The 56422-nt window shown below is 53.0% G+C and overlaps 1 protein-coding gene across 1 annotated transcript; it reads right to left on the reverse strand.

Moving 5' to 3' along the window:
• Window positions 1–2410: 2410 nt before the first annotated feature.
• Window positions 2411–42463, reverse strand: PTGS1 (prostaglandin-endoperoxide synthase 1). The gene is made up of 11 exons (XM_065418743.1): window positions 42402–42463; window positions 20800–20916; window positions 20296–20436; window positions 17922–18065; window positions 16040–16221; window positions 15388–15471; window positions 14431–14677; window positions 13102–13388; window positions 11510–11657; window positions 10806–11101; window positions 2411–2416 (listed from the first exon to the last, which is right to left on the reverse strand). Exons 2-11 carry the CDS (start codon window positions 20870–20872, stop codon window positions 2411–2413), a joined length of 1608 nt encoding a protein of 535 aa, XP_065274815.1. The 5' UTR covers window positions 20873–20916; window positions 42402–42463.
• Between the last annotated feature and the right edge of the window lie 13959 nt (window positions 42464–56422).

Below are 56422 nucleotides of genomic sequence, written 5' to 3' on the forward strand. Positions count from 1 at the left end.
ACCCTAGGCTAATTAAGGCGTGGCTCCTTGTAGACTAGGGAAGGTTACTACAGGTTAATTGGAGCACCTGTAACCAATTAAGGCCCTGTCAGGAACCTAAGAAACCCCCCTGCTTCAGGCAGACAGGGTGGAGAGAGGACTGGAGTTTGGAGGAGTGTTGCTCAGAACTGAAAGACCAGAGAACCGGAGGAAGGGAGACCTTGCCCCAGCAGATCAGGGAGACTTTCTCCTCCAGCATCAAGGACCGAGGGTAAGAAACCCGCAGGGGTTGAGAGGGGCTGGGGATCAGAGTTAGGCGCAAACCCCTCCCCCGCTTCCCTCCTCTACCACCTTCCTGAGCCACTAGCAGGACCCGCTATACCAACATCAGCCATTTTGTCACAGCCCACATTAATAAATGAAGGTGGATTCCTGATGGAAGTGACAATAGTTCCCGGTCCCCAGCTTGTGGGATACAGGCGCCATCTAGTGCCGAGCCGAGGGAAAGGCCAACCCACAAGGAAAACGAGAAGTCATGGACTGCAGCTAATAAGAGCGCTTGGCCCTTCACGTGTTCAAAGGACTCCACTAATGAATCTGCGCAGCCCCTGTGAGGTGTGAGGACTCGGGTCTTTACTTGGATTGTAAGATCATTGTGGCAGGGCCATCTTTTTGTTACAAGTTGGTGCGGTGCTTGGTGCGGTAGGGCAGGGGTCTGCGAATGCTGTACCAATAACGCATTACAGTAAATACTACCCCAGTTATGCAGCTGGACAAAGAGAGGGAGCAAGGTTATGTTACCTGCCCAAGGCCACGCAGTGAGTCAGTGGCACAGCTGGGACCTAGATTTCGGCGCAGGTCATTACACTGTGCTGCCTCCATGAATGAGAAGTGTTTTCTGGCAGGGACAAAGAGTGAATCTGGGCAAGTATCTGTAATGTGCTTATTTGACTAAGAACTATTGTTGACCTATGACAAGCACTAGAAGGCTGCCCATCAGCGTGGCCTCTGGGCTCACCACAAGACATCAACTTCTGCTAAGGGCAAGTGGGCTAAGGCTGGAATTAGGTGCTAGAGAAGAGGATTGGGGTGGGAGCTTGTTGTGCTGCTGTGCTCACATCCAGTATTTCCGTGTCTCTTAGGCACTCGTCAGAGCCTCGAGCAGTGAGCACCGAGCTGGAGCCATGGGGACTGTGGCACTCTATGTGCTTGTTTCTAGTGTGATACAGAACTGCTACTTGAGGAGCAGCCAGTGCAGTGCAGAACTGGGTGAGTGTGATGTGGAACAGGCTTCGGCCCACGCAGTGCTGGGCATCTCAGTCACTCAGCCGTGCTGCAGCGTTTGGCAGTGCCACAGCCATAATAAAGGCCCTGGAGTTGTTCTGATGGGTCCAGGGAGACAGACACATACCCAGGAATCACTTTGGAGTCCTAAAGCAGCCAAAGCCCCAGGGCTCTATGAGCTCCGTCAGCTGGGACGCAGAGTTTTGAATGCCCAAGGGCAGCAGACGTTGGCAGCAAGGAGGCCCTTTGATGCAGCTAGATTCTGTAGGCTAGTCCTATAGTAGCCATGCTGGCTAGTGGCACTTGGCCTGTTCTGATCCATCCCACTAGCCCCAAACACACGCTGCTGCTCTGAATGGCCTGGGTTGTTTCAGATCCATCCTTTTGCTTTGTGTGTGGTTCTGCCGCATCTCTGTCTGTGGAAGGGTGAGTGCTGACACTGGACTGTCCATTCTGTCCCTTGCAGCATTTACCTCCTGCCCAGGGGATATTGTAGCTCAGCTGAACTGGCCACTGACTTTCTTGTGCTGCTTATGATGCATCTCTTCAGATTCCTGCTGCAATAGGTTCAGAGGCATTGCTGACCTTAGCTCTCAGCAACGTTCCTGGGCTGAGGGGGGCTCCCTTTCTTTCTCTGTGTTGCTGAGAACGCGGCAGGGAGGACAGCAGGACGGCAATGCTGACCGTGAATGGTGAGAGAGAGAGAGAGAGCACAGCTTCCCATGGTCTGTTGGGGGAACATATGAGTCTGCTAACAGCCATTGCTAACCAGGCCTGTCTGTCTGGGACCCCCAATTCCTGAAGGAGACAGCCGGGTTTTCTGGCTAATGGGTTCAAGAGCATCCTCACTCTTTCTTGTGCTTCGTTTTGCTTGAGAGGATGGAGACACCAGGCAGCTCCCGGAGGCTGTCTGTGAAGGATGCAAAGGGTTTGGATGTACACAGGAAATCGGGAGTTGATGGGGACTACAGCAGTGACACACACCTGATCTTTTATAGATGGAGAAGTGAACACCTGGGATGAGGGAGTCGGAAATACCCCAGCCTCTGTCACCAGCCTCCTGCAGGTAAATCTGGCATGTAAACTTTGTGGTTGAGATCCTGACCTCAGCGGGAATTTGGCTACTGGCTTCAGTGGGGTCAGGATTTCACTCCTGTGTCCAGTTCCCCTTTGTGGGATAAAGCTGAACCTCCCAGGAGGTGTCAAGTGGGGATGTTTTGCTCTCAGTATCAGGATGGGAGCAGCGACTGACAACCGCCAACCATTTCCTCACCTGGCTGCCCATGGCCTGGGGATAGCAGAGCCTCGCTCTCTGGGAGGCCACCTGGCAGCAGGAGGAAACTGAGCTCGGCTCACGCCTGCATTATACCAGGTCACGCTCTGCCCCAGAGACCGAAGCATGGTGATTGGCAGGGCCCCACGCGAGGCGATGGGGCCATGATGATGCTAACACAGGGCCAGAATCATAGACTATCAGGGTGGAAGGGACCTCAGGAGGTCATCTAGTCCAACCCCCTGTTCAAAGCAGGACCAATTCCCAACTAAATCATCCTGGGCCTGCCCCTCAGCCAGACTGACAGCGTATCCAATGCACTTTGTGTTTTGCAGCTCAGACGGGCCGATGCCAGAGGAGAGGGGCTCTCTGCCAAGGTCCCTCTGGTAAAAGCAAGTGAGGCAGCTCACACAAGGGGAGCCAGCTCCTCACCACATCCTGGCCCCAGCCCAGATTCAGGAGCCTGTGAGTGTCAGGTGTGATTTGTGTGTCAAGGGGGGTGCCACAAGCGTTCTTCTGCATGACATCCTCCAGGCAGCGTGTGCTGTTCACCTCGCCCCCCTGAGCCAGACTCCCGCTGGCACTGCTGCTCCATCTGCTGCAGGCATCATCCCTTGGCTTCCTCTAGGGCTTCATGGCATGTGAGCCTCCTGCTGGCACTGGCCTGAGCGTGGCTGGGCCTCGCTCACCTCTCACCCACGCAAACACTCTGTCAGGAGCATCGTGCCTTTCCGGTGCCTGTGTTACTTCCCAGGGGCTCCCTCAGCCCTGGCTGGCTGAGGGCTCTCATTCCTCTGTGCATGTTATCACCACCCGGACACGCTGACGTGGGGAATTCATAACCCCTGATGGCTCGCTGGCCATCGTCCACCTGACTGGAGACTTCTCCCCCCAGGGGCTGCTCCAGAACAGGCCCCACCTTTTGCCTCGGTCTCTGCACCGCCCTCCCCATGGCTGCCATTTCCCCGACCATCCTGCAGGGCCCCTAGCGTCAGGGCAGTGCTTCTCTCTTTGTCTCCAGCCTTTAGTTCCTCCACCATGGGGAGGGCCCTGCCTGCAGGAGAGGTTTCTGCCCTGGCGTTGCCCTTGGAACAGGAAGGTGAAGGAAGTGGCACTGCAGCCCCAGCAGGGAGCGCTGCCCAGGGACCACCTGGAGTTATCGAGCATCCCTCAGGAATCTGGGGCAAGGAAATCCCCGCTCGCAACAGGAGCAAAGCGTATTCTCTGCCTGCTGGGAATGCTACAGGGATGGTACGATTGTCCACGCAAAGGAAACAGGACAATGCCACCCGGCCTCCAGTCACGACAGCAAGGTAACGCACAGAGGCCAGCTGCTTCCGTTCATTACATTAGCCTGCTGGTGCATGTCATTGTTCTGATCTGAGGCCCAGACCCACAATGCAAGTTAGGCGCCCAAGTACTTTTGTGGATCTGGGCCTGACTGCTGTACTTTTGCAGGCAGAAATCTCCACCTGCTTCCAACTGGCTCCCCGTCCTGGAGAAGCATGACATCCCGGTGGTTGTGGGAGTCTCCGTGTCTCTGGCTTTGATATTCATTTCCATGGGGGTGTATTCGTTCCGCCAGAAAATAGAGCACGCCAAAGGCAATAGTACCTGTGAGTATTTCAGCCCTGGCTTCCGAAAGGCAGCATGTTCTCTAGGGGCATAACGACCCTGTCCACACCTCAGAGAGGAGGAGTTTGGAGCAGTGGTGAAAGCTCTCGGTGTGTATTTGGCAGGTATCCGTGCTGTCCCACTCTCACTGAGGCTGGCAATATGGGGGAGCAGCCCTTGGGATGACACTCTGGCATTTGTTTCCTTGGCCATCTGGAAACAGCAGGTTCAGGGACAGAAGTGCCTAGAGAGGTGAACGCTCACTCCACTTCTCTGCACTTCACTACAAGTTGTGCGTGAGTTTGGGGTTAGACGGAGGTGAAGATTTAGGGTTTGTGGTAGAAGAGGGTTGCTGGTCCCTGGATTTATCTAAAGTAGAGATGGGCCCATAGTAGAACCCCAGATCTGAGCAGCCCCAGCCGCTGTGGAGGTTCAGATCTGGATCTGTACATCATAGCTGGCTCATCTCTTCCACGGGCCAGAACCAAACCCTGATCCTTGAGTACATTTGGATCCAGATTTCAGGCCCATCTCTGCTCCAAACCGGAACATGAATGCTGATGAAAGATGTGTGTGCGCAGCCAGTATGCAGCCTGCCCCGCTCTGTCTCCCAAGGGGGCAAAGCCCCAGGACGGGGGAGACAAGACTTAAAGCCATGCTGGAAGGTGACGATGCAGGGAGTGACTTTAAAGCCACTCACACCCTCCCTGACGCCAGGCCCCCGATTCAGCGTTTCCCGTGTTTGATTTACAGTAGACACATGCAGGAACATGGAGAGTCGGGGGCTCATGAGGGACCGTCCCATTGACGAGATGAACTCTGCCAATGTCTGCCGCTCAGACACCGCATCTCGCTAGCGCTCAGATGTGCTGCTGCCTGGGCGGTTTGGTGTGTTTGTTGAGGTCTCTGGATATTGCCCTAGGAGTATGTAGTCACTGGCCTGTAAGGACTGATGCGCTGTCCCTGCCAGATGGCCAGCTGCTCTGGCATGCCTGCCCTGCCCCATAGCTGGCTGTGCCTGTGCACTTTGCCAGGTGGCTGAATAAACACATCTGCTTTTTCCTGCAGCTTCTCAAAAATCCTCTAATTCTCGGAGAAGGAGAAATTACTTGGAAGCGGACGAGGCGTATGAAAACAGGTGAGTTTGTCCCACTGTACACACAACGGGATTGTGAAGTGGTGAGGCCGGTTGTGGTTTCAAATCCTGTGTTCCAGCAGCAAAACTCTGGAGCTCAGACATGCTTGGGCACTAGGAACACTCCGTACCAGCCGCTTCAGGGGTCACCTAGGGACGGGCTGCGGGGACGGGGATGGGCTCACTCAGGAATGTGTATGAGAGACTTTCCCACTTTAGCTTTACCCTGCAATCCAATCAGACCCCTCTGATGCCCTTCGGGCAACATTTTTCAGTGGGAGCAGGGGGGAGATGGGTTATGATTGGCAGGCGGAGGAGCTCTGCTACCTGGATTGCAAGGCTGTGAACATGGTGAGTCGCTGATGGAATGACCGAGACGGTGGCTTTCACTTAACATACCAGCCTGCTGTCCCCATCCCTGACACCTCTCCGATCCACAGGGCTTTCGAAGTTGAATGCACTGTCGACGCTGTTGAGCAGAATCTGTACGATACCAGCACTTCCCCCAGCCTGCTGCACTCCGAACCCACGCTCCCTGCAGAGGCGGCTGGGCACCGAGAGGAACCCCTGAGTGTTGCTGCTGGCGAGGCTCTGCAGATGGCACAGGCCAGGGCAGTGGTAAGATGCACCTGGTACTGTTCCAGTAGCTGTTCTCCCCCCCCCCCCCCCGTTAAAGCTCTCTGAACCCCCGCCTTGCAGCACTGCACCGTGATCGCTGCCTCTGTCCCCCACCCTGTGTCTCACATCACCACCTGCCAGTGTCGTGTGTCCCTGTGAACTGGCCTCATCACCATAGAGTTTCCCATTCCTGTCCGTGACTCCAATTCCAGTCAAGTGCTGCCTGTTGGCCATGGATTGGCCAGTCAGGTGATGCTGTATTCAATCCATGGATCAGCCCCTCAGCAGGGGTAGGTCAGTGTAGTTCCTTTGACGTCAGTGAAGCTAGGCCGCTCTGCAGCAGCGAGGGTCTGGTGCAGTATCTTTAATCTGCCGTATTTACTGATTGGGTTGTTTTGATCCTGTCCCCTCTCTCTCATCTGTATTTCAAGCTGTCTAATGTCTCCTGCCCCTCACTGTGCTGTCTGGGCTCGGGGCTGCATCCCGTGTCACTCACAGAGCTGTTCTCGCATTGCTTGGGAATTGCTGGGTGGGAGCCCGGCTCCAGTTGTGTTCTCTGCTCCTTGTGACGTGCATGTTGCTTCGTACCAGGACTCCCCAGTGTCCCTGCAGCGCGAGTCTGCTCATCAGGAGAAACACCCAAGCCCTCACAAAGCTGCACCCTCTTCTGTGCCCACGCAGTTGACGAGTGCTGGGCCCGGGGAGCTTGGTGCCAGGGCCCCTGGCATGTGCTCTGCAACCTCTCCGGCTCTCCAGCACATTGGCACCACGCTGTATTTCCACGGGCCTGAGCCGCTGCTCCGGAGCATCGTACCGCTCGGGAGGAACGCCAGTGGGAATCATGGCCAAGTTACTGCAGCCCCTGTGGTGGGGATGGTGGAGCATTCCCCTCCCGGAGATCAGTCCAGCTCTGGAATAGCCATGATGTCTGTTACAGTGGAAATACACCTGTACCCTTGCAGCCCAGAGATGTCCTCAGCCCCAGTAGCCACGCAGAATGTCTCCGAGTCATCTCATCCAGAGGCAGCAGGGGCAGCGTCCCAGCAGCCGGCTTCGCTGGTCGGCCCGGGTATGTAAGCGCCATTGCTACTGCTGCTGTGGCTGTATTTCTGATTGCAGGGTGCTAGGCAGAGGGCAGGGGACTGGCTGGGTCAGCCTTTCTGCTCTGGGAACTGCAGCAGAGTATCAGGTCTCTGCCTGAAGTGGATCATTGGGTGGACAGATTACTTTCCCCTCTGAAGTTAGGTGCTGGCCAGACAGGGTGGGTCGAGCCTATCTCATGAGCATTGGGCCCGTATTGGCTGCCAGGCCAGAGAGGGCATTTGAGCCTTACTGTGTGGGTATGATTGGTCATGAAAGATACAGAGCAAAGCCAGGGTTGTCGTGGCCAAATTCCATCTTGGGTAGTTTTCTGCACTCGTCATTTCCCACTTCAGTTTATGCTTCACTTCCTGTTCCAAACTGTTGCGTGGGGTTGCTGTGCATTGTTCAGCTGTTGCTGTGTTCCATCTCAGAGGTGGCTGCATTTCAGTGGGGGACAGAAGCAATCCCTGTACAGTTCGTCTAAGTAGTTAATAGGGTTTGGGGATCCTCCTGGGTAAAAACTCTGCAGATCGTGCTCTTTACTGCACAGCTTCTAAGCCTGCTGCTGTTTTATGGAGAATTCCATTTCGAGAGTCCTGCTCATACACTCTTCTGACTTTCACAGGGCCCAGGAGTTTTTTGTGACTGGATTAAAACTGACCCAGTGAAGTCTTGAAAAGGACAAAATAACTCTTCTCTGGCAGAGGGAGGCCAGGAGCAGCCGCGTGCCCTGATGATTGGTGCTCTGAAGTGGGTCAGAATATTCTACTATGTATATGGATGTTTGTTCTTACCATGGCCTCCGTTTCTTTGGTCCTCCTCATCTGCTCCTGTCTCTCTAGCTTTTTGAGTCGCTCTCCTCTGTGCTACATCAGCCACAAAACCCCCAGCTGCAGAATGTCGAGCCAGAAATAGCAAGAAGTCGTTCCAAGCCATTGAATCTAGTCACAATTGGGGCTTGGGACACTCTTGCTTAGAGAATGACTTGAGGACAGTCACAAGACCATTGTTTTACTGTGCAGATTGCAAAGCCCTGTGTCCTGGGAGCATCCAGGGAAGGACACAGCGAGATCATAGGCAAACACTGCAGCGCCATGTGACTGAAGCAGAATAAGTCCTGTTATGATAGAACGGAAGAAGTGCAATGAACCCTACAGGAAGCATTCCGTGTGTCTGGCATGGAGATGTGTGAAATCATGACTGATTGGTTGTCTCGCTCTGTGGTGTGGACCCAGAACCCTGCTGGGGGAGATTAACATGGGGATAGATGTTATGCTAGAGAGACGCTGTGTAAGAATGTAAGCGCTGTGTTGTCAGCATCTGGAGCTTTAAAATAAACCCCTGGTAACATGGATGAAATGTCAGCAAACGGTAAGTTCATCAACAGCAGTGAACACAACAGCAGCTATGGTGTGGGCAGGCTGCACAGGAGAGAGGGGGCTGGACGCAGCAGGGAGATCAGTGCTTCATCGGGGGGGGGGGGGTGTCCCTGCACGGGGGGGGGTCTATTGACCACACAACAAGAGGAGGGCTAGGTGGTGCTGGGGAATAAAGGGTGCTAAGATATGGCAGATGGGAAGAGAGAGTGGGAACAGGCTCCCTGTGCGTACACCCCAGGGCTTCTCTTAAAGCAAAGGATATTTGCATGTAGACCTTCGGAGACGTTCAGAATGCTACAGAGCATCACCAGTACCCACTCCCACGCTGCTACGTGCTGTACCCTGGCCAGAGCAGCTCTGGGAATGGGACCCTTCACCCGAACGCCAGTGGTTTGCCAGCTCCTCTGCACACGTCCTGTTCTTTTTAGCACTTGAGTCTGGTGAGTGGGTGCCTGAAACTCTTCTGGAAGAACTCAGCAGGCCGTTATTCTCCATCTGCCTGGAGGTGAAATCACCTTCTCTTTTATTGGGATCACAACCGACCGCTCTGTCACAAGCGATCATGGGAGTGTTCAGACCCTCCAAACAAACCTATCACTCCAATAGCTGCGTGTCTGCAATGTTAACCTGGGGATTAGAACTTCTCTGCTCATCGCCAGTCCATGTATTTACTGAGGCGCAGACCAGTGGCTGTTGGAAAGGGGGGGTATAAGGCAGGAAAACAATGCTCCTAGGTCTGTATTGAGCTTTGGACTGTGGAACCTCATGAGGCCTGAAGCAGGGCATATGTATTCTCGGAACAGAATTTTCTGAGCTATTTACACCAGGGAAGTTTAGGACCCATAGACTCAAAGGGCCAGATTTTGACATCCTTGCTTGCACTGAGTAGTACCTTCCTCTATGGAACCAATGGAACCGCTTGTGGAGTGGGGTACTTCTCAGAGTGCGTCAGGGGGACAGAATCCGGACTCAATCCAATTAGAGGCAGAAAAGGCCTATTTGGAGATTGCCTAGTTGACACCTAAGCACTGCTCCCTGTGGTACATTGGTGTGGTTCTTTGGCTGGTCTAGGTTTAAATTGTCCATTCAGTGGGGTTTCCATCAGCTCTGACAGATTTTACCCCAGTCCTTCACTCCTCAGCAATATCTACTTCCCAGCTGTATTTTAAACTCCACACAATGCTGCAGAATGGAGCTCACATGTCTCCGAAGAAGCATGAAACTCAACAGCTTTCCTGCACTCTCAGAAGCACTTAGCTTTCCACCTTGCGTTGGCAAAGACCGAATCAGGTCGCACTCTATTTATTGCCAGAGCCCACTCAGCACGTTAACGGGACCTGGTTCCCGAAGCCGGACAGCGGGCTCTTCCAGGCACAGTTATCTGCTGGTGCCGAATTGTACCTGCAGTTCAGGTGATCACTTTTGCTAGCTTGCCCAGAGTGCTTGAAAACTGGCTGAGCTGGCCATGTGAGAAGTGAATGAGCTCTGATTGGCTTGTATAAGGAATAACCTAGGACAGGCTCTGACCTGTACAGGACACGTGTGCTCCAGCCATATCCTGCAGAAACACACTGGGGTCTGCTCTCACCCCCCGCCCCTCCCAGACATTCTTAAAGCCATGGAAGGGTTACTGACCTTGCCTTTGTGTGTGGGAGAAGGGGAACAGCCCTGAGGCATTGAGTGGGCTATGGATGATTTTCTTTCCCTCTCTGTCCAAACCAGAGACCCTCTGAGAAAATCCTCATTCTTGTGGTTCCTAAGGATGCTCTCTGGGGTGGTCGTTCCACAATATATAAACACAAACCATTTGGAAAATAAGAGCAGCCTGAGGGATGAGCAAGTGTGATGGCCAGCTGGGGCAGAAGAGTGGCTGCGTACTGCTCTGCCCCTGCCTAGCTGGCGGGCATAGGTTGCCCTGCAGTCCCGGTGTAGGAAAAGTACTTGTGATAGCTTCCTGGGGCAGTCAAGGGTGTGGGGGAGGTACTGAGAGCAAAGGAGAGGCAGAGAGTCCACCGGAAAACAGAGAGCTGGCTTAGAGCAGGGAATTTGCTAGCAGAAGAGGCAGCTTGAGTGGAGATAGACCATTATTGTGGCTGTAGCATTAGATGACTCAGGCTCTCCCATATCTAATACCAGCCTCCCTCTCCTTTCCCCTCTCCCAGCCCCGGGTGTGGATAATGCCCAGAACCAGAGGGCCTCCTATTCTATTGATACATGGTGCAAGGAGCATACTGTCCTCCTCCTTTGTGCCTGTCTCTCTCTGCAAGGGAGGGCTTTGTACCTGAGGCCATGTGGTACAACAGGAATCGTTAGGACAATAATGAAGGAGGAAACTCATTGGCCCAGCCTCAGTGGAGCCGCAGTGACACTAGAGCTCAGTGGATGGTTTGCCGTCTTGATGCTCACCAGTTGCTCCTGTTTCTGGGCTAGGATCTGGCACGTGGAATGCCGCATACGGACACCGCTTGACGTTGAGACACACGAGCTTCTGGAGCGAAGCTGTTTTCACGATCTCAAAGCCAGTCGAGCCACCAAAAGTGCTGGGCTTCCAGTATTCCGGGGAGCAGATGGGGTTTCCGAAAAGCCCTTTCAGGGAAAACGGGGCTCCAATCTCCACCATGCTCTCCCCAAAAATAGAGTTTGGCTGGCGTTTCTCAAGCAACAAACCAGGATAAAACTCCAAGGCATTAATGTCTCCATATAGCTCTTCCAGCTCCGCTGCTTTCTCCTCTTCTCCTGCATCAACAGAGAAGGGAGGTTCCAAATCCATACAAGACACAGGACTTTTCAGCTGCTCTCTCTCTGTAACCCAGAGCACCAACTGAATGGTCTGACTGACTTTCGGGGCCATGCCCCACCCACCCACCCACCTGCCCTGCAGCAGGTAACAATCCTTTCAAGTAGGCAGTCCCTGGCAGTTTTCAGAGTGGGGTGAGTAGTAGTAAGCTGTGGCGGGATGTTTATACATCAATCAGTTTGAAAGCCTACAGAGGGGCCACTGATTGGATGAGCTGTGTGTCTGTGCTCCGTGATCTCTCACTGTACGTGAGGTGGCTGCCTTGGGCCGAGAGAACCCCGAGGGCAGTGCTAGCCCCTTACCGGACACACACTGCCAGCAGCAGCACGTAGACCATGAAATCTGACCTGTTAACTCCTGGAAGGATTTGTAGGGCTTCATGGAAAACCTCTTCCGGTACTCGTTAAAGGGCTGCAGCCTCAGCAGCCGTGATTCCTCAATAACTCCAACAGCCACTTTCAAGAGGTTGGTATTGATGGTTTGTCCCCCACTGATCTGAAACACAGGAAGAATAAAAGAAGAGCAAACTTCTGTTACAGTCAAGCACTGTCATTCCCCTCGGAACTGCAGAAAGCTCTGACAAGTATGCCAGATTACACGTCTCGTTAGGTGTTTCTAATGCATCCATCACATAGGCGCCACATGACTGAAGACAGTCAAAATCACAGGTCACAGCAGCAGAGAGAGAACCACCAGAAATGCTGACTACCAGAGCTGTGTCAGAGCTGCCAGGCCGGATTAGCCGAACGGCCCATCTGGTGTGGTACCCAATCCCCCACAGTGGTCAATGCCAGCTGCTTTAGAGGAGAATGCTAGAAAACTAGGCTTGGCAGAATTCCATTTTTATTTTTTATAATTTTAATAGATAATATTGATGTTTATTTAAGTATTTTTTTATTTCTATCTATTTAAATTTTCACAGCTGCAGGGAATTATTGGGTGATCAGACAATGGAGGGAACACATCAGACAATAATGATTTCATGACAGTAGATCTTGAGATTCAAAAGTTTTAAAACCGTTAAAACACAAATTGTCAATGTCACGTCAAAACAAACCAAGGAAATCTCCTTAAACCAATCTCTCAAAAGTTCTCAAGTGGCATTTTTCTTTCTTTGCCTATCTGTAAATTCCGATGGAAATATTTTTTCACTAGTTTGTGTACAGTGAAATGAACAGTTTACCAACAAAAATCTGTTCTTTCCAAGCCTACAGAAAGCCCTGTGCTGAACAATTATGCAGTAACCTGCCAATGGAAGGGGAGCAATTATTTTCATTAAGGAAGCAAGCTGGCCATTTGGACAGCAGCAAATGGGAATATCCAACTCCCTGTGTTGAATAAAAGTTTCCCAAGAAGAGAGGAGAGAAAGAGAAGCCTCGAACACTAAATGTGAATTAGTGAAAGAAAACAGCCACACAATGGCAGCAGAGAACAAAGGATGAGGCCAGACTGTTGTCCTTTACCATGAGCACCTGGGAGAGCTGTTTGACTCACAGCCACTGGCCTTTAGAGAGGATTTGGGGGAAGGAGAATGGGCTGAACGTGCTGCAGACACATTGATTATTGCCAGTGTTATAGCAGCCCCCACGATGTGCCAGGGGCTGCCCGCACCTCTGGAGTGGATTGTGCCAATGAGGTGGGGGGATTGTGCCAATGAGGCACCCCCTGCTGGGAGAGGCGGGGGCAGCTGCATTGCCTTGGGGATGGTGGGCGAGCACCAGGAGTCATCCTGCTCCTTACATCGGGCCCCACCATGAGATGTGGCCCCTTCCCCAAGCCACTTCCCATGCCCCTTGCAAGGCATGCAGCCTGCTGGCACCATCGGACTGCAGACCCATGGGGCTGTGTAAGCAGCCCTCCCTTCCTCCCTCCCCCAGCGGATTGCGCACCCGAGCTGTTCCCTGCCTCTGGCGATAGGTGCCCTTGTCCGGTGCCATACCAGTCCTGCCGTTTGCTTGGAGAAAGATTCCACCAAGGCCTCCACCCCGTAGTCCTGAAGCATGGAGGTGTTGTAAATAAACTGCTTGTAGCTGTATTCGTTCCCCTGGATGATGAACGAGTCCGGCATCAGCGCGTGCCAGTGGTAGAGCTGGTTGAACTCCACAGCAATCCGGTTCCTGTACTGGAACTGCACGCCGAACAGCAGCTCCGGGTCAAACTTCAGCTGCAGGAAGTACCCGCTGAGATGCTGCACGTAGTCCTCAATGACGATCTTGATGGTCTCTCCTAGGAGTGAGAGGAGAGACGCGCAGGGAAGCGGGATGTGAGCCAGCAGCAGAGGCAAGCGGCTACAGGCCAGTTAGTTACTGGGCAGCAGCAACAGCTCCTGGCTGTAAATGAGCCTGTGTTCTAACAACTGGAGCTCGGACCGTCTAACGGAGATTACAGAGCCGGCGCTAGGCATAAGCAGACGAAACAATTGCTTAGGGCCCCGAGCAGCTCAAGGGGTCCCCCTATTTGCTTATAATCATGTATGGCGGGAAGGGGCAAAATATTCCTGCTTAGGGCCCACAGTGGGCTAGCACCCCCTCTGGAGAGAGAACATCACCAGGGGTGCTCTGGTGATAGGCATGGAAAGAGGTGTGATAGGATTAAACATCCAGTGCGTTGTACTGGATCTGCCTTCATCTGTCCCATAAAACAGCCCCCGGGAGGTTCCTCGATCACATGTGGCCTCTTGGCTCGTCTGGCTTTTATTGGCCTCCTAGGAAGGCAGGTATAAGCCAGGAGTGTGTCACTGCAGTCGAGGGGCAGCGGCGTACACCTGGAATACGTGAGCGGAGAATCAGCCCTTCTGGGGGTAACTCTCAGCCTAGGATGGTGTCTTGGTGCTGACACGCCAAGTGCTCCCCCTTTGGACGAATTCGTCTACTGGGCCAGCGTCTGCCCAACACTGCTGCTGCAGTATGAGGCCCGTTAACTAGCCTCATGCTGAACAGCTGGGGCAAATGATCAGCAGGGCGAGTGGGACGGAAAATAGCCAAAGGATGCTGGCAAAGGTGCCTCGGGTATAATTTGGATAATGGGTTGAAGTTAACTAAAGGAAAACAAGGCAGTGCCCCAATAGTGAGATCTATGGGGATGTGGGATGGTCTCCTCGGGGGTCAACGAAACTCATAGGGCAGTTAAAATTGGCCAGGACAAAGCCCTGGAGCACAGGGAATAACCCTGCATTGGAGAAAGGACTGGATGGCATTGACTACATGTTGTGTTAAATCAGCCACAATGCCCTGCTCTCCCCAGGCCCACGTCCTCCCCCTGCTCTCACCGATGAGGATGAGGCGGGCTGTCTGGAAGAGCTGCTCGTCGTCCCACGTCGGATGCTCCTGCTTCAGCACGTCACAGACTCGGTTGTGCTCGCGAAGCCAGATGGTCGCATACATCATTAGCCCCGGCAGCAGGCCAAACACCTCCTGGCCCACAGCCAGCTGCTTCTCCTTGGGGGTGCCGGCAGGGTAGATCATGTGAACCGGAGCCTCGAGGACCGTGGGTGGATATACCTCTCCATGCAGTACCTTGGGGAGACAAGAGCAGGCTGGCAGCAAGGAAAGGAATGGAGACAACTGCCCTGGCCAGCCACTGGGTAGCCAGTAGATCCCCGTGCTCCAGCACTGCCAGCCTCAGCTGGCTCCCGATCAGCGTTAACGCCACCTCTGGTCTAAAGGGGATTCGCTTTACAGCAGGGGCAGTCGCTGCCCAAACCCTGGAGTCTTTCTTCCTTGTCCAGAGCTGAAAGGGGCTGAAGGTGGTGTCTAAGGCTTAGCTGTGCTTTGGAGATGAGCAGGAGGAAGCTCCTAGGGTCACACTCCCGGGTGTGCTGGCCCTGCTGGCTCAGAGAAGGCGCAGGCAGGCCTACAGCTCAGTGAGTGCTGCCAGGAGCGACCGTGGAGGGCTCGCCAGGGCACACGGCTGTATCAGACTCATGGGGCTTCTCATAAATTGCTCAGCAAGTGCCTGTGGATGGGGAATATTTCCAAAAGCTCCTGTGTGACTGAGGTGCCTTCAGCCCTCAGGTTTCCAATGAGCTGTGGTCTTGACATGCCTGCATCCCTATTGAGGAAGGGACCGAGGCTCCTCAGTCACTCAGACATGGTAGCAGGTTTCCCCTGCAGTGGCCTTGGAAGGGAGCCAAATGTGGGCAGTGACATGGCCAGATGTGGGGAGAGGTGCTGGCTGAGAACACCACACGGGTGGCTGGGGGGCCCTGGGCTGAGAGCCACAATACCGTATATTTGAGCTTCCCGTCTGTGAAGTTCCGCAGCTGGTACTGACGCTCCAGATTGTCCCCATACACGTGCCCGAGATCCACCTGCGGAGAGAGGCCAGCGTTACCTGCTGTGCACACAGCTCGTGCAGACAAGCTGGGCCAGTCAGCTGACCCTGTGCCCCACCAGCAGCAGGGCTAGAGAGCAGGCCCCAGCCTTTGGCAGGGACCCAGGCAGCTGGGAGCCCTGGCTGAGAGGGCAAGCGATTCGCTCTGTATCTATGGGGCAGCCATGCCACGAGCACCAGCAATCCCTGCCCACGGCAGTCTGATGTTCCAAGCAGCCTTAGGGGCTGGGGGCTATTTGATGGGTTGGGGAGGCTGAGAACCCTGCAGCCTGGAGGTCTCTGCTTCTTCCAGGACAGGCTTCCCCACGTGGCCCTGTCCTGGAAAGCACCTCTGCCTCCGGTCCCCTCTCCTGCTCTTCCCCCTCTCTGTCTGAATGGGCACCTGCACTCCCCCCTTCCCAGGACGTGAACCCCGGCTGCTCTGAGCCTCGGATGCAGGAGCTGGGTTGTGGGTAGCACTGGGGGTGACATCACACAGCTGCAAGTGTGTCTCTCCCGTTCAGACTGCTGGAGCAGCCAGCTTCACGGGAGGCCCTTCTCCTTACCCCATGGCCCAGGGCCTTGGTGAAGCCATGCCCCATCTTCCCAGATGTCTTGAAGAACTGGTGAGTGAAGTGCTGTGCGAAGAAGGCAAACATCAGGTTGGTCCCACGGGGGTCCCCTAGGAACTGCTGCCGGAGCAGAAACCTCTCTGCAAATTGCTGAGGGTCAGGGAGCTGCTTTTTCCCTGCAAAGGAAGGAAACAAACCCAAGTTGGGAGCTGTCAGCGCATCCAGCCGGTGGGGTCTCCAGATGCCTTACGCCTCAGAGCGACTCAGCCATAACCCCTGTCACTGGGGAGGAGTCTCAGGGAGAAGAGGGGTGTCTCTGCCCTTGGCTCGGAGGGCCAGGAAGCCACCAGCAGCTCTGCCATCCCGTTACTTATTTGCAGAAGTCAGCTTCTGTCAGGAACAACTATCGGGGTGTCAGATGGGGACTGCTTCAGCTGTCACCCATTAAAGTCAGTGGGAGACGATTGTCTAAATAATGATCTATCTCAGCATCTTCAGAGCACAATCGTCCAAGCACCAGTTCTCTGCACAGGAGTTATTCGGCTCGGAGGTTTCCACGTGTACCTTGGATATCTGGACAGGAATTAGCAGTAGCAAGCAGCCCGCTCCCAGTGGAGACCCAAAGACCTAACCTACCCAGGCGTTCGCTCTGACCTCAGCCTGGCACGTTCACTCATCCCGCTGGCTGTGCGGCACTTGCTGGGCCCTGCTAGTCCATTAGCAAAGTAAATGCTCCGAGCTCTAGGTGTTTCAAAGGCTGGGGTAGGGCCTTTGCTTTCCTCTGAGGGTTTCAACCCTGTCTGGGGTCCTTGGAGAGGATGAGGTTAACCGGAGGGCGGGAGGAATGCGGCTATTAGCAGCATGCTGCCAATTTAGCTGACTATGACTAAGGACCACTCTTCCCTAAGGGGCTGCGTTCCAGACGTGGCAGGTGCCAGTTTAAACCCGCAGAGTGGCTGCCGTCACCTAGCGCTCCTGCCATGGCTCCCACGCGGAGGACAATCCCCCAGGCTATGCTCTCCTGAACGATGGCCCATTGACAGTGCTGGAGACTTGAGGGCCCCTGGGAATCCACAGAGCAGGCACAGCACAAGCAGTTACAGGACAGGGCGGACCCACGCGGTACCTCAGCCTGGTGCCGTTTGAGGAGGGTGTTCGTCCTCCAGGGCCTGTCGCTGAACTCCCAGGGGATGGGTCAGCCGCACCCTCGGGAATGGCTGACGGGAATGGAGCCGTCACACCCATTGCCTCAGAACCTCTCCCTGAGGGGAGTCTGTTTTGGTGAGTATCAGACTGGCTGGATTTGAACCAGGGTTGAAGGACTCTAGGGTGGGCGCTCTCCGGCCCTCGGGAGGGGAATTCCAGTCACTCTCCTGGTAATCAGAGGAGCATTGACCCTCGTCCCCTCTTGCCCTCTGGGGCCAGGAGTAGGGGGTCGGCGCCAGGCTCCAGACTGCAGGGGTCACGCTAGTTAACTCCCCTGGGCATGCAGTGTGAGCCTACGCGCCAAGGGGCTGCAGGGGGCAGGGATGCTTGGCGTGCTGGATTGACTTGTCCTGGGGACAGCACTTCCCTCAGATGGGTGCCAGGAGCGGCCTTGATTCTTAGTAGCTGTTCTTCCATTACAGTGAAACTCCAGGAAGGAGTGAGAGCTAATGACCCCTCGAGGTGCCAGGGCCAGTCGCCTGTGCAATATGCGTAGCCAGAGCTCTGCCACTACTGGAGCAGCTGGCAGGGGTGACTGTGGATTGGGATTGAGAAGGCATCACATGGGGCGTTACTACAATGCCGCCACCGCAAAACAAAGTGCAAGGAGACTCCAGCGCCCAGGTTTGCGGACATCCTGAGCATGGTCTTTGCTGAGACAGGCACTTACCGCTGGTTCCCATAGGAGTCGGACAGTCCTCAGGTACAGGTGGAAGGACACGGGTGAAATAGCTCACGTTGGAATAGGCTTCCCAGCTGATATATCCATGCGCTGAGTTATACGTGGGGGGGCTTGGGATCAGATTGGCCCGGACTGAAAGGAGAGGGAAGAAAGTCACCTGCAGCCGGGCAATCCTAACACAGATGTGTTCATTCTGCTCTGGGTGGTTCCCACGTGTACCTGTCCTTGGAACAGCACCAGTATGACAGGGCCTGGCTAACTGTGGCACTGCATACACACACAACAGGGTGGAGGGGTGGGAAAGAGTGGGACACAGGCAGGAGGGGGAGCCACAGCTGGGAATGCAGGGATATGCATGGGTCTGTTTTCTTGTGAAGCCTTTGCAGGGGGAATGCAGGTTCCTGAACTTGGATCCAAGCAGGTAAGTAAAAGGGGAACTGATCTGTGAGCATCTTCCTTTGAAAATGTAAATATCGTTTCTGTCCCTGATCTGGAGTCGAGCAATCTTCACAAAAGTTTTGCTGTTCTCCTTTAACTAGCGACTCAACTAGTTGTTTCTAATTGCAGAGGTTCGTTGTGGCTAGTGAACCACTGATTTAATATTTACTGCTGGTGACATGCATCACAGAGCAGCCTGTGTGGGGAGCCCAGGGCTAGGATAGCAGGGAGGTGGTGGGTTGGGATCGAGGGGTATCAGCAGGATGGCGCACAGCACCTGTTTGTACTACACCTGTCTCAAGTCAATCCTCTCACTTCCTTCTCAGGGACACTCAACTGAGTCATTAACAAAAGGAAGAAAAGAAAAAGGTTCTGTGCTGAGCCTCGCTCTGCTTTGGGTGGGTTGTGCTCAGCTATTGGGAGTTTGTGTCTCTTCCCTGACCTTTTACACTTAGCCTTTAAAATGCCTTGATTCCCCCTAGGGGATGCAAAGTGAGAAGTTATATTATTCTCTCCGCTGCTGCTTCTCGTTCTAAGTGGATCCCTTGATGAATCACACAGTGTTTGAGAAAAACATCCCATTAGAGATGGCAACAGAGGCAGAGACCTGTCCTGCTGCATAGCTCCAAGGAGCTGAACCAAAATATTTATGCAAGATGATAAACTTTGCAGCATGAGTGAGTCGAGGGTTTATGGTTTGCTGGGACCATTGTCCCGCCGCTAGCCCTCCCTGCTGCCGGAACACCACAGGCACTTGGCCATGCTGACATTTACGTGCCTTTCTGAACACTGGAGAGCTGCATATTTTAAACGTTTTAATGTTGTTGGTTTTTTTTCTAACAACTTTTTAAAGTGCATTTACAGAAACAACAAACATACTATACGAAACTTCTATCAGAACTTAAAATTTAAATCAATTATTTGTATTATGCAGGTTACCACACTTTTATAAACTTGTTTATAAGAATCCAACTACAGTAAAATTACTAAGATAAGATAAAGAAGAGAAGCCAGGTTCGGAGGAGGGGGATAGAAATGGGGTATGGGGAAATGGGAAGAGAGGAAGAGGAGGCAAGTGGGGGGCCCATGGATTTAATAGGATTATCCACATACTTTCAGGAAAGCATCCCATAGCACTGAGAAGTTTTCTGGGGTCTTTCTGTTGTGTTATACAAGGCTTTCCATGCTGGCCAAGCAGACAGTGTCCATGCTGCAGTCAATGGCTCGCCGTTTTTTAGATTGCCGTTTTTGCAGCACTAGTCTTTTAACAATTATTAGTGCTCTGCTGAGCCAACGTTTTTCAGATTTGTTCAGCTTCCAATTAACATCAGTTAGGTTTAAAATAACATGTTTAGCTTGTAACACAATTTTATTTGATAGGAAAAAATTAACTCTGCAATTCAGTTCTGCCCAAAACATGTGGGTACAGGGGCCTTTCCAGAGCATACGGGGTAAGTTAGCACCTGCTGAATCACAGTGCCGATATTCGTCTGACAATTAATTTGGTTGTGAAGCTTACCCATGGCCCCCCTGCTAAGCCAGGCGTGGGTTCTCCCCACACGGCTCTGCTGATGTCACAGTGAGTCACTGGCAGACCAGGGAACAGAACTGACGAGTCCTGAGTCCCAGTCCCCTCTCCAGCCCCTCGACTTCACTCCTCCCCCAGAGCTGTGCATGGAACTCAGTTCTGCCTCCGTTCCTGCTACTCCACCCACTGGACACACTCCCTCATTCTGCAAGGGCAAATGGATGATGTCTGCTTTACGAAAACACGACGATAACAGGAAAAGTAGCCTGCCTGGGGCAGCAGGTACACCAAGAGATCTCCGCAGTGCCTGAGAGTGAAGACACACTTTGAACCCCAGTGGCCAAAGCCAAGGGTGGACTTTAATTTAAACATTCCCACCAAAGAGCCTAGCCTCACCTGATAGCACCAGTCTCATCAGCGTCTCCCTAACGAAGGTCTTATTGATGATGTTCCAAAGCCACTTGAAGTGAGTCAGGATGAAGTGATAGAAGGCCGGGCTTGGCTTTATCATAACGTGGAGTCGTGTCCAAAACTCAGCTGGGAGGAAACAGCAAATTGCTTTACATTACTTAGTAATAAAACACTTTCCTTTCTAGTGACAGCTGCTAAATGGCCAATCAGCTCACAGTAGCTGTTGGATAACCAAGTCCTGCTGGCACCAGCACGCGGTCAGCCAGTAAGAGCACATGCTTATGAAACAATGCTCCGAACTTGTGTTCCATTGGCTGAGTGCCTTGCCACTCAATGTGCCTCTGGGAGAGCCCTATGGGCAGTGTTTTGAGCTGGGATCAGCTCCAGCCCCTACTCGTGTAGTTGAATTAAGCCTCTTGCAGAAGCTGTTATTTTTCTACCTTGCCCCCAGGCTTTCACCCCACAGGCAGAGAGGGAGGGTGAACTTACGCGAAGTGCAGTTAATACCGAAGTAACCTGTCCGGGTGCAGTCGCATTCGTAGCTTTCCCTGCCGACCCTCATGCACACCCCTTTGTTCTGACATGGGTAATAACAGCATGGATTCACTAGGGGAAGAAAGCGAGAGAGGTTTCATTGTTAACCCATGGACGTTACTTGATTTATCAGCTCCTCGGTCACCATGGAGTGACATTTGCCCTTGAGCAGAGAACCAGCATGAGGTACCACTTAAGTCTCGCTTCAGCCCAGTGGTATCTAGGCCTTGTGAGATGAACTTTACCCTATATGCTTAGCTGCGAATACCATTCACTGCTGAGATTCCAACCAGGACATTCCTGGAAAGCACTCGTGGAGTGAGGAATCCAATCAAAGGGCCACCAGGCTGCAGAGTGAGGTAAGCAGCATTTGCCCTACAATAGTCAGTGCATGATCATGCATTCTTAGAATGATATATGGGGCAGAGGAAGAGAAATATACGTTGGCTGGAGCTGGAGAGTTACTTGATGGGTCAAGCAAGACAGGGAGAAAAGGGGCTCCCCCACTACCTACATATAATGCCCAGTACTTTGCTTTCAGCTATTTCTGTTAACCCCCCTGGAGGCTTTCAAGTTTTGTGCCTGTAAAGCAGATTTTATGATGATTTTACTGTAGTGGCATGGCAGAAGTATGTACAGAGAGGAGCAAACCCTGCACTAGCTGATATCAGCACCAAGTCCTTACCAAGGCATGCGAAGTATGTGTGCCCAGATTCCCCCCACCTGCCTGAAAGGGGCAGTCTGGATGCAATGGTTCCACCTCTCCTTTGCTGTTTGCCATGCTGTAGGGAATCACTGTCCAGTTGAAATAGGAGGCATTTATTAAAGGAAATGGTTACAGCCACAAACAGGCTTCCACGCAGCTTGAGTCCAGCTTGGTCCCCTTTGTTTACCAGGGGCCACACCCTGTCTGAAGCTCTATCCAGCACACCTTGACCTCTAGTGGTTGGTTGAGTGATCTAACTGTAAGGACACATATTATGCTCCCAGTGTCTGGTCTGCTAGGTGATCAGGCCAGCCCTCTAGGTTATCATGCCAAGGGAATTAATTAGTCTAAAATATCTTGTTAGCAGAAACACCAGAAGCTGTAGCTCCCCAGCACCCGTTCCTTATTATGAATGGATGGAAGTGGCTGCTTGTTGGGTTGTTTCTCCTATCTCCATCCCCTGGGCAGAGTCACTTCCTCTGAAACAGGAGGCTTAGTCACATGCCATGATGGCTGGAGGCTGGAGATAAGTGAGCCAGCGCTCCCCAGAATATCCTGCATCCCACACAGAATCACAACCGCTAAAGGATGTTCATTGAAAATTTACCCACAGCAAGTCACTCCAGGAGTGATGGGACACAGCAGGGAAGGAGGCCAGGGGAGACCCATAGCCTGCTGCAACCTCCTGTAGTCTGGCCGATGGCCCCATGTCAGACCAGGGGCCGTTTTTACATTTTCTTTTTCTTGTTCTCTTTCATTCTTCACAGCAATTTGTCCTGCCCCAAGCAGGCAGCAGGACGCTGCTGCGTTGTGAGGGGAAGATCAATGGCTAGAACCAACGTTCTGCATCAATGGACTCTCGGGTTTCTGCCTGAGAGCACAGCTCGGAGCTGGGAAGAAGGCACGATAGTTTCCCATGTCTTCACTGAATCATAGAATATCAGGGTTGGAAGGGACCTCAGGAGGTCATCTAGTCCAATCCCCTGCTCAAAGCAGGACCAATCCCCAGACAGATTTTTGCCCTAGATCTCTAAACGGCCCCCTCAAGGATTGAACTCATAACCCTGAGTTTAGCAGGCCAATGCTCAAACCACTGAGCTATCCCTCCCCCCATGAATGCTCCATGCAAAGAGTTTTGACTTAATCTGCCTATGTGCTAATGAGCTCCCAGGAAACCAGGCTAAAGGGAATCGGAGACACAATACAGGGCCTGTGCTCTGCTCCCAAAGATAAGAACTCCCGCAGCTCCCAGCTGGTGCATGGGAGGCATTTTGGGTGCTGCAGTATCCTTCGTGTAAAGCTGGCGAGTGGCAGAGAAGCAGGGACTGGGCCTCAGGAGCTGCAATGGGGTTTGCTGTGCGTGCATAGACTCGGGCATGGTCAGGACTCGGAGCTCTGGGTTATTAACCAAATCTGCCCTGGGCTGAAGTAATATCCTCACTGCCTTGTGAAATCAAAGCACAGGATAAGCATGAAAAGAATGTGAAATGCAGCCTGAGAGGGCTGCTGAACTGCGGACGCTGTTCCCATCCCCCCTCTGGGGCCAGACACACCCAAGGACTTCAGGGGGCTGTTGCTTTCAAGGCATCTTGCATCCCCCCACCCATTGCTTCCCTGGGGAGGTTTTGTATCAATACTGAGCACATGCCCAGCGCTGGAGGCTATTAAGGGTCCAGCGCACTTCTTCAGGGGCTATTAAACCCGTAGTAGTGATTGGCATCCTCCCACATTGACTAATGGATCCTTCTGGCATTATCTCATTTCACAGGGGGGAAACTGAGGCAAAGAGCTGGGAGGTGACTTGTCTAAGGCTGCACAGGGAGTCGGGGCCTGAGCTGAGATTAGTGCCAGGAGGATTTGCAGTTGCTCAGCGTGTCTCAGGATCGGGCCTGTCATGTCAAAGCTGCACTCTGATGCTCAAGGGTGCAGCAGTTAATCCTCCTTGTGACCCTCAGCACCATGGCGTGGCCAGCTTCTGAGCTGGGATGGGTGCAAGGGTGCCTGGGAAGCTACAAGCCAGAGCTGGTTCCAGCTAGAGAGAGAGACTCCCCTAGGGATAGAATTGTTGCATAAATGAAAAGCTTCCTCCCCTGGAGGCAGAAACCCTCTTTAAGACAATGCGCCACGTTTTGCAATAGCAGGAGCCTGCTTTGCACGGCCTTGTCTTCAGCAGCATAAACTGGGCAGGGAGCTGCCTGGCTGTGGGGGCAGGACCCTTACGCTGCTAGGGCACCTCGAGTCCTAGGTGTGAGGCCAGCCTGTCTGATGTCTGTTGGGGGACCTCGGTGGAAGAAGTGGGTAAATCCCTGTTCATCTGCCCATGCACAGGGCTCTGCACGACAAAGACAGCTGCAAGCTCCTTTATCAATCACTTTTATAGCACCATAAATTTGCAAACATAGGCCACATTCTCTGCAATCTACGCTAGACAAATGAGGACACGGCAAGGGATAAAGATTTGAGAGGAAGTAGCCAGAGAGTGGATGGGTGATGGGGGGAGGAAAGAGGGGAGTTGGAAGGAGCTCTGCCAGGGTCATTGCTCAATCCAGTCCGCTCCAACTTGCGTGCAAGCATGCTCTGCCGCAGCCTCCTCCTGAATGTGTCAATGCGTGGGTGGAATTACTATGAAGTCCCGAGCCACTGGAGAGCTTAAACAAATCAGAATGACTTGCAGAACAGGGGTACTGTTGTCAAAGTGGTGTTTGAGAGGCTATATCAGTCGTCCAATTCCTGGAGACACTTTGGCAGATGGTGGTTGCTTAGACAATGACAATAATGGAGAGAGGTGAGAACAGCACATGGAAATTTGGTTGAGGATTTTCAATGCAAATTAGCTCTGCGAGCTCCTTGTCCGGTGAGGAAAGGCTAAGTGCAGATGGTTTTTTTCCAGGAGAAGGTAGTGGAGACTGGAGAGGAAGCAATTTCTGGAAGGTTTCCCCCCCCCCCTTTTTTTTTTTTTTTTTGAGTAATTCAGCTCTAGACAAACCTGCTTCAGTTAAGACCTCAACAAACACAGTTGAGACATGATACAAACAGCCTTTGGAATCACAGACCTCTTGCGGTCATCCCTTCCCTCAAGGACAGGCTGTGATTGGGGTGATACTGGTGGAGGATGCCGTGTTGACAATTGCTAGGACTCTCCTTGGTTGCAGGCACAGATCCGTTTTTCCCTTTCCCCAGTAACATTGGGTCAAGTGCTAGAATTATCTGAAGCCCCAAAGAGGAACCAATCCAAATCTCAGCTGTCCCTTAGCAGAAGTTCATCTCATTCCCGCACTCAGTGGTAACGCGACAGTTCTCAATTGCCAGACTCAAGGAGGAGTCTTTTAACAATTATTAGTGCTCAGAGGATGTGAGACACTCGGTCCCTGGAGTGCTTGTTAGGGATCATTGTCTCTCAGCTGCTGTACCTCCCAGGGGTCCATTGAAGCTAACAGAATTCTGCCAGTCTATACCCACTGAGCAACTGGCCTGGAAAGATCAGGGCTGTGAATGTCCACAACAAAAGCATCTGCTTCTCCTTCCATCTCTCTCGCCGAGAGCGAGATCTCCAAAGGCGCAGGGGGCAGGTAGGCGCCCGTCCCCTACTGAAAGGCAATGGGAGCTGGGAGCCCAACCCTCCTTGGAAATGATCCCTAAAGCCTGGCAGCAGCCCCCTGGATGACAGTAGTTCGTCACACGTTCCCTGTGGACAGCGGTGATAACACTGCACTATAGTTCTCCTCTCTGACTGAGCACCCCAGCCCAGAACTGTCACCTTTATCCTGGGCTTCTACCTCATCCCAAGCAAAGTTCCTGAGAAGCGATAAAGTTGGGGTAAAGTAAAGTCCCAAGGGCCAAGGATTGTAGTGGTTGGATCAGAATAAAAACAGCCAGGAAGAAGGGCTGTTCCAACTTTCCCGTGTCTGGGAGGATGTTTTAACTGCAGGCGTGGTGGAGTGACTCCAAGCCTATGTAAACAGGCTTTGTTCATAAACACCGGATGTCTTAAAAGGGCGCTCCAAGGCAAAGGCTGAATATTTCTGCTACTCTTTGGATTGCTCCGGATTACTCCACATCTGGTGGTAGACAATGAACTGGAAACAAATGTGATCCCCGTTTAAACACTAACCCCGCAGCCAAACAGCGATGTCACTGAGGGGCCTTTGCACAGCCCTGCAGCAGCTTGCGTAGAGAGCACGTCCCAAGGCAGAGCAGCATCTAAAACCCAGGACGGCACTGTCCTTAGCCACTGGGGTTTGCCAAATCTCCCCTTTCCACACGGCATGATCACAGAGCAGTGTCACGTTCATTGAGTCACCTCGGATTCAGACCTGTCTGAGTTGGCAGCCAAAGAAAGAATAGTTTATCGTTGCCATGGAGAGCAATATCTGAAGAAATTTGGACCCTGTTTCTAGACACATTTGGATAAAAAGTGTTGAGTTGGTTCAAAGAATGCCAGATCTCCGTTCCACCCAACACTCCTCTTTTTCTTTCCCCTCCAATCCTCTCTTTCACCAATTCATCTGTCTTTTCCTATTTTATCACTGTTCCATCCACCCTAACATGTTATGTCTATGCAGTAGCAGCTGGTTTTGTATTGTCTGTTCTTGCCGCTGAAACACGTCGTAAAGCTGCGTGATCGTACAATCAGATTGGAGGGCCCGTGAGGCACCCAGTATTGGGAAATATAGACATGCTGTAAGCATTCACCTTTTTGTGCTGTTCACTGTCTGTTTCTCTATGAAAATTAGTTTACAAAAATAGTCACCGCCAGCACCAGCATCACGTGACTGCGTCACATTACTGCAGACAAAGAGGGCCTGCTTCACGTTTGCTCTGAGGCCCCTTTCTGCTGCGTCAGTCCCATAAGGAAGCCTTAAGCTGTGTGGCAACAGCCGCCCTTTCAGCAGGTTCCTGGCCAGCAGAGAGCTGCTGGGACAGCTCGGTACCCACCCCACTCCCAGTCCTGGCATAGGAGACATGTCTGGGATGGGGACGGAGGAAGAGGGAGTAGCCAAAGCGCCATGCTTTGCCTCTGGTCCATAACCACAGGCAGCTCAAGTGTCACTTGGAGCAGGCCTGAGGCAGGACGTTCCCACCCAACCCTGGCTGCTCCAAGAACACAGGCCAGGAACTGAGAACTGGGGCCAGGGAGCCTGTGGTCTCTGGAACCAGCCGTGGGGACCCGTGTCAACGATCTGCAAGGCAACCTCAAAGGGCTCTGACCGATTGTTCACCGCGATCCATTCACCAGGCGTGTCAGGAGGAAGAAGAGTACAGGCAAGCTGAGCTCTCCCCCTGGAAAATGGTCTGTTACGCTCACCCCCTGGCACAAGATGAACAAACAGCCCGTGACTCTCCATTCTCCTGTAGGACGATGATGGTCCGTTGCCATTCTATCATGATACTTGTCCAAGGCTCTCAAAGCACTCAACAAATGCTTATTAGTCCTCACGATGTCCCAGTGTCAGAGCATTATTCACGTTTTGTATATGGGGAAATCGGCACAGAGACGTTCAGTGACTTGTGCACAGTCACATAGGGACAGAGCTCAGAGCAGAACCCGCATCCTGAGTCCTCATGCTGAACGTTAGACACCATGCTTCATATTCCACCTATAGACACACACAACTTCTGTCCCTTGCTGCCCGCTGACCTTTTTCCAGCTCTAGCTTTCATCCATTTTGTCTTTACTGGCTCCCAGCTGCCTGGAATTACTGAAAGGCAAACTGCACAAACGTTGGCGGTGGAACAATACCCACTGGTGTCAGTGGATCCTGATGCCAGTGTGGCCAACTCTTGCAGTGTTTAGTGTTTTACTCCAAAAAACCCCAGCTCTTGGAGTCATGTGACTATGAGAGAATCTCCGCTTCCGTTTACAAAAGTGCAAAGTTTTTAGCCCTGATGGTTGTGGAGAAAATCTTGAAAACGTGACAGCCCTCCCTGCCCCACCTGCCAGGCTCAAAAACAACAAAAAGTAAATAAAAAAATAATAATTTAAAAAATCTTGTAAGTTTTAAGCCAATATCATGATTTGGGGCGGGGGGGGGCTGTCTTGTGATTTTTGAACCTCGGGGGTTGGTGATACTGTGACAGTAAAGATAAATGCAAAGTACTTCATATAGGAAGGAAAAATCCAACACATGATGACAAGATGGGGAATAACTGGCTAGGCGGCAGTACTGATGAGAAGGATCTGGGGGTTAGAGTGGATCCCAAACTGAATATGAGTCAACAATGTGATGCCATTGAAAAATAGCTAATATTCTGGGGTGTATTAACAGAAATGTTGTATGTAAGACTCGGGAGGTAACTGTCCTACTCTACTCGGCACTGGTGAGAGCTCAGCTGGAGCACAGTGTCCAATTCTGGGTGCCACATTTTAGGAAAGATGTGGCCAAATAGGAGAGAATTTAGAGAGCAACAAAAATTATAAAAGGTTTAGAAAACCTGACCTGTGGGGAGAGGCTAAAAAACTGGACATGTTTAGTCTTGAGCAAAGAAGACTAAAGGGGGGACCTGATAAGTCTTTAAATATGTTAAGAGCTGTTAGAGAGAGTGTTGTGATCAATTGTTCTCCATGTCCACTGAAGGTAGGACAAGAAGTAATGGGCTTAATCTGCAGCAATGGAAATTTAGGTTCGACATTAGGAAAAACTTGCTAACTCTAAGGCTAGTTAAGCTCTGGCACAGGCTTCCAGGGGAGGTTGTGGAATCTGCATCACTGGAGGTTCTGAAGAACAGGTTGGACAAACCTGTTAAGGAAGGTCCAGGGTTCCTTGGTCTTGCGTCCGCGCAGGAGGCTGCACTTGATGATTTCTCAAGCTTCCTTCCAGCCCTACGGTTCTATGATTCGATGACTCTTGCCATGTGGCCGGGGTATAACCTTTGTAACCCTGACCCAGGTCATGTGACCGGGGCCTGGGAAGAGTGGGTGTCACACCTTCCTACAAGCAGTGGGACAGGAAGCAGTGTCTTTGGTGTCTTATTTCAGTCTATAGGATAAATCCCGGCCAGAGCATGAGCTGCTTTGTCTGCAATGTGGCAACTTCTGAAAACGTGATTTAGGTCTATGTCTGTTCCAACACCCTTTGGGATGCTCCTAGATCTGTATTTTTGCACTCTAGAAGTGTATCTGTCAGTACACTTAAAAAAACCCCAAACCACACAGACAGGAGCGACCTATTTCCGTCAGCAACACAGAGCCAGCTTGGGAACGAAGCTCCCCGGCGGACCCGCTAGGTCTGCCTGGAAGAACAGCCATTGGAGGAAAAGAAACATCTCTCACAAGTAACCAGGAGAACAGGAGAGTCTGGGGAGACGACAACCTGTTCACAAGGGACACGGGAATAGAGAGAGAAAACTTTCCATATCTTCGCCAGGGGCAGGTTCAGTGCACAGTTCACCGTTTTGCAAAGTCTGACCCAGTATGTGATGGGTAAAGCATTTCGGGCCATGTTCTGCTCTCATTCTGCTCTCGGATGTAAATCCAGAGTCCTTTGAAGTTACACAAGAACAGAGTCTGGGCATGGGTCACTCCCAATTCAGCCGGCCAGCAAGGAGAGCGACATCAGTGAGCTGCATAGCTGTGGAATTTTGATGCAAGCAGGCTTCCAAGCCAGGTCAAACAGGTGGGTTCTGCAGCATGCTCTGAATGGTGCCAGGTGCTGGCTTGGGCTTATGTCTATGGGTGGCTCATTGAGTTGCCTGGGCTGGGAATTCTCACAGATGGGCTGAATTCATGAGGCGGCAGAGAGCAGCGCATGCCAGTGGAGGGGGGAGAGTCTCACAGACAGTTACCAGCAAGCAGAGAGGATCTGTTGCAGGAGTTCCGTCGCTGCCGCCTCCGTCCCATTCCTGAGATTCTCCGTAACTGGGGTCATGCTCTGACTTACGCCCCAAATCGTTCCCTGTCTGTACGGCTGTGTTTAGAACTTCCTCATCTCCAGCCCGCGATGGCCTCTTTCCAAACTGCATTACTGAGCTGTATCAGCTCCTCGGTGGGACACACAGTGGTCACCATTCAAAATTTCCATAAGGGGACAATATCCTCCCTGAGAGCCATGGCCAACCCAACATGAGGGTGAGTCAGGGAGCACAGCATGCAGGGCCCGGAGCTCAATGGAACATTCCTGGTTTTAACAGTGATTTGATGGTAAATAGAGATGCAAACCAGAGATCGTTATAATTAGCATGGCTCAGACTTCCTTGGATGCATGTTAAAGGCAGCTGGTGTGATGCAATGCCTTTTTGCTGTATACACGTTCCAATGCATAGTGAGCCTTTGGTCTCGTAGCCGCTAAATTCCAGGAGATTCCAGGTCTCCCAACTGTTCCGCAGATGTTGAGTATTGTATTTCTTCAATGCTGTGAAACTAGGGATGCTTGGCAAGTTTGGGGCTTGAGGCTGCAATTTATATGTTTTTAAACATAAGGATGAAAGGTTTGAATTAATGGGAACCAGCGTGTGACATCCGAACCCACAGAAAAACAACGGAAACAGGCAGCGGCTCGGCCCAAGGGCTCTTAGAACGTAAGGTGCTGTAGTAACAGGAACCAGCCTGCCCCAGATGCGTGATGCTGTCCGCCAACACCCCGGTGAGGGACTGGCCTGGTCCCTGAGAAACATCTTTGAGCACCAGATTCGGTGAGGACAGAAAGGCCCTGAATGGGGGATTCCTCTCCTCCTGTTGCCGGAGATTGAGCCCTTTGCTTTCGCTCCTGTCTTGCTGGGGCGAGAGTAATGAGAGTGGCTCAGGACCCACGTACCCACATGCTGCTCTCTGGGGCAGCTTGCCACTCAGCTGAACACCAGCCGAACGGGCCAGCCCGCAGGCCCTGCGGGGATGGGTGCAGGAGCAGAGCCTGGCTAGAACAGAATTGCCCTAAAATGCATCTCCTTGAGGGCTGGCTGAATTATCCCCAAATCGCCGATCCAGAGCACAGAACAGCCGGGGCTTGTCTCCCCTCCCGCAGCACAAAGCTGACACCCCCAGGGCCTGATCCAAAGACCAGTGGAGTCAATCGCTCTCTGTCCAGTGACTTCAATGAGCTTTGGACCCGGCCCTTATTGCTCCTCCGTGCTCTCTCAGGGTCTGTCTTCCCTGCAGTTAGCGCAGGCTCTCAGCCGGCTATTGCCCCAGCCGCCTCCCCTCCACACACACACACACAAGCATCTCACTCAAGTTTATTAGTGCTTTCAGGCCTGGCTGGGGGGTTGGAGCCTGCATGCTCCTTCCACTCAGGCTGCCAACCAGCCACTTTTCACTGATGATGCAGGCTAAGCCACTGAAGTGCTGGTCGACCTTCCACACCTCCCACGATTTGATCCCTGCATGTGCCCAGGACAGACGGGTTCTCCCCCAGTTCCCTGGAAAAGGACCATGGAGCAGCTCAGCTCACTGCAGCACAAAGGACCATGGGATATGCCCTCACAAGTCCTAGTGACACACCCGAGTGAGGACAGCAGCAGTGAGGATGCAGTAACTCGGGGAGGACTTTGCAGTGTGGCAGCTCACACCCACGCTAGACTAACACAGATGCTCAGACCCCACGGCCAACCACCCAAGTTAACTGCAGTGAAGAGACATGCTCTGAGCTCTCCTGCCCTCCTCTCTCTTGGGTGATGGACACTAGGAGAAATGCGACGGGACAGCACCACTACCACCCCCTGCGCTCCAATGTCACGTCTAGCCAGCATGAAGATCTCTCTGGACAAATGGCTTCCGGCCAGCAGCAAGTTCTGTGCCTGGATGGCAGTGCAGCCACGCACCTAAGAGCAGAGACCAGCACTGACTGTTCTGGCGGGCTGCCCTCCGCGAGGGAAGCCTTTGTAAATATTAGTCTTACAGGCAGGTCCTGCAGAAACCATACATGACAAAGGAATGTGCAGCCTCTTCTCAGGACCGCTTACGGTTGCTGTAAAAATAGACAACCCAGGAGCCCAGCAGCTCGGCGTGGCTATGGACATGAAAACCAGGACATGAAAAGGCAGGCAGACCTGGGGCTGTCCAGACTGTCAGCTCCTAACTGGAGCAGCAGCTGTTCACAGCCAGAGGACCTGTCTGTGGAGAGGCAGAGGCCCAAAGGGCAGCCCCTCCTGACTTGCACTAAGCACATCACGCAGCAGTTGCTGCCCAGGGCAATGAAGTAAAGGAGCCAAGTACGAGAACTCTGCGAGCTACTGATGGGGAGCTCGGACAATGCGTGTATCCCAGCAGTACTGTAACAGCAGGCAGGGTTCTTCCTGACCCCGTTTAGGGATCACCTCACATCACCTAGAGAATGAGAATTGAAATCCCAACTCATGTAACTGCAGTTGCTGTTATTTATCGGACTGTTTTGTATACCCCGGGGAAGGTATTTGCTTCAATAATATCCGGCAGCAGCAAATGCCACAGTTACTCATATGTTGCCTTAACCATTATTCTGCTGGGTAGAGCTCGCTCTGGGTCTGTCTGGGCTGGTAGCACTCTCACCTCTTTGCTGAAGGGCCTGAGTTTACGTCCCACACCAACGCTGGGCCTGGTGCCCCGTGCTTGACAGTACCGTGGTGTAGGGTTAGGTTGTGTTGTGCTGTTGGAGGTGCTACCCGGCAGCCCTTCAGATGTGGCCCCGAGGAAGAATTTGATTTGCTGTGCCCAGGGCCGGCTCTGGCTTTTTGGCCGCCCCAAGCAAAAAAAAAACCTGGGGGGCGGCCGGAGCCAGGGTGCAGGGGGGAGACTCTCTGCCCTGCAGATGTGCCCCGGCTAGCGGGGGGAGGGGAAGGGAGCGGGGGGGAGAGAGAGAAGGGGGGCGGCCAGGCCTTCAGCGGGGCGCTGCCACGCGGCCCCTCCCGCCGTGCCCCCTGCCGGGAGGGCTCCACACCACTCCGGTCGGCTGGGAGGGAAGGACGCGGGCTGCCCTGCCGGACTTGCTGCAGGGCGCTCCCGCCCTCCACGCCGCCGCCCCCTACAGGGCGGCCGGAGCGGAACACCACCCAAAAAAAAAAAAAAGCGGCCGTGCTGCCCTAGGATTGGGCAGAATACCGCCTCCTACAAGCTGCTGCCCCAAGCACCAGCTTGCTCGGCTGGTGCCTGGAGCCGGCCCTGGCTGTGCCTGCCTACCTCCCGCAGACATGACGTGACATGTTGCCGCTCCCCTGCCTTCATGTTGCTTTCCTTCAAAGACCCCTCGGAGAGGGCAGCCAGAACAGCACAATAAGCAGGGGGACAAATTATTTAACCGTGAAGAAGTGGAAACAATGGTGAGTAATGCCCAGAAACACGCACATATCGTCGTTCTGATCTCAGCAGAGCTGTAACAAGATCTTCGTATTCCCAGTTGCCTAGGTGAGGGCTACAGGCCCAAACAATGGAGCTGGGACCGACTTGTAGCTCTGGGCTTCAGAGCCCCTGAGCATTGCAGAGGAAGGTGAGGAAATTGAACAGAAATAAAATTCTTGGCAAGAAAAAGTGACTCAGACACATCACTCTCACTGAATGATACTCCCCCTCTTTAATCTTGAGACATGTGAATAAACTGCTGGGACAGAGTAAATACAGGTCAGGAGAGGGCATGATACGCATTTTGGGTGCATGCAGGTTCCCATGTTTGGGGAGAGTTGACTTCTTATCTGGCCAATGCCTCCCTTTCTCCTCCTCTGTAGACCAGGTGCAGTTTCTGGCTCATTGTTCCCATGCAGCACAAATGAACAAATCCCACTGATCCACAGGGAGCAGATCCTGCCTGCAGGGCTGCCCCCATGCACCTGCCATTGCCCACATACCAGCCGCGCGGTGCCAGGGTTATTGACTATTATTTACAGATGAATAAACAAGCCCTCGCCTTTACTGGGCAAATGCTTCCCTCAGTATCAAACACACTGCAGATCAGCTCTTGCTATTCCTGGTGCTGTCTCTGAGAGGAGAGTTTGGCTTTTCCCTGGAGTGGCAGAGATGGGAAATTTCCCACCTTTTCTGCTCAGTTTCACACTTCGGAGACAAGACAAAGTCCTTTTTCAAGTGTCTCACCTGCCAGTGCCCCTCATCTCTGCCTTCACTCATCTACCCAGCTCCCTGGGCTCAGCTCCAGCTTCTCCTCTCTCCCTGTGGTTTGTCTCCTTCCCCTGTTCCTTACTTGGTAGCTTCTCCCCCAGGCCATCGCCCTGCATGTCTCCTAGTCCGTGTTCACCATGCACATCTCACCCTCTAGGCTCCTAGACCACCCCCACACTAGTGCTTGCACCGGGGCCAGCACTGAGGGAGCTTTCCAGACGAAGCTCAGGGCAGACACACACGCAGACCCTCAGATACCCTGCTACAGTCGGAGCCAGCGCACTCCCTCGCAGACCCTGTCCTCCGAGCCCCACTACTTCCTGCCTAGTCGGCTCCGGCTCCCTTAGGCTCCATTCCCCACCTCTGAGCGCTCTTGTTGCCTCCCTGAATGTCTCCACTGCAGCCCCCTCCTGCCCGAGATGTGCTCCTGGGCGCTCTTTTCCTGGCGGAGTGACACACCCAGCCATTCCGCAAAGCTCCCGCCTGCCGGCTCTACGTTTTCACAGACCCACTACTGCTTAGTCCCACCAAGGGGTTGTCAGGAAGCTAGAGGCAGGAGGCTCCTGCCTCCCAGCACATCCAGCCCACGCCCCAGTTGCCCAGCACCGCACAGCCTGCTGCTGCCACTGCAGATTCAGACTCCAGCCCCTCCTCAGACCTTACTAGTGCTTGTGAGAGACGCTGGCGGGCAGCGCCGCAGCCTGATGGCCTGTGTTCACAGGGCAGGGTCGCGGCATGCTCCCCTCAGTGTACCCCATCCTCTGAATGGAGGGAGCCCCTGCAGGAGGCAGATGGCAAGTCGCTCCTCCAGCGCCCTTTCAGCCCCTGGCCTGTCTGCTGAGATGGCCAGTCGGTGGTTTTGTGACATGGGTGACCGACTGTCCGGAGGGGAAATGAATAGAGACTCTTTCTCTCCTCCCCACCCCCACCCCCCCGATCCACAGAGGCCACCAAACAATAGGGGGGTGGGCTGGTGCAGTGGCCCCGAGGTGGAAAGCTGCTTAGCGTGCCACTAGTCCCGTCCTCCTCCTTCCTCTGCAGTCTCACAGCACGAGTCCCTCTGCCAGCTCCCTGGCTCCAGACAGGGGCAGTGAGGCGGGGAGAAGAAATTACTCAAATGCATCTCAACTATTTTAAAACTTTCTTCTACCAACTTTTAGGAAGTAAAAAGCCCCGGCCAAGCGGTCTGTACTCGCTGCACTGCGCTTTCCCATGGGCTTTGAGGAAGTCTCTCTAGGGGGCTGGCTGTGAGGATGGGCTCCCTTTGTCTTCCTCCCTCGCAGGTTTCCGGAAGCTGCACTGAGCTGCTCCCAGGGAGGACAGAAATGTGACAGGTTACGGCACTGCCTGGCCCAGTGTGGTCTCTCATGGAGAGGGATTAGAACATAAGAATGGCCCTACTGGGTCAGCCCATAGGTCCATCTAGCCCAGTATCCTGTCTGCCGACATTGGCCAGTGCCAGGTGCCCCAGAGGGAATGAACAGAACAGGTAATCATCAAGTGATCCATCCCGTCGCCCATTCCCAGCTTCTGGCAAACAGAGGCTAGGGACACCATCCCTGCTCATCCTGGCTAATAGCCATTGATGGACCTATCCTCCATGAATTTATCTAATTCTTTTTTGAACCCTGTTATAGTCTTGGCCTTCACAACATCCTCTGGCAAGGAGTTCCACGGGTTGACTGTGCGTTGTGTGAAGAAATACTTCCTTTTGTTTGTTTTAAACCTGCTGGCTATTAATTTCATTTGGTGACCCCTAGTTCTTGTACTATGAGAAGTAGTAAACAGCACTTCCTTATCTACTTCCTCTACACCAGTCATGATTTTATAGACCTCAATCATATCTCCCCTTAGTCATCTCTTTTCCAAGCTGAAAAGTCCCAGTCTTATTAATCTCTCCTCATACAGAAGCCGTTCCGTACCCCTAATCATTTTTGTTGCCCTTTTCTGAACCTTTTCCAATTCCAATATATCTTTTTTCAGATGAGGCGACCACATCTGCACACAGTATTCAAGATGTGGGCGTACCATGGATTTATAGATAGGCAACATAATATTTTCTGTCCTATTATCTATCGCTTTCTTAATTATTCCCAGCTTTCTGTTCGCTTTTTTGACTGCTGCTACACATTGAGTGGATGTTTTCAGAGAACTATCCACAATGACTCCAAGATCTCTTTCTTGAGTGGTAACAGCTAATTTAGACCCCATCATTTTATATGTATAGTTGGGATTATGCTTTCCAATGTGCATTACTTTGCATTTATCAACATTAAATTTCATCTGCCATTTTGTTGCCCAGTTTTGAGAGATCCTTTTGTAGCTCTTCACAGTCTGCCTGGGTCTTAACTATCTTTAGTAATTTTGTATCATCTGCAAATTTTGCCACCTCACTGTTTACCCCCTTTTCCAGATCATTTATGACTATGTTGAACAGGACTGGTCCTAGTACAGACCCCTGGGGGACACCACTATTTACCTCTCTCCATTCTGAAAACTGACCATTTATACCTATCCTTTGTTTCCTATCTTTTAACCCCAGTTACCAATCCATAAGAGCACCTTCCCTCTTATCCTGTGCCAGCTCACTTTGCATAAGAGCATTTGGTGAGGGACCTTGTCAAAGGCTTTCTGAAAGTCTAAGTACACTGCATCCCCTTGATGTAACTCCACAGAAATGGGCAGAGTGGCTTTTCCACCCATTATTCCCCCTTCCACCCCCACCCCCGCAACTCTAATGCCTGATCGGCCGTGCCCTCGCTATACCAAACCCTGGGCCAATACACAGCTCCTCCAGGTCCTGTCTTGCAGCACCCCCTTAGAGCATTACTAACGCACCCCAGTCCTGTCCAAGAGCATCCCATACAGCTCTGCCAATGCACCTCTAGCCTCTCAGCAGACAGGCCAGGGGCTGAAAGGGCGCTGGAGGAGTGAAATCTGTATATTAAGGACTGCAATATCCAGTGGGGTGAGAAAAACTGCTTAGTCTAGTTGTTGCCCAGTCTAATCGGGTTGAGAGTTTAGACTGTGTGCTTAGATTTTATTTCTTTTGGTAACCAACTCTGACTTTTTGCCAATCACTTAATATCACTTAAAATCTATTTTTTGTACTCAATAAATTTGTTTTACTGTTTATCTTTACCAGTGAGTTTGTATGAAGTGTGGGGCAAATCTGCTCCGGTTTGGCAAAGGCTGGTGTATGTCCACTTTCCATTGATGAAGTGGTGAACCAATTAATAGATCTGCACAGCCCATCTTGAGCAGTGCAAGGCGGTATATTCCTGAGGTGCAGTGCTGGGAGCTGGCGGGGATTTGGCTCTGGTGCGTTTCTCTGTGTGATTCACGAGTGGCTCAGGGAGCACTCATGCAATCTAGCTGGGTGTGGGGCTCCACATGCTGTTGTGCTGAGTGATCACAGCGCCTGGAGGGGTTTGCTGCTGATCACTAGCAAGACATTGTGAGAGACAGCTCGGGCTGGACAGAGTTCAGGGGGGCACAGCAGTCCCACAGTTCCAGGCTGCAGCCCAGGGATCCCATCACAGACAGACCCTGTCACACTTTGCCCATCCTTGAACAGTCACAGCAGGGCAGCAGCAACGTAAACTTCCATCCCTGATACATGCCACACCCCTGCCTGTCAGGGAGCACCTCGAGGGAAGTGCCATCTCCATGGCCCATGCACTCCCTGGCTTCTATAGCAAAGACCCCAGCAAATTCCACATGGGCAAACAGTCACCACGTGATCATGGGCCTCATGGTCTGGTCTCTCCTGTCCTAAAGGCCCATGTGAACCCAAGACCCGGATCCCTTTGAGTGAGCCAGTCCCCGGCCATCTTTCCTCTTTCTAGCACACACAGTGCCAGGCCAGTCCCCCTTCGGGGGCTATTGTTCGTCACAAGGGGGGAACACACCTTCCACTAGAGAGCAGGCCCCCCTCGCCCTCCCCCACCCCGGCACACACAGACCGGCGCAGACAGAACCAGACGGTTGTCCTAAGTTAAGAGCTCAGGCAAGTGCTCCGTGATGGCTGGGAAGGAAATCAGCCCTGCCATGGGGCTCCGGAAGCAAATTCTTTTTCAGCTTTGGGCAAATCCAGTTTGCTACAACGTGCTCCCACCGCAAACCTTCTCTTCAACTGAATCCCACAGTGCAGCAGGCTCTGGCCAGCTTACTTCACTGTTTGTGTCCCCCCCCCACACACACACATCAGCACTTCCTTTCTCGGGTTGGGACAGAAGACAGCAATGTCAAAATACTACAAGAGTGAGCGAGTGAGCGCGCCTGTCCTGGGGATGGGGAGAGTCCCTGACACAGGAGGTTTGCCGGTTTCAGACAGGCGTCTGCTGGCACAGGCGCCCTGGGATACCATACCGGCAAAGCGCACACAATGTGGACACAACTCTACCAGCAAAGCGGTGCTCTATTCCGCTATAGTAAAACCACCCCTCACACGTGAAACACGCTCTCTGTAAGAGCGTAGCTTTACCGCTGTAACTGTCGGCACTAGGGACTTCTGGTGGCGGCCACGGATCACACCTCTTCACTCCCCCCCCCCGCCCCCCAAGCCACACAGCTATGCCAGCAGAAGCCTGTAGCACAGACCTGGCTGTAGACACTAGGGTGATGATACATGGGCAGGACTTCCCAGACCACCTCCTCTCTTGAGCTTTGGCTATCCCTGCTTATAACCACACGAGATGGAAGAAGGGAGAAGCACCAGGGTCTCCCTGTAGTCCCCCTGGGACCTGGCTATTGCCAATCTATTTCACCTTGGAGGCACTCGGATACTATGGTACAAAGCCCTTCAACAGAGAAATGAACCTGAGCCACAGAGTTCAGCAGATACAAACTGGGAACTGAGCTCCCGCATAGTTGAGGAGTGGATAGGTCTGGCAGGTCAGGTTAGGGCCCTGGCTGGAGAATATGACAGGGTTTGTTTGTATAAAACACACCTGAACCCATAAGGTCATTGTAGGAAAGGAAAATAATCTAAAGAACTCGGGTTCTCTGAGGGTTTTTTTTCCCTTGTACCTTTTTAAATTTAAACCCGTGGGTTTGGTAAATGCCATTGTTTTCCAGCAGAAAATCAGTACAGTTCTGAAACTTTCCAGGGCCTAAGCATTCTGGAATGGTGGTTTTGTTTGAGGAAGGATGGAAAATTACCCCCTTCAAGACATGGTTGAATTGATTGTTCCCACCGAGGGCCCAGAGGAAATTCCATTCTGAGATTCGCTCCAGGCCCACACGGCTGGTTAAAACAGGGCTCCCTGGTCCATTCTGTAACGGCTCGAACGGTGCTTGCTGCTGCCCGTGCCAGCTCTGGCCTTTCAGAAGTGTCAGCCCGTGGCCCTGGGGGGGTTGGAGCTGGTGCCGCCGCGGTGGGAAGTGGCTGTCTCTGTCTGAGATGGGCCGTTACAAAGCAGAACAGCACAGAGACTTTAGTAAGGAAACAGCCTGAGGCAGCACGGCTGCTGTTATCTGGGGCCGGAAGCAGGCAGCAGCCCATGTTACAAGCTGGCTTCCTCGCCTCGCGGGGCTAGCACTTCGCTCTAAAGCAGCAGAGTCAGTCTGGCTGGTGTCAACACTAGACTGACAGCTCTGACCTCGGTCACACAGGGCTGAGGCCAGGATTCCATTCGTTTCAATGGCAGCTTGGCCTGAATAAAAACCACGTCAAAGCTCAGTGAGGACCTTGGCCTGTGGCCCTTCGTGTTATTTTTCTTTTGTGTGTTTTGGTCCCTTACCCTCATTTCCCTCTGAACTTAGCTGCATGATGCCCCTGCTCCTGTCCCCTTCGGGATGTTACACTGGACTCCGAGCTGGGGTGAAGGCTGGATATTGCCCGCCATGTGAGGAAGGGTGGCTGGACAGCCATATTTGCGGGTGGCTGGGAAAGCTGCAAGGTGAGCCCTCGCTATTTGCCAGAGGGGTGCAAGGCAGCCGCGGAGCACAGTGCACAGCGGCCGGGTCTGGTGGGAGCCGACTGTGAGAAAAGCCTGCGGAGAGGGAGCGAGGACACGCTGTCCAGTTAAAGCCCCTTCGGGCAGCCGGTCCCCGCACAAGCCCCCCCCCATCTTCCAGACTCAGCACGCCAGGGGCCAGGCAGAGTTTTCATAGGGGAAAGTTTTGTTTGAAGATTTTTTTGATCTGGGGCCCTGGGCCAGATCCTGGTGCCGCTGAAGTCAATGGGTGTTTTAGCACTGACTGCAGTGGGACCAGGGGTCTGCCCAGCGCCTCCAGCTTCGATGCAGTCTGCTGGCACCTGAACGCTCTCTCCTTTATTGTGTTTCCATCTGCCATTGGGCTACGTGGGCACAAAGCCACTGGCCCAGCTTGTACAGCGGTGATCGTGGCTCCCGTGGCCAGCTAAATCTAGCTGCTTGGCATCACAAGTGGGTAATGCTCTGGATGGTATTTTACTCGGAGGGGTTGTCCATCTCCTCCACCCCAGCCGGCCGCCTGCTAAGGCTCCAGGTGGACCCTGCTGCCGAGCACTGAAAGGTCCATAGCGAGCTTGGCTCTGCCCCGCTCTGAAAGAATTGGCGATCAAAGCGCACTGTGGACGTGAGGTGCATCGTGGCAGCAGGGACCAGGCAGACAGTGGGTGCGTGGCAGCCTAGTGTGAGGTAGGGTTACTAACCGTTGGCACAGACAAGCTCTTACGGACCTATCAGGAAGGACCAGCCCGTGCTGTTTTTGCACACCACGCTGCCCATGCTCAGGAACCTCACTGGCAATGGTACCCAGTGGGATGAATGCAGTGGGCAGTGTGAGAGCCATGTTCAGGATGCCCCTCCCCATAACTCATCTGAGCCAGCTCCAGCACCCGGGAGTGAGTGATGGGTGAGTCCTGGGGTCCCCTGAACTGGCCAAGCCCCTTCCCCATCAGGCTCGGGGGGCTGCTCAGAACAAGGTGCACCTTGTGCCCCCCAGCATGGCACTCCATCGCATGAGGCTGTATCACTCCTGGAGTGGTCCCTGGGGGAGGTGTGGCCACAGGTGGCCCAGCAAGTTCTGTAATGGGGCCCCTGATCACCCCCAGCTTTAATAAGGCGATGCTGCCCCGGTCCCTGACTGGTGCACGGCACGCGGCGATATACAGGCTCTGCAGCCTGAGGATGGCACTGGCTACAATTTATGCCCATTAGGTGCAGCCTCTGAGTAGCTATTGTACATGCAGACACGGCTGCCCTCACAGCCCCACGGAGCCTGCTTGGCAGATACACCTCTCCGCTTTAGCAGCAAAGAGTCCTGTGGCACCTTATAGACCAAGGTGCCACAGGTCTCTTTGCTGCTTTTACAGATCCAGACTAACACGGCTACCCCTTTGTTACTATCTCCGCTTTGTGTGTTTTCCCTCCCTCTCCTCGGCATGGCCCTGCCTTTCCCTTCAGCCGCCGGGTCCTGTTAGTTATTTTTCCTATTGAATTTGCCTTGCTGATTCCAGGACCTGGTGGGAAACACTGCCAAGAGCTGCCGAGAAGGGAGCCCTAATCCAGCCAGAGCCGCACGGGCTCCAAGGGGAGTGTAGCGGGAATGTGAGACTGGGCTGGAGACATAACTCTCTCCTGGCGACAAGGAGCACAGCTGTGCCACTTCAGAGCGAAACGTGGGGGAGACGCTATCCCCTGGACTCATCTGTCCTGGAGCAGAGGGAGCCCGGCGCTGTAGGGATTGCAAACCTGCCTGGACAAAGCACTCAGGAGCAGACTGAAGGGAAAACCTCATCACTGGGTCAGGCCGGGGCAAAGGGGACACAGGACGGACGTGGCCGCCGCCACCTTTTCCCTCCGTGAGTCTAGCACCTGGGCTCTGTTTGCAGCCCTGAACCTCCCCGGCGTAGACAGTTGCTTACAGGATGAGCCCCCCAGGAGCTATTTCTTCTGGCTCCCTTAGGGCAAAAGAGAGATTTCCCCCAGGGCCACGGCTGACCAATGAGGCCCCGAAACCCACATTCGTGGGTGGATTAACAGGAAAATGCTGCCAAAAATGACAAGAAGGAACACAGACAAACCTGGAGTAATGTTCTGGCTTCTGCTACCCCCCACCCACACACACACACACGCACAGCCCCTCCGGTGTCCGTGCCCCACGCCTGTGTCCTACCCAGCCCCTCCGGTGTCCGTGCCCCACGTCTGTTTCCTACCTGCCCCTCCGGTGTCTGGTGCCCCACACCTGTGTCCTACCTGCCCCTCCGGTGTCTGGTGCCCCACACCTGTGTCCTACCCAGCCCCTCCGGTGTCCATGACCCACGCGTGTGTCCTTCCTGCCCCTCCGGTGTCCATGACCCACGCGTGTGTCCTTCCTGCCCCTCCGGTGTCCATGACCCACGCGTGTGTCCTTCCTGCCCCTCCGGTGTCCGTGCCCCATGCCTGTGTCCTTCCTGCCCCTCTGGTGTCTGGTGCCCCATGCCTGTGTCCTACCCAGCCCCTCCGGTGTCCGGTGCCCTACCCAGCCCCTCCGGTGTCTGTGCCCCACGCCTGTGTCCTTCCTGCTCCTCCGGTGTCTGTGCTCCACGCCTGTGTCCTTCCTGCCCCTCCGCTGTCCGGTGCCCTCTGTAGCTTGCAGTAGGGCCCACGCCAGGTCTGGGTACATGACTGTACACTACTGCAATGCCATTTATTAGGGCCCCCACTTGATACTAATCCCCTCCCCAGCACCAAAGGCAGGAGCCCGTCCGAGTGCAGCCCTTTGCACTGCCAGATGCGCCTCAGCAAACAGTGACACCTGCAGAGCGAGCAGCCTTCTCTTGCGCCTGGGGAGCCGCGGGGTATCCCCGGGGCAGGGAGGGAAGATGTGGTCCCAGCGCAGCCTGTGCTAAGCAGGGTACAGTACCTGTGCTGGGGCTTGCCTGGCTCACACACACACTCAGCAGTACCACCAGTGCGAAGGAGAGATGCCGCCCTGAAATGCAGAGAGGAAAAGCCTGGGTAGGGGATGCCTGGAAGAGAGAGGGGTGGGGGGGCCACGCCAGAGCACCCACTACTTACGGGTCATAGTGAGAGAGTCGCTCCCAGCAAGTTCCACAGCCCTTCCCTGGCTGCCTCTGGCTTCTGTCCGTGCTCAGCAGCAGTCTCTGCCGCCTCCTCCTCTCCCCACTCCCACTTCTCCTTCCCCTCTTGCTCCTCCCCCCGCCCCAGCTCACTGCTAGGACCGTTTTCCTCGCATCCGGGGCCAGGTGCCTGCTGGACCCTTCATCGCTCGGGGCTGGCGTGGTCGGTGCTATTGCTATGCCAGCAACAGCCCTCGCGTAGATGCAGTGGCTGCAGCGAGGGAACCAGTATAAGTGATATTAGCAAAAGTCATCAGCGACACAGGGGGGTTTGCCAGGCTGGCTACACCACCAAATGCTTTCTAGTGCAAACTAGGCCTCTTCCGTCCTCTCTCTCCAGCTCCGCCATCCCCCTTTCCTTCCCTCCCCCTCCCTCCTCTGCTGCTTTCCTAAGGCATCCTGTCCATTAGAGACCTTCCCAGCCTGCCCCACTCGGGTTTCACCCGCCCCTCCCCAGCCCAGGCTCTGCGGCCCTTAGGACACCACTGTGTGTATGTGTTTCCTCCAGCTCCATTGATTGGAGCCCATGATATGGTTCAAACCTAGGAGCCTGGCTGCCTCCACCTGTTTGTAAGAAGCTCAGGGTCAAAAGTGCGCTTGTGCTGTGCAGAACGGGTCTCTCTCACTCTCCTAAAACTCCTCCAAGTCTTGGCATGCAAGTCCCGGATTCCCTGTATTTTCCACAGGGCACCTCCTAGCAAGAGATGCCTGAGGGCCAGCCCGTGTTAGGGGCTTTGTCAGAGGTTCCTCCGTGAGCTGAAATTTCTATAAATTTACAGGAGGTTTAAATTGAATCAGGCTGGGACTCAGTAGCTGCCAGGGGATTTTATAGGGAACAAAGGACATTGGTATGTTAGCACAATGAAACAGCCCAATCCGCCCCTCTGTTCTGCCCCCGTCTTCAACCGCAGGCAATGCCATATGCTTTAAGAGGGCATCAGCTGCTCTGCAGTGTACTGAAGGGTGCTGTGATTTGGGGGAAGTTCATTGCTCATTGCAGCTGGTGAGCGGTGTAGGCTGATCGGTGGCTAAACTGTTGTAATGCTACTGAGCATCAGCTGCAGTCATTCCCACACCGCTCTCTTGCCATAGCATCTGTGGGCCAGGTGACATTCCCTTCAAAGGCCTTGTTTCTTGGATGCTTCTAACCTTCTTCACCGCATTCTCTCAGGACTGACGTTTCCCACACCGTGAATCTCAAGGCTATGGTGGAGGGAAATCTTTCAGGCCGCCTTGTAAGTGACACAAATAGGAATAAAATATTGACACACATCTGCAGCCACCCTGGGGACGTCACTGTTGTCACTATGCTGCGTGCTGCGGCTGTGCAGAACTTCTCAGTGGTGGCAGGCCTAGAACGTAGATACTCCTGCTCCCCAGGACTGGTCATTAGCTGTATAGGGCCCATGACACATAATTAGGCAGTTCTGATTCCACCCAGTAGAGAGCAGTCTCTCTCTCTCTCTCTCTCACGCACACTTTACTTACAGTGCTATACTCTGGATTTCGAGGGGTCTTTGCAGAGCAGCGCTCACTAGTGCAGCACATCAGTGTGCAGTCCTGTGGTGACCGTTTAGTCCATGCAAGAGCCCTGGAGGAGCTAGGAAATGATGCACTAACAGCTCTGGTAATAAGTGGTGAAGATCAGGCCTGAAATCCTGGGCCTCAGCCAAGGAGGCCTTGGGCCCAACACGCCTTCCTTTGAACTGTAGTCATAGTTTAGAGACTCTTCGCTAAACTTGCCCAGGCACCTGGGACTGACTCATGAGGGAAGGTGCCCTTGAGGTGCGGGGTGGGGGCATCATGAGTCACTTGAAGGCTCTGGAAGGGAGATGAGTTTAGCAGTAAAACCATAAAATGTTGGGCCTGAGGCTTCTCATTGGACACAGACCATCTTGACTTTCCTCTCCACATGCAGGTGTCCCTGCACTATACTCCTAGGCCTCTCAGCCCAGCCAAAGCAGCAGGAGGCCAGGGTGTTGAGCGGAAGGATGGTGCAGTGGTTAGGGTGCTAGCCTGAGACTTGAGAGAGATGGGTTTAATTCCCTGCTCTACCACAGGCTTCCTGTGTGCCCTTGGGCAAGTCACTTAGCCTCTGTGTGTGTATCAACTCCTTGTCTGTACAAATGGATAGTAGCCCTGCCCTGCCTCACAGGGGGGTTGTGATGAGAAAGACTGCGAGGTGCTCAGCTACTCCATTGATGGGGGTCATGTTGTTACCTAAGTAGCTTGTAAGCTGTGGCCTACTGGCTCTTGATGCCTCCAGGCTGGGCTCTGAGAGGAGCAGACCCCCTGGGGATGTCTCAGTGGCTGGTTGCATACACCAGACCTGCTCATTGCTCTGTTGTGAAGCCAAGACTTTATAACTGGCAAGATGGGCCTTGCAAGCTACAGGCAGGGCTGGCCTAGGGTGAGAGCGGCCCACCGTAGGCTGGGCTGGAGCCTGACCTTTGAGTTGCTGTTTGCGTTTTGCTGTGTGCTTTGCCCAGATGGTTCCTGTCGGGGCTCTGGCTGTTAAGACTATCTCGTGCTGCACCCTCCCTCTGCTGGGCTTTATCAAGCCTTTGCCTATTCTTCTCACCCTGGCAGGAAGCTCTGGACGGGGCTGGATCCATGCAGAGAATTTCCTTTCCTTTTATATAACAGGAGCCTCTCAAGTGCTTATTCCTCCTGGGGCTGGTGGCCAAGAAGTCACCTGTCTCTGCTTTGTTGGCATGGGGGTGGCAGCAGTTTCACTGGGGTCACTCACTGGCCCAGTGTTGCCAACTGTCATGATTTTATAGTAAGTCTCATGCTAAATGACTTCTTTCATTTAAAGCCCCTGGTTCTGGCATCAAGAGATTGTGGGAGAATCTCAGCTTTCATTTAAAAAAAAAAAGTCCCTTTCTATCCCTCCGGGTTGCAGGGTAAAGCTTGAAAAGGTGCAGCGACTGTGGCCCTAAGGACTCCAAGAGGAGACGGCCACAGCAGAATCCCAACGTTATTATTTAATTATGGGTTTTGGGGACTCACAGACTTGAAACGCACGGGATTGGGGATATTGCAGACGTTGTGCTCCAGCATGGGCCCACCATAGTGCTGCCAGCTCTCATGAGTTTGGGTCTTGTGATAATTGGTGTTTTTCTTCAAGCTCCAGCTCCTGGAGTCAGGTGATTTCATGAGAATCTCAGCTTTGGTTTAAAAGATCAGTTAGCTTCTAGCCTTCATGATTGCAGAGAAAAACTCAAAAATGTGACTTGAGTGCACCTCAAGGGTGCAAAAGCAAGAAGGGAAGTGAAATGTATTATGACATGGAAACAACCTATTTTTTTGTAAAAATTGCGTGATTTGATAGCCAACCTCATGTGTTTTGGAGGCTGACTCATGAATTTGAGGAGCTTGAGGTTAGCAATATTGTAAATGGGTCAGGGGATGTGGGGACGGGAGAGCTCCACTCAGGGGCCAATCGTTAGTTAGAATGAGTTTGAAGTACCATTTTGGAGGCTGACTCATGAATTTGAGAAGCTTGAGGTTAGCAATATTGTAAGTGGGTCAGGGGATGTGGGGACGGGAGAGCTCCACTCAGGATTTTCTCCCAGGCCCATCGTTAGTTAGACTGAGTTTGAATGTGCTGCCATAGTTGTGCAGGGCACTTTACAGGGACCTCCTTTACAATATAAGGAATTTGTAGCCCATAGGGCTGGCCTGCTTCCTTGCTTATATCCTCTCTTATGGGTTTGATTATTTGTTTTATTATAATAGATTTATAGATTTGTAGAGTTGTACTAGAGTATTTTTGGCAGTAATGCAAGGAATCTACAGTATCATCTGTATGATGAGCTAAAGCAAGTTGCCATACGTATGTTTGTGACCTTTAACGTAGATAAGTGAGTTATCTCACTTACGAGTTAAAGCATGTTAGACCTTTGGCATTGATAGATGGCCTACCCAAGTTAATGCCCTCTCTAACCTTAACAGGTACACCACAAAGAACATGGAAATAACCGGTCTTCCTTCAGAGACACCCCACGTGGTCCAGCTACACCACGGAAAACAAAGCATTGTAAGTGATTAGGAAAGGCAAAGCCATGTGTTTGGAGGCTGCCCCAGGAAGGGAAGATGGGGTAGAAAATAAAAATGCATGGGAGCATAGCACTGGATTGGCAGAAATAATAAATAATAATTGGATTCCAGAAATAACAACTGTGAGAACAAGCTAATGGTCCTGAATACATAGGAACATGCCAGCCTAGAGAGTAAGGGCATCCCGACAGTATGCGGGGGAGGAAAGTCAGTTTGGACATGGAAGGTGGGCACATAGTTCTCAGGCTCCCACCATGGCTGGTTACTTAGTTTTTTGTCAGGATTTAAGTTAGTTTCTCTTGGGTCCCTCGATAGCTTTCTAGCTCTCTAGTGTCTCCTAAGTTCTTCACCTCCCACTCGAGAACTGAGGAACCTGGACCATCGGACTCTTGGCATGAGGCTGGTCCTTTGTCTCTCACCACCAGGTTACCAAGGAAGGGTGTGAGTGTGTTCATCTGGGAAATTGTATAGTAACTAATATCACAAGTGCCGCTAGAACAATATTGTGTCCTTTGTCATTCTGATGGATTACTTTTCCATTTGACTATTCCATTTAGCTCAATAAAAGTCTTTAAGGCTGTATTTTGTTCTCAGTGTGAGTGTCCTTGTCATACACCCTGAGGGTCCTTGCAAAACTCTGTGTAGCCTGATCCTGGGACAAGAACCTTATTACCTTCTGATCAGATTAACTGGCGAGCCTATAACCCATATTATATAAACAATAATCTTATTCATGGGCGGCAGGTGAACCGCCGGCTGGGGGAGGCTAGCCTCCACCTGAGGACCTGCCCCCTTTCCCCTGCCAGAGCCCCCCCTCCCTGCAGCTGCCAGTCCCTGCCCCCTGTCCCAGCCCCGGAGCGCCGGGCGGATGGGTAATGCATGGCGGGTGGCACACAGCCCCTCCCCAACCCCCAAGTGCAGGGCGGGCAGGTGGGTGGTGCATGCCCCCCCAGCCCCCGAGGGCAGGGCAGCATGCAGCCCTCCCCTCCCCCCCCAGCCCCTGAGAACAGGGCTGGCAGGAGGCGCATGGCCCCCCCATCCCCAGTGCACCCAGCCCAAGCCTGCTTCCCTGAAAAGGAGCAGCTTGCCTGGGCTGGGGCCAAGGGGGAAGGGCAAACAGGAGGGGGCTTTGGGGTGAACCACGGGCAGGACCAGGCCGTGCTGTTTGGGGAGCCCAGCCTTCCCTAGCCTATGTGACGTGCCGCCCATGATCTTATTCCCTTAAAATCAGGCAACACATTCCATAACAATAAAGGCTTTGCCGCAGAAAGCCCTAACAATCCCACTTCTCTGGTAGAAACCTACTGGATCAGAACCAGAGGGACCTTTGACAGGTTCTTCAGATATTCAAACCTCTCAGCTTTCCCCTCAAGACCTGTTTTTATTAAACTCTGTGGCTGTCACTAGCTCCACAGCTGCTTCCCATTTCCACATCTTCTCCGGGGAATTTATACAAAGGAAAATTGCTTTTTGAGTCTGTAACTTCCTTCAGAGACACCCCAAATGTTCCAGCAAAACCACAGAAAACAAAGCACTGTAGGTGATTAGAAAAGGCAAAGCCATGTGTTTGGAGGCTGGACCAGGAAGGGAAGATCCTGGATAGAAAATAAAAATGAATGGGAGCATAGCACTGGATTGGTAGCGCGGGCACAGGACAAGCGTCTGCCCACACGCTGTGAACCTGACTGGAAGGACCCTCACTGAAACCTAGCACTGGGCTCTGCTCAGTCCTTGTTCTCTCTGTGGTGACTCGCAGCAGGGCTGGTGATTCGTGCTAGTTGCAGGGCGGGGGGTAGTGTGATGGGGGGACTAGGAGCTGGACTGAGACCCACCAAACTCGTCTCACAAGGGCCACCCAGCAGCCTAAAGCTGGTAATGACTTTCAGTCTCTCCTACCCAGTGGGTTTCCAACCTAGATGTGAAAGGCCCTCGTTTATATGTGGTGGGATAGGTTATTTATTTGGGTCCCACAGGGACCCTAGGCAGCTGTGCCATGGGTCCTGGGGCAACGTGGGGAATTTGTCTATGTATGACTTATGAATTCTGTTTGCTGTTATGAACTTTATATGTATCCCTATCAAACGACAACCTTGGTTTGTTTTCTGATCACCATTTGCATCGCAAGACCCGTTTTGTGCCTTCACCTTGGTTCTGTAGCCTCCATATGGAGCTTGCACGCAGGAGATGTCGGGAGAAATTCTTGGGCCTTGCAGAGGGGTCACAATGGAGGGTTGTTAAACCTTGGTGGGCTGCTATTCAAATGGAAGCACTGTTGGACACAGCTGGCCAAACAAAGAAAACTGGTTTGGTAGGGTTGGCTGGTAACCGGGCAACTGATCACCTGATGGAATTTGAGGCTGACAAGAGGTCACCTGACAATAGGGTTGCCAATGCTCCCGGAATCAGGCTGTATCTCCCGAGGCTACTGAAGCCAAACCGGGAGATTTTAGGCCACTAAAAGTCCAGCGGCGCAGTGGGTCTAAGGCAGGCTCCGTACCTGCCCTGGTTCCACGCCACTCCCGGAAGCAGCCGGCTCATCCCTGCAGCCCCTGGTGGGGGCAGGGGGTCTCTGCACGCTGCCCACGCCCTGAGCGCCAACTCCACAGCTCCCATTGGCCGGGAACTGCGGCCAATGGGAGCTGTGGGGGCGGTGCCTGCAGGCAGGAGCAGCATGTGGAGCCCCTTGCCCCCCCACACACACATAGGAGCTGCTGCCAGAGGGACGTGCCAGCTGCTTCTGGGAGCCATGCGTGGCCAGGGCAGGTAGGGAGCCTGCCTTAGCCCTGCTGCGCTGCCGACCTGAAGCCGGCTGAGGTAAGTGCCGCCTGGCTGGAGCTCGCACCCCGAACCCCGTCCTGCACCCCAACCCCCTGCCTCAGCTCTGACCCCCCTCCTGAAGCCAGCACTCCAAAACCCCTCCCGCACCCCTGCCCCAGCCCTGAGCCCCCTCCTGCACCCAAACTCCCTCCCAGAGCCTGCACCCCTCATCCCCTCCTGCACCCCAATATCCTGCCCCAGCCCTGAGCCCCCTCCTGGACCTCGCACCAACCCCAACACCCTGCCCCAGCCTGGTGAAAGTGAATGAGGGTGAAGGAGAGTGAGCAATGAAGAGAGGGGGGATGGAGTGAGTGGGGGCAGGGCCTCGGAGAAGGGGGCGGGGCAGGAGCGGGGCCTCAGGGCAGGGCAGGGGGTGGGGCAAGGGTGTTTGGGTCTGTGTGGTTAGACATAAGAACATAAGAACGGCCATACTGGATCAGACCAAAAGTCCATCTAGCCCAGTGACCTGTCTTCCGACAGCGGCCAATGCCAGGCGCCCCAGAGGGAATGAACAGAACAGGGAATCATCAAGTGATCCATCCCGTCGCCCATTCCCAGCTGCTGGCAAACAGAGGCTAGGGATGCCATCCCTGCCCATTCTGGCTAATAGCCATTGGTGGACCTAGACAGTTGGCAACCCTACCTGACAAGGGGGATTGGAAGTTATAAAAGGGAGGGAGGGCCTCTCACTGGCCATTTTAGGGAGGGCAGGGCGCTGGGGTCAGAGAACCATGAGCTGCAGGTGGGAGAGCCTGGGAATGCTGAAAGGAAACTGACCCAAATCCCAAAGAACACTTGAGTGGTGAGGAAACTGAGGCAGGGAATGACCTACTGGTGTTTTGTTGTTTTGTTTTACATCTGTATTGCTCTTCTGCCATCTACAGTAAAGCGTAATTGTGTTTAGAAACCCTTTTTGCAAAGCCTGTGTGTTATGTGCTGAGCTGTCACGTGTCCCAGACGAGATCAGCTGTAAGCCATTTCCCCCCCGTGTTTGGAGCTCTGGGAAGGTGTGCTGAAGCAACGGGAGGGCGGGGCGGGGCTGGCAAGCTGGTACTAGTCTCAGGAGCTCGGCAGTTGGCCTGTGGGCTCTCAGCTCTCCAAAACGGGTGTCAGGAGAATCTGCACCCCAAGAGTGTCCCTAGAAGTCCAAAGCCAGAGGCAGAGCCTGGACTCTGTTCAGAATCCGGAAAGCAGAGAAGCCCCTGGGTCCAGCCTGCAGGACCCAACATGTCCAGCAGGGGGGGCTTTACCAGGGCCATGACAGCTGCCAGGCCGAGCCAGCCTCAAACCTCCATCCTCTCCGGTCAGACCGGCTGACTGGAAAGCATCCAAGACTACGGAGTGTCTCTCTCTGGGTGTGTAAGCCCTTCTCTGGCCCCCACCACAGGAGTCCCTGAGGACCTCCTCGGTGTACTAAAGTGAACTAGACCTCCCAGCACGCCCTCTGCCTCCCTTGCCAGCCTGCAGGACACAGAGCTTGGCTAGGTGAGAGGGTTTGTGTCATATGTTTATGCAAGGATGTGTCTTGGAATGAGCCCAGAACCAGGCATAGCCCAGTGGCCATGGGCAGGGACGCCATGTGTTTTCTGCTCAAGTGAAGAATGGCTGTGGCCCATGGACACCCAAACGTGGACAGATGCACGGTCTCCACTTTCCAGCCCTAACCAATGAGCAGCAACTGGGAGGGAGCGTGATGGCAGCGGATGGACAATGAGGATGACAGACTCTGGGACTAGAGCAAAACCCAGGAAGGTAGCTTAGCAACACGCTGCCACGTTGGCGGGTGAAGGGTGCAAGGAAGAGCGGCCGTTCACGTCTAGGAAGAAGAGTGTGAGCACCAAGCTGAGTGGGCGGTTCTCATCAAATCTAAGTCAACAGACCTGCTCCCCGGCTGGGATCATCAGAGCACCTGACTTCAGGGACAAGACTCTTTGCACCACTTTTCCCTCCAGTGTAACTGCAGAGCCTAGAAGAGGGAGCTGGTTTCCAGTGCAGCTAGTATATCAAAATTAACTGCATTCCAGCTGGAGGCACGCAGGCAGGACACACAGTCTGATCAGCCACTCCAAGACCTGGCAAACCTGTACCAGCGTCGGGCTGTTGAGGGCATTGCTTTTCGCTGCCTTTTTGGTCACAGGCTCACAGCAGTGTTGCAAAAGGTGCAGTCTTGGCTGGCTATCCCAGACTCAGATTTGACGGGAGGAAAAAGGAGGGGGATAGAAAGAGAAGAACTAAGGTGGGGAAGGAAAAAGGACACATGGGAGTGGGAACAAAGTTTCACATCCCAGGTGGTGTTCAGGATTTAGCCAAGGCCAGTGGAGCTGGTGATGTCATCTGGGGCCCAGTCTGCTCAGGGGGGTTGGTAGATCCTGGTGGGGTGGCAGGCGTGATGGTGAAACTTGCTCTTTCTGGTCCATCCCTCTCCCAGACAGCAGTTTTGTTTGCTGCTTCTTTTGCTTGATTTTCCCTCCAAGGCTTTTTATTTCAGACCCCAAAGGGAGGGATGAGTGGAATAGCCCATCCCCTTGTTACTGTTTACCAATTAGGCCTAATTTCCAACACACCAATTTTGGGTCATTAATTTCCAGTCCCAGGCTTTTCTTGTTTACAAGGCATGAGCGTATCCTTGTCCTTGAGCTGTATCAGGAAGGCTTTTTGTTTTCACCAATTTAGTCTGTTTGTCTCCCTTGTGCACGTTTCCCCATTAACACGGGCTGGTGTATGAACATGTTACAAACTTTCACTCACTTCTCACAGTTGAGCTCACAGTTCAGGTAAGTTTGCGGGTCCAATTCTGATAGCCCCTAGGACTCCACAATGCTATTTTTACAGCCTCCCTTTCCAGAGCAGAACTGCATTCTCACTGCATTTCCGCAGCCAGATCCAGTATTCTTAGCCTGGAGGGTTTGTCTGGCAAACACCTTGGTTTCTCCCTTAAGGGTGGTGGTTTTTCCTCTGAATTAACTGTGTTTACAATAGAATTTGTACTGCTTCAGCCCCTGTACCAGTATATATATAGTGCGCATATTCAAAAGGGTTACATTGCTTCAACCCATTCTTCTATTGTTATTAATATTTGTATTACCATAGCGCTAGGGGCACTGTGACTTACTGTTTTGTCGGAACTGGAGGGACACCTTTGAAACTGCTCCAATCCTCCTTAGATGTGTAGGGCTCTATGTAGCAGTAGACAGCTCCCTGCAGAAAGTTCAGATCCTGCAGCAGTGGGCGAGACCTCAGCTTCATCAGAAACCTACAGGTTTCTCAGCTCCTAGAGCAAACAAGGGAGTTTTATCAAAACAAAATGTTGCTGTAAAACAGAAACACGTTTGTGCAAAAAATGTCTCTCCATTTTCCAACCAGGGGTGAAATCCTGGTCTGTCAAAGTCAATGGGAAGTGAATGGGCCAGGACTTCACCTCAACTCTATTAGGAGCCTTCCTTTGCAATTAGGGTTGGGAAAACATTGCCGATATTAAGATGTGCATAAATTTAGGTCCTGATCCTCCAATTAGACCATTGTGCCTGCACTAATCCAATTGCAGGATCAGGGGTTTAATGGACAAGCAGACCCAAAGCTACAACTGCGGGTTTACTTAGCCTCTTATTCCACGTGAGCAGGGGAAATAAATCGGATCACTTGTCCATGGGCAGCTAAGATTGTGTTGTCCAACGAAATAAAACATGGTTGTTCCTATTTTCAGGCTGCAGTTTCATTCTTTCTAGGAAAAATTAGAATTGAATGTTTGTGGTTGGTGGACTGCTGCGTCAGGGCTTTCAGTTTTATTCTCTTGGTTTTAGTGTGTCTGTCTTTCTTTTGGTTTCATAGAATCATAGAAATGTAGGACTGGGAGGGACCTCGAGAGGTCATCTTGTCAAGTCCCCTGAACTGAGGCAGGAATAAGTATTATCTAGACCAGGGATCGGCAATCTTTGGCACGCAGCTCACCCTGGCGGGCCGGGCCGGTTTGTTTACCTGCCGCGTTTGCAGGTTCGGCCGATCGCGGCTCCCACTGGCCGCGGTTCACCGTCCCAGGCCAATGGGGGCTGCGGAAAGCAGCAGCCAGCACATCCCTCGTCCCGCGCTGCTTCCCGCAGCCCCATTGGCCTGGGACGGTGAACCGCGGCCGGGGGAGCTGCGATCGGCCGAACCTGCGGATGCGGCAGGTAAACAAACCGTCCTGGCCCGCCAGGGTGCTTACCCTGGCGGGACACGTGCCAAAGGTTTCCGATCCCTGATCTAGACCATTCCTGACAGGTGTTTGTCTAACCTGTTCTTAAAAATCTCCAATGATGAAGATTCCACAACCTCCCTAGGCAATTTATTCCAGTGCTTAAACACCCTGACAGTTAGGAAGTTTTTCCTAATGTCCAACCTAACCCACCCTTGCTGCAATTTAAGCCCATTGCTTCTTGTCCTGTCCTCAGTGGGTAAGGAGAACATTTATCACCCTTCTCTTTATAACCACCTTTTATATACTTGAAGAAGCTATGTCCCTCCTCAGTCTTCTCTTCTCCAGACTAAATAAACTCAATTTTTTCAATCTTCTCTTGTAGGTCATATTTCCTAGACATTTAGGGTATGTCTACACAGCAAAGAAAAAACTCACAGCTGGCCTGTGCCAGCTGATACAGGCACGCGGGGCTCAGGCTCGGGGCTGTTTCATTGCTGTGTGGACTTCTGGAATGGGATGTATGTGCATGTAAGTCAGAGCCCAGGTTCCCAGCCCTGTTCTTCCAGCAGTGTCAGGGCCCAGTTCTTCTGGAAGGTGGGAATTTGAGTGACACTGTGTCAACTTGAACTCTTTTGCCATGATATGTTTTTTTAAATGAGGAAATTGTTTGGAAACCAGTATTCTGGCCCTTTAAGGCAGGTGTAAGGCTTGGTACAACCCTGTTCAAACTGCAAGGCATTCTGGGGATTGTAGTTCTTAGAGGGGCCTGCGCCAGCAAGGAATGCTGGGAAAGAGGGCAGGACTATAAATAAGCTTCCAGTCCTGTCTCATAGAGAGAGATTAGCATTTGGGCTTTCAGTGGTGCCAGCTGCGGGAGCGTGGGCATGGCCAAACAGAGCTAGGGTGCCTGTGGTGCAGCAGAGGCTGAAGAGAAAGGGTAAGGATTCCCAGGATGATGCTGTGGATAGAGCTGGGGGCTGGTCATAGAGGGGCTTTTCCTTGACAGTTCTTACGGAGGGAGATGAAGAAGGTAGCTCTGGGGAAGGTCTGTAAGGCTGGGGCAGATGTGTAGGCTTCAGAGTGAAGCCCCTGATAGAAGGTGGAAATGAATTTCCCTGTGTCTCGGAGGAGTCAGCTCGAGGCGGTGTGATTATACCCCGTACAGCAAGAGGGGAGGACGTCACGCAGACCCTGGGGAGGGGAATGGGTTGCTTTTTGTCTTGCTCGGAACTTGTGTCACTCCAGGGAGGTGGAGTTCTCAATTTGGCTGGACGACTTAACTACCCAACCAGTTGGAGGGAAACTGAGGCAGCACAGCTGCACCTGCCTAAAAAGAAGCTGGAAGAAGAAAAAAGTTGGTGTTTTCTAGTAGTTGCAAGGCTTGTGCTGACACAGGGCTGATTAATGGGCCAGCACCACCTGTGTCAGGAGAGGGCACATTCCAGCTGATAGCAAGGGAGAAGCCAGTTCTTAGGCACTAAGTGACTAATTGTATCAACAAGCTGAGCTCCTGCTCCAGCTAGGTGGTTCATCAGAGGCTTCTCTGACTGATTCCTCCCTACAAGGAGGAGAAACAGACTCTCTCCCTGCGAGGCTGGGGGAGCCAGCGGGGCTGGGTGGGGGACTTTGTGGGGTACGTTTAGGGATGTGGGGGCATTAGAGATGAATGGCATTGGTGGGCCTGTCTCTAAATGTGTCAACAAAAGAGCACGTTTCTTAATGGCGCTGGTTATTTGTCTGTCGCTAACTCAGCGGCCTGCAACGTACAGGCCCCAGAATGTATAAACGCTTTTGTATAAACACTTTGAGAGGCTCCTGGTTTGCACTGGAAAAAACACCCACCCCTCTCCCTGGAAGCATCGCATCGCACGCGCAGGGCAGGGGAGCCGGCAGGCAGATTGGGGCAGGCAGTGATGCTGATGAGGGCTGAAAGGAGCCATGGAGCCCAATGGTGGGGAAGTTGTTAACCATCATTAATTCCCTGGCTCCTCTCCGGTCCTGCACGTTGTACTGCTCGAGTTCTCGCATCTTCAAGCAGCACTGGGCACCGCACATGAGTAACTAGCTGATGCTGGCTGTCCCATGCCCTAGGATGAAGGGAGAGCAAAGGGAACAGTGGGCTAACAGACCCTCCTGTAGGCCAAGCCCACCCCCACTTTGCAGCGCTGGGGGAGGGGTTTAGTGTGGAGGACTCCCTGGTGCTGTCCCAGCTGTACACACAGACGGGGTGTTTGAGTCTAAGCTGATCAGATGTTGCTGGCAAACACACCTACGGTCCCGGGACCCAGTTGTTCCACACAGCACTGTCTGGTCTTGACAAGCAGCTGGGACCGAGTGGCCTATTTAGCCATGTTTGCAGGGCTGGAGCACACTTCAAGCCCTGCACTATGTTGCAAACCAGGTTAGGGGTTAGCCAGGTCCCATGGTGTGGGAGCTCTTCCTGGTATGGAGCTGCCAAGTGTTGTCAGATGCTACCGGTGTGGTGCTCTGCTGTCTCTTGTTGCGATCACTCGGCTGCGTGCGTGTATTCCCTCTGTGTGCTGCCCCAGCTCTGCGCAGATAGCTGACCCAGCAGACCCGAAAAGAACCCCCAATAACCACAGAGTCTAGTAAGATGCAAAGTCACGTTGACTAGGTTTATTGCAACCTTGGACACAATTGCAGTTCCCCGTAGATTACTTAGTCTACCGGGCATACTACGAGAAAGTGTCTCTTGGCAATGGACCCGGCTCAGTCAGTGGCGGGACTTTC

This window comes from Emys orbicularis, chromosome 18 (assembly GCF_028017835.1).
Source record: "Emys orbicularis isolate rEmyOrb1 chromosome 18, rEmyOrb1.hap1, whole genome shotgun sequence".
Classification (NCBI taxonomy): domain Eukaryota; kingdom Metazoa; phylum Chordata; order Testudines; family Emydidae; genus Emys; species Emys orbicularis.

What these genes read in the sequence shown, in the direction of transcription:
- PTGS1 (XM_065418743.1), bottom strand. Translation starts at nt 20,872, where the DNA reads ATGAGGGTCGGCAGGGAAAGCTACGAATGCGACTGCACCCGGACAGGT. An exon ending in CCAAGCAAACGGCAGGACTG is followed by an intron (nt 11,658 to 13,101) that starts GTATGGCACCGG and finishes CCTGTGTTTCAG; the next exon opens with ATCAGTGGGGGACAAACCAT. An exon ending in ATCCTTCCAGGAGTTAACAG is followed by an intron (nt 11,102 to 11,509) that starts GTCAGATTTCAT and finishes CTGTTGATGCAG; the next exon opens with GAGAAGAGGAGAAAGCAGCG.